Raw genomic sequence first — 72,089 nt, forward strand, 5'->3', positions numbered from 1 at the left:
TTCTGTTGTCCAGATTCTATTGAGACTCATTGCAATCTTCCTCTGTTCTTCAGAAATACAAATCATCAAAATAAGACCATTCCTGGTCACTATTTCAGACTCCACTTTTCCCAGCGCATACTTCACAATTTCTTTCAGTTTTTGATACTACTGTTGTCCATTCAGATCATTCGTCTTCACCAACTTTGCTTGATGCGCTACTTGATTCAAACTCAGCATCTACTTCCGCAATCTTTCCCAATCTGTCCCTCACTCTTCTCCTCCATCAACAACCTCTCTTCCCTAATAATACTAATGATGGAATGTCTCAGTATGATGACAATTAGAGTTATGGGTTTTGTCATCGTTCAGTGGAATGCCAGAAGCCTTATTGCTAACGGTCAGGAGTTTAAGAAATATGACATGAGTAATGCAAAATAAAATTATTAAAGTGGCTAGTATTCCATTATTAAATTGGCCAGTGATTTGATGTCTATGTATATAGGGCAGCAGCCTCTAATGTGCTAGTGATGGCTATTTAACAGTCTGATGGCCTTGAGATAGAAGCTGTTTTTCAGTCTCTCGGTCCCAGCTTTGACGCACCTGTACTGACCTCGCCTTCTGGATGATAGGGGGGTTTCTAAGTACACATATTTGGTTATATGGTTCAATGAGCAATATACATACTTTTCACCTGTACCTGCTTAAAAAGACAGGTAATAACTTGAAGAGGACAGGTTAGAATTACAAAGTGTGCTTGCCAAGGCTCATCATTTCTCCTTGTAATTTTATGGTATACAAATGTGCCTAAAATTCATCAACATTTTGTCTGAACAATTCGTTAACATTGGTAAAGTAATTATATTGCAAGAGGGAAATAAGTCCTCTCTCAGTATTATGAAACCCCAATAAAAAAAATCTGTGCCACGCGACGACGTCAGGGTGTACACTTGCACGCACCCAGGACGATGCAAAGAAACGTCGGGGAATATTTAGTTAGCTAGCTAGCATCTCTGGTGGAACGGACTCGATACCTGGCTAACTTTGTAGACTGTTCAATTGAGTTAGAAAGTTCTCTATCTAGATTTATGCTAGTTAATTTAATTTGAGAAAATGTTGAAGTTAGATCACTTACATTAATTGTTATCTAACCGGCTAACTAGCTTCCCAGCAAGCTTGCTGAATTGATGGATATTCTAATTTTGCTATCTTTCTAGCTAAACTGGTTTCGTTGGCTCATCATAGCAAGGATTCATCGCTGTGTTGCCTAAAATGTTCCCTGAAAACATTGCATCGGACACTGCAGACGCAGGCCTCTGACTGGAAACAATGAGTTCAATGATAGGCTGTGAAGGAGACACAGCCACACTGCCTGTACACCAACTAACTAGCTGCTAGCTAACAAGTTGGCTAGCTAACTAGCAGTTTGTACCGCTTGTATCGGACGCGACCTTAAAGCGCTGATGTGAGGTATGAGTAATGGCCTTGTAAATTGACCTAGCTATATTTGTCGAATCTAGACTACCAGTCCCATCAGATAATTTATCAAAGAAAAGTTATACTAGGTAATAGCTATATGGCAAATTTTTAACTTCACTTTGTCAACTAATGTTTATTAGTTTGTGGTGGATTAGCTAAATAAGCCCAACCTAATACTTTTATCAACAAATAACAATGTTCGCTGTCAAACGAACGTTCATAACGTATCTCACAATGCTGTCTAGTTAACTAAATCATAAGTAGCTAGCTAGGACTAGCTACTGTTTGGCTAGCTAGGTAGTTGGCTAGCTAGGACCAACTACTGTTTAGTTGGCTAGCTAGGACTAACTACTGTTTGGCTAGCTAGCTAGGACTAACTACTGTTTGGGTAGCTGGCTAGCTAGGACTAAGTACTGTTTGGGTAGCTGGCTAGCTAGGACTAAGTACTGTTTGGGTAGCTGGCTAGCCAGGACTAAGTACTGTTTGGCTGGCTAGGTAGCTGGCTAGCTAGGACTAACTACTGTTTGGATGGCTAGGTAGAACTGTAACGTCAACTCATTCTTGCACGTGCCGGTGAATGTTTTGAAGAGTCAAACGAGGAAGGACTCTGACCGTAATTGACAGGATATAATATATCCACTGCCAATTGTGCATTTTTCAACAAAAAAAAACAAAAAACATTTTTTTAAAGATGGCAACCAAGCTTACCAATGTTAGGTTGCGGTCAGAAGGTTAGCTAAGAAGGTTAGCCAATAAAAGGGTCCGTTTTTTTAGTAGTTAATTAGCTACCTCCTATTGAAATATAGGGCAGCCAGCAACATGAAAGTGCAAACTGAAACCTTTAACCCACCCAAGGTGCCACAAAACGACACAGGGGAGCAGCAAGACTTGTCTGACAAGGACAGCCACAATAGTCATTTATTTTTTGTCAACCGAGACTGTCAGAATGAACTGGGTTCAGGATCTCAGATCCATAATGTTCACATTGTATCATCATTAGACTCCAAATGGCACAGCACTGAACGCAGCAGCCTAGTCACCAAAGGAGGACTCAGCAATGGAACCTCCCTGGAGAATGTTTATGTTCTTTCCCACAGTAGTTCTACTAGTAATCCTGCGCTAAGACATGATGGGGTGCCTGAAATCTCAAACGAACTGTCATTGTCAGAGGTCTGCATACCTACCACAGTTACAGTTGAAGAAGACCTTAGCTATGAGTTACAGCAGGCCTATAGGATATTTAATGGCTTTCTTCTGGAAAAGCACAAAGGCATTATGACTCCCTTCTTGCACCCCATTGGCCTTGAAAAACACACTGACTGGGTCAGGGGTCACCTCAAGAAGTCCATGTGTTTCAGAAGGATGGAGGAGAAGTTTGTTAGCCGGGAGTATGAAACAATCACAGAGTTTGTAGCAGACTTCAGGCTAATGCTAGAGAACTGCTATAGGCACCATGGGGTCGACCACTGGATTTCTAAACAGGCACAGAAATTGGAAATAATGCTTGAGCAGAAGTTGACACTGCTGTCAAGGTAAGTCTTACATACCTACAGTGCATTCAGAAACTATTCAGACACCTTAACTTTTTACACATTTTGTTATGTTAGTCTTATTCTAAAATTGATTAAATTGTACCGGTTTTTAGATTTTTTTGCAAATATACAGTCCAAAAAATAAAACAAATTGAAATATCACGTTTACATAAATATTCAGACCCTTTACTCTTCTTGGGTATGACGCTACTAGCTTGGCACACCTGTGTTTGTAGAGTTTCTCCCATTCTTCTCTGCAGATCCTCTCAAACTCTGTCTGGTTGTATGGGGAGCGTTGCTGCACAGCTATTTTCAGGTCTCTCCAGAGATGTTTGATCGGGTTCAAGTCCGGGCTCTGGCTGGGCCACTCAAGGACATTCAGAGACTTTTACATTTACATTTAAGTCATTTAGCAGACGCTCTTATCCAGAGCGACTTACAAATTGGTGAATTCACCTTCTGACATCAGTGGAACAGCCACTTTACAATGGTGCATCTAAATCATTTAAGGGGGGTGAGAAGGATTACTTTATCCTAACCTAGGTATTCCTTGAAGAGGTGGGGTTTCAGGTGTCTCCGGAAGGTGGTGATTGACTCCGCTGTCCTGGCGTCGTGAGGGAGTTTGTTCCACCATTGGGGGGCCAGAGCAGCGAACAGTTTTGACTGGGCTGAGCGGGAACTGTACTTCCTCAGTGGTAGGGAGGCGAGCAGGCCAGAGGTGGATGAACGCAGTGCCCTTGTTTGGGTGTAGGGCCTGATCAGAGCCTGGAGGTACTGCGGTGCCGTTCCCCTCACAGCTCCGTAGGCAAGCACCATGGTCTTGTAGCGGATGCGAGCTTCAACTGGAAGCCAGTGGAGAGAGCGGAGGAGCGGGGTGACGTGAGAGAACTTGGGAAGGTTGAACACCAGACGGGCTGCGGCGTTCTGGATGAGTTGTAGGGGTTTAATGGCACAGGCTGGGAGCCCAGCCAACAGCGAGTTGCAGTAATCCAGACGGGAGATGACAAGTGCCTGGATTAGGACCTGCGCCGCTTCCTGTGTGAGACTTGTCCCGTAACCACTCCTGTGTTGTCTTGGCTGTGTGCTTAGGGTCGTTGTCCTTTTGGAAGTTGAACCTTTTCCCTTGCCTGAAATCCTGAGCGTTCTGGAGCAGGTTTTCATCAAGGATCCTGACTAGTCTCCATGCTGCTGAAAAACATCCCCATAGTTTGATGCTGCCACCACCATGCTTCACCTTAGGGATGGTGCCAAGTTTCCTCCAGGTGTGACGCTTGGCATTCAGGCCAATTAATTCAATCTTGGTTTCATCAGACCAAATAATATTTGGTCAGAGAGTCCTTTAGGTGCCTTATGGAGGATAGGTTTCTGTCTGGCCACTACTGTAAAGGCCCGATTGGCTTAGTGCTGCAAAGATGGTTGTCCCATCTCCACAGAGGAACTCAGGAGCTCTGTCAGAGTGACTATGGGGTTCTTGGTCACCTGATTAACGAGGCCCTTCTCCCCCGATTGCTCAGTTTGGCCGGGCGGCCAGCTCTAGGAAGAATCTTGACGATTCCAAGCTTCTTCCATTTAAGAATGATGGAGGCCACTGTGTTCATCGGGACCTTTAATGCTGCTGAAATGTTTTGGTACCCTTCCCCAGATCTGTGCCTTGACAAAATCCTGGCTCGGCGCTCTATGGACAATTCCTTTGACCTCATGGCTTGGTTTTTGGTCTGACGTGCACTGTCAACTGTGGGACCTTATATAGACAGGTGTGTGCCTTTCCAAATCATGTCCAATCGATTGAATTTACCACAGGTGGACTCCAATCAAGTTGTAGAAACATCTTAATGATGATCAATGGAAACAGGATGCACCTAAGCTCGATTTCGAGTCTCATAGCAAAGAGTCTGAATACAAAATACACCATTCCGAATGCATGGTGTATATATATTCAAGTATTCATGACACAGCCTACATATCGTACATACATTCATCCACATTTAAAATGCACACATTCAATGGTATGGATTCTTTCTTCAAAGTAAAACATTTTCAAACATCAGTAGTGTCTGTTTCATCCAGGACCCTTGATGAAATGACTGGGACCCTAACTAGCCCTATGATGCTGTGTCTGTATCCACCTACCCAACCAGGACCCTGCGAGAGAAGACCACTCTGGCAGTGACCTCCAAGGGTCGTTTGGGGACCGAGGATGAGAGGGGGCCCGTAGGCACCTCTACCAGACGGAGGACAGTGCCTCGCAGCCTGGCTACGATCACAGTGGGGGGAAATGAGTCCATCATGGTCCAGGCACTCAGGCTGGAGGAGCAGCAGAGAGTCAAGGAAGAGAAGAGGTAAGATATGAATGGAATGTTCCAGTGCCTGAGGGTTTTCTATGTTCCCACTCCCTCCATGGTCAGAATAAAACTTGAAAATTCCATAGACTGCTTAATCCTGACAACTGTGACAATATAATTACATTAAACATTTAAAATAATTGTTCATTCTGTGTATGACTATGGCTGTGATTGTTTGTGTTTAGTAGGACATCTGGTTCATAAACTCATCCTTCATTTCTGATTGTAGGCAGCGGGAGCTAGATAAGAAGGAGGCGGAGGAGACCTCAGCCAAGGAGGTGGAGGAGTGGGAGCGCAGTCTTCTCTCCCAGGCCACCCAGACCCCCTTGAAGACCATGTGGGAACTCCCTGCCATCGGCCACTTCCTCTGCCTGGCCCAGGCAGCTCTCAACCTCCCAGAGATAGTGTTCTTTGAGCTGGAGCGGTGCCTCCTCATGCCTCGCTGCAGCATCTTCCTCTCCAAGATCATGAGTTCACTTCTTTGCCCGCCCCAGAGGAGCGGGACGCTCCACCGTTGCCCAGCCCTCACCTACTGCCGCTGGGAGTCCGAGCTCCGCCAGAGGGTGCAAGGCTGGTACTATGCCATGGGTACGGCGGAGGACCAGGGGTGGATGGCTGAGCAGCTGGGCCTATCCCATCAGTTCTTCAGGACAGTCGGGGTGGTTAGCCCCCTGGAGGAGAACCCCTTCCATCTCTTACCCTTCATCCAGCGTGTGTGGCTGCTCAAAGGCCTGTGTGACAACGTATACGAGACCCAGAAGGACGTACAGGACGCTGTGCTGGGCCAACCCATCCACGAGTGCCGAGAGTCCATCCTGGGCTACGACGGGAACGAGAACACCTACATACACTTTCCGCATTTCTGCGGGGCGGACCTACGCATCTACTGCCAGAGTGTCAGCATGCCCTCTGACTTCCCCTTACCAGCTGTCTGGGTGAAGAGGGTGGAGCCTGACGAGGGGCTATCAGAGGACTCTGAGCACCTGGTTTCAATGGAGGAGGAGTCAGAGGAGAAAGTTAGTTCTGACAGACAGAGTGGTGGGAGGGTTAAAGGGGACATGTGCAGGGGTGGAACTGGGCAATTTCACACACGGGGAGTGGAGGATGAGGAGGACTGTAAGCCTACTAATCAGAACAGACTCACTGGCTCAACTGGGCCCTCTTCAACTATCAAGGACTTTGTGGGCAGAGGGAGTGTGAAGGAAGAGCCACAGGAATTGGACTATAGGCCTAATAGACGAATGGTGAAGCAGGAAGAGGGATCGGACGTATCATCAGGGTCATGTGAGCCGCGTCTCAGTGTGGGGGAACACTGCTATACAGGGAAGTCCCCTGCTCGCCCTGCTAGGGCAACATATACCAGCAGGCCTGGTGTTACTATACCCATGAGACTGACTGATGTCTGTGTTAAAGTGGACGGGAACAAACTCTCTGAGGGACAAAGATGTTGTCCAAAATGTTTCTCAGAAATGGGGACAAAGTCACAAGACAATCATCGCTGCCATTGTGCCACAGACAAGAAATCAACAACGTCGCCCTCTGGTGCTGGCCACCCACGCAAGGTGAACGTGACAGAGAATAGGGTGGACAGGATTCGGGCTAAGAAAATGAAAAGGAAGAAAGCGAGGGAATTGGGGGAACTACGTGCAGCAGATGGGCAGCGCAGATCAGACAGGAGCCCACTCTGTAAGGCCAAGGCAGCTAAATCCACTGTCAGGAGAGCTGCAACCACCGTCAAGAAAAAGGACAAGAGGAAAAAACGAAAAATGGGTAAGGAAAGGGAATACCTGTCTTGTAAATTAATATTTGACGTTTTGTTAGGCTATGTAAAATCACAGCTGAGAGACTTGGCACTTGTTCAATGATGATGTATGGCTGTCCCCAACCCAAAAAATAAATCTTGGTCGACCAAGAGTCATCTGTTCTTTCGAGCAATCGATTTTTAAATGTGTATTTTTTTCCCCCATTTCGACACATCCTATGTGTGTTAATCAAATCAACTATATTCACTGAGCTTGTCTGATGCTTTATGCACACAGTCTGATTAAATAATTAAGACGCATAAATGACTAGAGGGAGTCCGACCAGCAATTGATTTGATTGTGCCTGGCCAGGCTCAGACTTGCTGCACTGTGGTAAAAAACATGGCAGCGAGTGACTGTGTGACGAGCAACCGATTCTCTCTCCTCCCTGCTGCAGCGACCACCACAGAACATTGACAGTGTTTATCATGCTGTCTGTGTTGCTGAAGCTGTAACATAATTACAGACATTTCTGACTGAGAAGTTTTGTTCCAGAAATCCCTCATTTGTTTGGGAAAAACATTCCCTATTCCCTCATCCCCTTCGCTCTCTCTACGTGACACGTATGCATCTCATGCACGTGAGGGCCTGACCTATAGCACATCATAATCACATCAATAAATTGGTTATAACAAACTCTGAACAACGTAACAGCAAAATGGATGCAGAGGACGTGACAAACTGGAAATGGGGGAATGTGTACTGGTTTCTCAGGAAGTAAAGGGGAAGTCAGATGTGTGGAATAAATGTGACTCGTTAAATACTGGAGATGAAGAAAAAGAAGGTAAGGAACAAGCTTTGTCTGCGTATTATGTTTCCAAACAGATGCTGTTAGATTACAATAAACCTTTTCTGACTGTTTGGAACAGTTTAAACAACACTAAATAAATTATAAGCATACCAGAGTCTGTAATGTTTTTTTGTCAAGCCTTTATTACAGAAAAGACTAAAAACAGTCTCATTCACTCGTGAATGTAATTTCCCGAAATGGAATGGTTTATTTATTATTTAAGCTAATTATTCCAGGTTCGCTTTATTTTAAAACTAAAAATGCTTGATTACATTTCAAATCATGAATGACTCGTATGCTGTGTGATGACCTGAACGAATGAATGATCGATTGATACAGTAGCCTACAGTATATAAGCACGTTTTAGTGATGGACTGTTCTATCCCCAAGGCCTCCACAATGGATTAGTCCACTCAGACAGGCGCGAATCAGACAGCTGTCTTGTACACCATTTTTTATAAATCAAATCCAATTTTATTTGTCACATACGCTGAATACAGTGAAATGCGTACTTACAAGCCTTTAACCAACAATGCAGTGAAGGTAATACCTAAAATAGTCTGGGTAGCCATTTGATTAGATGTACAGGGGTCTTATGGCTTGGGGGTAGAAGCTGTTTAGAAACCTCTTGGACCAAGACTTGGCGCCCCTGTACTGCTTGCCATGCGGTAGCAAGGAGAACAGTCTATTTGGGTGGCTGGAGTCTGACAATTTTTAGGGCCTTCCTCTGACACCGCCTGGTATAGAGATCCGGGATGGCAGGAGGCTTGGCACCAGTGATGTACTGGGCCGTACTGCTCGGTCCTCCTTTTCCTGTTGTCCACAATCATCTCCTTTGTCTTGATCACGTTGAGGGAAAGGTGTCCAAATTTCAGATTTTTGCTATGTCTTTGTGAGATTGTGTGGGTGAACAGATGATATCTACATGTGTATTTCCCACCGTAAAGCATGGAGGAGGAGGTGTTAGGGTGTGGGGGTTCTTTGCTGTTAACACTGTCTGTAATTTATTTAGAATTCAAGGCACACTTAACCAGCATGGCTTCCACAACATTCTGCAGCAATACGCCATCCCATCTGGTTTGGGCTTAGTGGGACTGTCATTTGTTTTTCAAAGTGACAATGACCCAACACACCTCCAGGATGTGTAAGGACTATTTTACCAAGAAGGAGAGTGATGGAATGCTGCATCAGATGACCTGGCCGCCACAATCACCCGACCTCAACCCAATTGAGATGGTTTGGGATGACTTGGACCGCAGAGTGAAGGAAAAGCAGCCAACAATTGCTTAGCATATGTGGGAACTCCTTCAAGACTGTTGGGAAAGCATTCCAGGTCAAGCTGGTTGAGAGAATGCCAAGAGTGTGCAAAGGGTGGCTATTTGAGGAATCTCAAATATAAAATATATTTGGATTTGTTTAACAGTTTTTTTTTGTTTTTTTTTTTTGGTTACTACATGTGTTATTTCATAGTTTTGATGTCTTCGCTATTATTCTACAATGTAGAAAATAGTACAAATAAAGGCTCTTGAATGAGTAGGTGTAAACGTTTGACTGGTGCTATATGTAATGTATGTTGCAACTGCTCGACTAAAGAAATCTCGGTCGACCAAACAATCAACCAGTCGACTAAACTGGGTCAGCCCTAACGAGATGTAATCTTGTTTATAATGCTTTGCCCCGCTTGTCTGAATTACTCAATAGAATAATCTTCTTCCCCTTCGCAGGAAGAAAGCTTAAGTCCAGGAAGCTGGCTTCAAAAAAGAAACCTCAACTCCCAGTTCAACCTGCATTCAGGGTAAACCCCACAGTTTGTTTTATTTTTTGATGCAAAATATGGAATATGAATTGACATGCAATTTGAATCCATGAGTGCTGATTTGTCCCTCGCTCTTCAGTTGGTGTGCACCAGTCTAGAGGAGCTGAGGGAACTCATCAGTAGGACGGAGGATGAACTGGATGAGCTGGAGAGCACCAAAAAGAAATCTGTTAGTAAAGTAATAAAATACATTTTATTTAGGAATTTTGATTGTGCTGTATCAAAAATACATTATAAACAGATAACTATTACATAAAGTATTGAAGGATTACATCGATACAGTTTTTTTTTTAAATGAATGCAGAAACACGTGTGTGTCTATATATATATATATACAATTATTATACAATAATATATATATATATATTATATATATATATATATTATATATATATATATATATATATATATTGTATATACAGTTGAAGTCAGAAGTTCAATACACCAAATACATTTGAACTCGGTTTTTCACAATACCTGACATTTTAGTTCTAGTAGAAATTCCCTGTCGTAGGTCAGTTAGGATCACCACTTTATTGTAAGAATGTGAAATGTAAGAATAATAGTAGAGTGATTTATTTCAGCTTTTATTTATTTCATCACATTCCCAGTGGGTCAGAAGTTTACATACACTCAATTAGTATTTGGTAGCATTGCCTTTAAATTGTTTAACTTGGGTCAAACATTTCGGGTAGCCTTCCACAAGCTTCCCACTATAAGTTGGGTGAATTTTGGTCAATTTCGCCTGACAGAGCTGGTGTAACTGAGTCAGGTTTGTAGGCCTCCTTGCTCGTGCACACTTTTTTAGTTCTGCCCAAAAAATTTCTATAGGATTGAGGTCAGGGCTTTGTGATGGCCACTCCAATACCTTGACTTTGTTGTCCTTAAGCCATTTTGCCACAACTTTGGAAGTATGCTTTGTGTCATTGTCCATTTGGAAGACTCATTTGCGACCAAGCTGTAACTTCCTGACTGATGTCTTAAGATGTTGCTTCAATATATCCACATAATTTTCCTACCTCATGATGCCATCTATTTTGTGAAGTGTACCAGTTCCTCCTGCAGCAAAGCACCCCCACAATATGATGCTGCCACCCCCATGCTTTGCGATTGGGATGGTGTTCTTCGGCTTGCAAGCATCCCCCTTTTTCCTCCAAACATAACGATGGTCATTATGGCCAAACAGTTCTATTTTGGTTTCATGAGACCAGAGGACATTTCTCCAGAAAGTACAATCTTTGTCCCCATGTGCAGTTGCAAACCATAGTCTGGCTATTTTATGGTGGTTTTGGAGCAGTGGCTTCTTCCTTGCTTAGTGGCCTTTCAGGTTATGTTGATATAGGACTTGTTTTACTGTGGATATAGATACTTTTGTACCCGTTTCCTCCAGAATCTTCACAAGGTCCTTTGCTGTTGTTCTGGGATTGATTTGCACTTTTTGCACCAAAGTACATTCATTGATAGGAGACAAAATATGTCTCCTTCCTGAGCGGTAATGATGGCTGTGTGGTCCCATGGGGTTTATACTTGCATACTATTGTTTGTACAGATGAACGTTGTACCTTTAGGCGTTTGGAAATTGCTCCCAAGGATGAACCAGACTTGTGAAGATCTACAATTATTTTCTGAGGTCTTGGCTGATTTATTTTGATTTTCCCAAGGGGGTCAAGCAAAGAGGCACTGATTTTGAAGGTAGGCCTTGAAATACATCCACAGGTACACCTCCAATTGACTCAAATGATGTCAATTAGCCTACCAGAAGCTTCTAAAGCCATGACATCCTTTTCTGGAATTTTCCAAGCTGTTTAAAGGCACAGTAAACATAGTGTATGTAAACTTCTGACCCACTGGAATTGTGATACAGTGAATTATAAGTGAAATAACCTGTCTGTAAACAATTGTTGGAACAATGACTTGTCATGCACAAAGTAGATGTCCTAACCGACTTGCCAAAACTATAGTTTGTTGAGAAGAAATTTGTGGAGTGGTTGAAAAACTAGTTATAATGACTCCAACCTAAGTGTATGTAAACTTCAAAAGTTTGGGGTCACTTCGAAATGTCCTTGTTTTTAAATAAAAGCACACTTTTTTTGTCCATTTAAAATAACTTCAGAAATAATGTGAAACAGATGCCTCACAAGTTCTCAACTGGCAACTTCATTAGATAGTACCCGTAAAACACCAGTCTCAACGTCAACAGTTTAAAGGTGACTCTGGGATGCAAAGAAAAAGCCATACCTCAGACTGGCCAATAAAAGATTAAGATGGGCAAAAGAACACAGACACTGGACAGAGGAACTCTGCCTAGAAGGCCAGCATCCCGGAGTCTCCTCTTCACAGTTGACGTTGAGACTGGTGTTTTGCGGGTACTATTTAATGAATTTGCCAGTTGAGGACTTGTGAGGCGTCTTTCTCAAACTAGACACTTGTACTTGTTCTCTTGCTCACTTGTGCACCGGGGCCTCCCACTCCTTTTCTATTCTGGTTAGAGTCCGTTTGCTCTGTTCTGTGAAGGGAGCAGTAAACAGAGTTGTACAAGACCTTCAGTTTCTTGGCAATTTCTCACATGGACTAGCCTTCATATCCCAGAACAGGAATAGACTGACGAGTTTCAGAATCAAGTTCTTTGTTTGTTGCCATTTTGAGCCTGTATTCGAACCCACAAATGCTGATGCTCCGGATACTCAAGTAGTCTAAAGTAAGGACAGTTTTATTGCTTCTTTAAGCAGGACAACAGTTTTCTGCTGTGCTAACATAATTGCAAAAGGGTTTTTAAGGATCAATTAGCCTTTTAAAATGATAAACTTGTATTAGCTAACACAATGTGCCATTGGAACACAGGAGTGATGTTTGCTGATAAGGGCCTCTTTATTCCATAAGAAATATGCAGTTTACTGCTACAATAGTCATTTATAACATAATCAAGGTCTACACTATATTTCTGATCTCTGTTATTTTAATGGACAAAAAACAAAGACATTTCTAAGTGATTCCAAACTTTTGAACAATGCTGTGTATATATATATATGGATTGTCTACTATGAGAGGGAGAATACAAAATACAGTGGTGTGTGTGTATGTATAAACTCAGCAAAAAAAAAGAAACATCCCTGTCTTTCAAAGATAATATGTAAAAATCAAAATAACTTCACAGATCTTCGTTGTAAACAGTGTAAACACTGTTTCCCATGCTTGTTCAATGAACCATAAACAATTCATGAACTTGCACCTGTGGAACAGTCGTTAATTGCCTACCGTCTGTAAGCTGTTAGTGTCTTAAGGTCGCAGTTATGAAAACTTAGGACACTAAAGATGCCTTTCTACTGACTCTGGAAAAACACCAAAAGAAAGTCACCCAGGGTCCCTGCTAATCTGCGTGAAGGCTTGCTGCAAGGAGGCATGAGGACTGCAGATGTGGCCAGGGCAATAATTTGCAATGTCCGTACTGTGAGTCGCCTTAGACAGCACTACAGGGAGACGGGATGGACAGCTGATCGTCCTCGCAGTGGCAGACCACGTGTAACAGCACCTGCACAGAATCCGAACATCACACCTGCGGGACAGGTGGAGTGTCCGTCATGGTCTGGGGCGGTGTGTCACAGCATCATCGGATTGAGCTTGTTATCATTGCAGGCAATCTCAATGCTGTGCGTTACAGGGAAGAAATCCTCCTCCCTCATGTGGTACCCTTCCTGCAGGCTCATGACATGACCCTCCAGCATGACAATGCCACCAGCCATACTGCTCGTTCTGTGCGTGATTTCCTGCAAGACAGGAATGTCAGTGTTCTGCCATGGCCAGCGAAGAGTTTGGATCTCAATCCCATTGAGCACGTCTGGGACCTGTTGGATCGTAGGGTGAGGGCTAGGGCCATTCCCCCCAGAAATGCCTGGGAACTTGCAGGTGCCTTGGTGAAAGAGTGGGGTAATGTCTCACAGCAATTACTGGCAAATCTGTTGCAGTCCATGAGGAGATGTACTGCTGTACTTAATGCAGCTGGTGGCCACACCAGATACTGACTGTTACTTTTGATTTTGACCCCCCCCCCCCTTGTTCAGAGACACATTATTCCATTTCTGTTCATCACATGTCTGTGGAACTTATTCAGTTTATGTCTCAGTTGTTGAATCTTATGTTCATACAAATATTTACACATGTTAAGTTTGATGAAAATAAACGCAGTTGACCGTGAGAGGAATTTATTTTTTTTGCTGAGTTTATATATATATATATGGATTGTCTACTATGAGAGGGAGAATAGAGAATACAGCGGTATGTGCTCTCAACCATTGGTCTTTTTTAAATTCTTGATGTTGTGTGATTTTGTTTGTTTTTACAGGGAAGGTGGTGCGTCAGGAAAGAAGCTGTGAAAGATCTGCACATCACTCTCATAAGGCTGCTCAACGAGCTCTCCCCATGGGAACACAAACTGGTCAAGGCTTTCCATAGGAACAGGTATCACCACTCGCCTGAAGGCGGTTATAATATCAGAAAACGATGTTTACAAAACATGTCTAGCATAACACATCATTGACTCCTCGATGGCTTTTATTTTTAATTTTGACGTAATCTTTCCCCACAGGCTACGTTTGAAAAAGGATTTTGACGACTTCAAAAAGCACCCTGACTATGACAACTTTGTCAGAGAGGATGTGGATAGAAGCACCTCGTTCACTGAAAACACCAGACTGACTGAAGAGGAGGAACTGCAGGATCAGACTGTTCAGAGGATCCTGTGGGCGGAAGGTAACTTGTGTTTTATTTGTGGGTGAAGTGCAGTAAGACATTATGGAAAAGCATATAACGTGTAGGCTATTTATTATAAATTGCATTGAAATCACAAAACGATTTGTATCAGGGTAGCCTAGTGGTTAGAGCGTTGGACTACTAACCGGAAGGTTGCAAGTTCAAACCCCTGAGCTGACAAGGTACAAATCTAGGCCTTCATTGAAAATAAGAATTTGTTTCTTAACTGACTTGCCTAGTTAAATAAAGGTTAAATAAAATCAGTAAAATCATTGTCAGTGCAAGTTGAAATACATTGAATGTGTCTCTCTTTTTCAGAGGACTCAGGGCAGTTTGGAACAGAGGCATTGAGAGGCAGCTTCACTGTGGTAACCAGACAAGAGATGTTGACCTTGAACGAGCACAGGCCTTACACTCGTGGCTTGAAACGTCTACAGAGTGATTTAGATGAGAACTCAAGCCTCGTTAAGAGAGGCAGGATCAACAGTGACGAACTGACGACTTCCCCTGAAGCTGAAGTGGAAAACAGATCCAGGGAAGCGAATCCAGCAGGACAGCAGGTTGGAGAAACAAGCCCAGTGGTTATAACTACTCCGGTGGCTGGTGTCCAAAGGACTCACAAACCCATTCAGCTAAATACCCTGCTGGCCAAGAGTGTTGGTGATAAAGTTACTTTAATTCATCATCAGCCAGGTGTTATCAGCCATGTAGGTCAGGATCATATCTTAGCCTGTGCTTCTTCCCTGCAAGCTACCAAACTTAAATATTCTTTACCACAAAGCTCTCAACAGCTACCGCAACCAACAACACCCACACCTCAACACACACAGATGTCCCATATCACGCCCATACCAAAGTCCCCCGTACAGGTTGTCTACAAGATGCCCGAGGGCATGGGTCTGGTCAGGAAAGCTGGAAGCCCTATGAAAATCGCAGTGCAGCCAATTCTGGACCAGAAAACGGGGGATAAGCTAATGCAGCAAGTGGTCATCCTTCCTTCGAACTTGCTCATTCAAAAGTCAGAGGGTCAGAGTCACCCCCAGAAACCAAGGACAATCCAGGTCCCAGCCTCCAAAGCACCCACTCCGCTGTCACAAAGCTCTGGATTCACCATGCCGCAAAGTCATGACAACCGGATCCCCATACAACAAGTGGCACCGCTAAAGGGAGGTACATCCTCTCCTACCAACTCCCCTAGGTTGCAGACAACCTCTCTTACAACATGCTACAAGGTTGTCCAACTCCCTGGTCCGAAAGTGAGTAGCACTACCCAAAATGTTATACCAAATAGATCACCATCCAACCCCACTAGTACAGCTTTTACTGATCCCAGTAAACCTCTGGACCCTAAACAAGAGCTGAAGACCGTGTGTATAAGGGACTCGCAGTCCATCCTAGTCACCACTAGGGGGGGCAACACTGGAGTAGTCAAGGTGCAGACGTCCGATCAGAGTACATCTGGTTTGTTACCTGCCAGTCCCGTCATCATCTCTCCACAGTTCAAAGCCTTCCTGGTGTCCAAGACCTCTCCACCTGCTGCCCCCACGGTCCCAGTGGTCAAAAGCGCGACTGTAGCCCGGGCACAGTTAGGACCGTCACCATTACGGCCTTCAACTGTCACGAGTTCAACAACTGCACGCCAGTCTTCGATCACTGCTGGCATTCAGGCCACAGGTCAGACAGCGGGCTCTGCTGTTACCGTTGCTGTAAACCAGGGCTGCAACGTCTCATCTACAGTTGCTGTGAACTCACAGCTACCTAAAAGCATCATCACTGTACCTGGTAACCCATCAGGCGCCACCCAGACGTCTCTTGTCCAGGTTGTCACTAAACCTGTTTTGAAAAGGGTATGTCCAGATGAGAGGTCCCCATTCACTAAGTTCATCCTGGTCTCTCCCTCGTCCAACATCACATCTATGGCTGCAACCAGAGTCCCTTCCACTACAGCTCCCTCCGCTCTTCCAGGGCAAAGGTTGATGTTCATCAGCCAATCACCAGCCCAGGCATCCCACGCAACATGTAGCATTTCAAAACAGGTTTCAGTGTCTGGGGCACAATCCCTGACCACGTCAATACCCAATGAAGCAATGAAGATCGGACTTAACTTTCGTCAAGCTATCAGCAGTGCAAACTTCGGAGCCTTGAATAAGGTCCAGCGCATCAATCTGCTTCCAGGATCTCCGATAAGGCTACCACAACAGGCAAGTGCACTTGCACAATCTACTTTAAAAAGTACATCAGTGTCTGGCACACAGGCAGCACTTCTTACAACCACGTCGTCTCACGTTATCACTAGTACTGCACATTTGCCCTCTTCCACACGCCTGACTGGATCTCAACTACAAGGCATCCCTTCGTCCTCTGTGATCCCCAATCTAAGCAAGGTAACTGGGCAACCACGGTCTTCGATAATCAGAGGTTTAATCACCAGCAAACCACAACTACCAGTGCCGGTCACTACACCACTAGGCCTTGTCAAAACATCCCCTCTCATACCACCGGCCCAGGTTTCTCAGTCTCACCACTCTCACTGTGTAAGCGGGGTCACCAAAACTCCTCAAATAAGTACTCCACAGTCTCCAATTGCCACTAGATCCACTCATCAGTCCACTCCAGTGCGGCCGGCTGGTAATACCAATCCTGTCACCAGCACCACCACCACAACTGTGCAACAGAAGATTGTCATTAATACCCCTGCACCGCTTGCAGGCGGCACACAGATTCTGCTCAACAACACCCGTTTTGTTGTTCCCCCTCAAGGCCTTGGGCCTGGCCAGCATGTCCTCATAATATCCAGCCCTGCAGTGCCTGTGGCAGCTCCTAGTCCCAGGGGAGCGAGCCCAACGACCGGTGTCCCACGAGGGCCAACGTTACCTGGGTTAGCCACACCTGCACAAGGCCCCAGAATGGCCACACAACTAAGGACGCACCAGCCTCAACAAGCAGCACTTAGATCCCTAACCCTGGCAGCGCCGTCCTCTGAGAAAGTTGGACCCTCTCCCCCAGTTTCTTTCACTGTCCCTCGCCAGACGATGGAGATTCGAGCTCCACTATCGGTCACCAGCACCACTACCAACTGTTCTCCACCAGTTTTACACCGGCCCCCTGCTCTGGCCACCATACTCACTGGCCTAGCTAATGTGGTGGCAGCTCCATCTTTAACTCAACCGGAAGGGATGGGCAGCTTGTCACTCTCCTCCGTGCCAGCAAGTTCCAGCCCAGCTCCAACAGCAGAAGTTCTACAGAGCCCAACAAAACAGCTCCCTTTGAACACAGGACTTGGCATCAATTACGCACCACTCACAACACAGCAGATAACGTCATTCGTGCAACCTATGGGAGCAGTCTCCACACGGACCCAGGTCCTACCGACGGTAGCTGTTCCGCCGATAGGGAGCACCTTCTCCAGGATGCAGTCTCTACCTGTGGTGACTGTACCGCCCCTTGGGGGTGCCTTCGGTAGCAAAACATCTCCTGTGGCAACTGTGCCCCCATCCAACAGCACTGTAATCATGACACCTGCTCAACCTGTCAGGACGGTGATGTCGGCAGAGACTATCCGCATGCCCATTGTTTTATCCAATCCTTGGCAGCAGCAGATACTGGGCCTAGGCAAGCGCCCTTTGCAAGCTTCACAGGTGCCTGCATCAGCAGTGCAAACAACCAGCCCCACCACCAAGCTACTAGTGAGTCTTGATGGGGCTGTTTTAAACACGGTTAGAGGCCCTACTGCCAACACAGGCCTGCCAGAGATGGCTAACAAGCCTTTGGCTACGTTGATTGTAACTCCAAAATCCACTGGGAGAGTGCTGCCCCTGCCTCCTGTAAATAGTGACAATCCCTGGATGCCTACCCAGGCTGACAGAAGTGGCCCTATCAACTGAAGGACTGAAAACCAGTAGCATTGTCTGTGATGAAGGAGACACAGCAAACTTTGTGTTCTGGACCGCATCTAGAATATCTAGAACATTCTAGAATATTTTTGGTAGAAGATGGGAGTCGGTTGAGAAACTGCCTGGTTGAGCTGTATTTTTACTTTGCACATCTAAGTGTGTTTAAAGATGCACTATGCAGAAATGGCTCCGTCATTTGCTGGTTGCTAAAATTCTAATAGTTCCCCTAGTTTGAGTTTGTGGCAAAACAAGCGAGTATAGTGTAGAGAATCATTGTACCATCTAAATTGCTGTGAAATATCTTTTCCATAACTAAAAATATTGTATTTTCAGCTGTTTGACGCAAAAACAAAACTTAGGAACGGGAAGCATAGAAAGAGCGCACATGGAACAGATCTACCGCTTCTTAGACTTGCTTTCAATAAGAATGGCAGATCTATGACGCATTTCTATGTGAATTTGGTCAGGTTACCCAAAACGTGACATATTGCAGCTTTAAGCGACGCTAGATAAACCTCTATAGCTGACTCAAATAGTTTGCTCAAGAAATGTAGGTGGCAATATATTTGTGATGGGTTTTCTATTTCTTAAAGCAAACAGCATTTTAGGGTTTCCTTCTCACAAAGTTTGAAGATCAATTTGGACATTTTTTTTATATAAAAAAAACAACCTCGTTCTTGGCCAGTAATAAATATGTTGTAAATTGCTTGGTTTGAAGGGTAGACAAATGGATTTGAGTGGGATTGTAATACGTTTCATTGACATGAATTATTATTTTGAAATTATATTTGAATTCCTTAGATTGGAACAACACTTGTTTTTATTCTGTCTACCACACTCTTAGGTCTTTCCCTCTGACCTGTTGTATACGTTCTTCTGATGTGTTGCCTACTCAAGAGGCATGTCGGTGTCTACATTTTACATTGGTGTCTACATTGGTTCAGTCTTATTTCCATCAACTATTTGGAAAATAAACTGGTATTTCACATGATTGAAATGCAACTTCTAAATTATTTATTGAAATGTTGAAGCCCATATATATATATATATATATATATATATATATATATATTTTATTCCTACCATATAGATTTTTCTAAGTATTTAGTTGGTGCATTTTCATTGCATAATTGTGGACATTTCTGCTTGGAAATAACTGGTGTAACTGTCCTACAGAGAGGGTTTTGTGGTGTTAATTTGAATTAGACCCTTGGTAAATTTTATATTTTTATTGAAATGTGTCTGCAGGATTTTATAACCATTCCATCCTTTTCAAATACCTTCATAAGTACATGTTGAAATAACAACGATCAAGCCCAAGTTATTGTCTTTAAATTACTATGGATTCTCAATTGCAGATATACATCTTTTTTTTTACGTTGGTTATCTTAAATGAACAAGCAATTTCCTAAGTACGACTTTGTTGTAATCGATTAATATACTGTTATTCAAGTATTGATAGAAGGGTCTTTTTTGCTAACCTTGAGGAACACATAACACACTGTTGAAGGAATTCTAAATTCCTCTGTTTTATTTCCCAATCAAAATTAGACACTCTGTCAATGCATTAAGAGGTTTGTAAGACCCTTAATTTATAAGAATAGACAGAGCCCCGGTCTTAAAAGTCAGGTAACAGCGTTTAATTCAAGAGAGTACTGGGTACATACACATTTTACCACAGGTTATAAACTGAAAATGACGTCAGCGTTTTCTAAATGTTCCATCTCTTCATGACACCGGTAGAGAGGCCCTATAGTTCTCGAGCCTTCCCTCCTCGCCTAAAGCCAAGGTCAGTCAGTGTAGATAAGCATTCTAGACAGTCTAGAGATAGTCCGTCCCTGCCATCTGGAGATAGTTAATTCATTTGTACCAAGGCATTGTTCTAAACTCATGACTATATTATATACAATTGGGAATGGGAGCAAGAGAGAAAATGCATACATGTACAGTACACAATAGCATTTGGACTAGTCAGTCCTGATTGAAATGTATACATAATTAGTCATCATTGATAAAAAATTCCCTTAACATATCCACCCTTTTGATTAAATATTATACATTCAATCACACATTGTAGTTATATTGTAATATTAAAAAGCCCATTTCTATCTTTATTAGAGATATTTCTTGTCATCAAAACATCACCTAAACATAACCCAACACTTGCATTCGCCATAATTGTTTCTCAGGCCTACATCAGAATCATAACTCTTCTTATCAGGATTTTCGTTACAATCTTCATAAAAAAACAGTCTAATATTGAGATGGGATACAACCTAGCCTCCCTTAACATCAAAAATGGTCTCATCAAATATAAATTCCCCACAAATTAAAGATCCAGATTCGTCCACTTGTTCTGTAGACATGCATTCAGTCCTCCACGGGTCAGAACCTGGAATCGGCCCAAACCGCACCATCTGTTGTGTCATCGATTTCTCCAGAGTCCTGGAAATAAGGCCTCATACACAGGGATTTAGACATCAGCCCCCTAAAACTAAACAGTCACACAGGTGAATGGAGCCCATAATACAGTGATCATAATATTTTTTTCTCCATTTTCCGAACATACTATAAAACCCAATTAGTCAGAGAAGTATCCACCCCAGAGTTTTCTGCCAAACCGTGAGCCAGGGTGGTCAAACCAGCTGAGGCTTCGGGCACTGATTCGTCCGGAGCTGTGTTATTTGGGATGTAAGCACAAACATGGTCCTGATAATCACGCATACTTCTCCCTTTTCAGCCATTAACATATCTAATGCCATTCTATTCTGCCAAGCCATCCAGCTGGTTGCTTCAGTCTGTTCTGCAAAACCTTTAATAGCATCTCTGGTGTAATTGTTAAAGCGCTGTTGATTATAATAAATATAATTAATCCAGTCCACGTCCGTGGAACCCCAATGTTATCAATGTATACTTTGTCAATAAGAGACCCGGATGGAGTAGCTCTTTCCCCCAATTGGCTAAACTTCATGTCTCGGTGTTAAATGAGTGCGAATAGGCATTCCCAAATTAACAATGACACATAATCCTGCCCATAAAATCATTCCCCCACACAACCACCAGATGTCAGCCCTGCCCATTATCTGGCATTCCTGCTTTCATGAACAGCTTTACCATACCGGCTTAAACTCCTCTACTCAGAACCGTACTAGGGTGTCGACCAAGACCTGGTCATATCCATCATACCACAACCCTAGATCCTCCTTCATTTCTGTTTAAAGGGTTAGGCCTAACTTTATGCAATGCATCCCTCTCTCCGGATTACAATCAAAAACTCTCACCTTCACTATACTCCACCTCCTTCCATACTGGGTGAGTGGATTCATATAGCCCCCTCTCTCCAAATGAGCTATGACCTGTGTCCACGATCAATTTGGGGACCTGCACCTATATATGCCTTAATGGCTCAGAGTTCTAGACTGCCATGTAGTTAGAGACTCCATTTTGATCTACATAAATCTCCATTGAGAGATCCTTTCCAACCTCAACTCTAACTTCCTGTCTACCCAGATCTAGGGATCTCTTATGCTTATTTTGGAACAAAATCCTCATCGTCTAAACCATGGGTCAAATTACCACTCTCCGCATACTCAAGTAGGACGTGCTGTATCAGGAATATGTCACCCACGATAAAACAGCTCAGACGAACAGCTTCCATGTGAAGCCCCACCCTCTCCCCGAGAACACATCACTTAGCAAGAGCCAGACACATCTTCACTTCTATGAACAAAAACAGGGATGAAAAGACAGGGAGGGTTACTTCATTCGAGAGATGGCCCCCGGAATTCTGTTAATTCCAGTTCTCCTCTCGAACACTGTTTACCCTCCCGCCGTGCGATATGAATCCGGGTAGCTCTTTCAGCTAGCTGTCACCAGGAGTCCTTGGTATGGTCCCCCCAACAAGCCTCTGGGACTGGATTGAGTGACTTCACCTGTAGTTCACCTGTAATGCATAAAATCCTGGACATACAGGCTTGGTTAACAAACAGTTTCTCATATGTTTTATCTGATTATATCTTTAACTTATATGCCTAATTGTTAGCTAAAAATGTTTTTATTTATTTTTTATTATTAGTTTCTTATCCAATAGGCCACTAACTTACCCCCCCCTCCCCCTTTTGATACCTGGCTCTGCCCAGGTAACAACCTTATATACCCTAAATAATGACTTCGGTAGGATTAGTAAATGATCCTTATTTTCTGACATTATCACGTATGTCCAATTCTCCCTTGGGCATCCATTCATCCCAATCCTGTATCAATTCTCTGTCCAGTGGCTTATCTAGTTTAAGAAGTATCTGTGCTATTTATATATGTTCTTAAATATATATATTTACCGATTTAAACAGTAATTCCTTTCCTATCTCTCAAAATGCCACTAAGCGTCTCACTGTTTGACTATCTAAAATCATTGATTTTAGAAAAAGCATGTCTATAAGTAGCCATCTCTAAAGTCCTTACATTTCCTTACTCAATCTATCTTAATCCTTACAATAATCCTAAATCACCACAGATGTCCTATATTCGTGTCAAATTTAATAATATTTAAAAGACCTCCTAATGGTTAACCAGAGCCTGAACAAATGCTAACCATATCGAAATCCTTCCTACACTTTACAAGCTCTTTACTTCAGGGATCCTCAGTATTCTATCTGACAATAACATGGAATACCTTATCTACAGTAATTTATCACCCCTATTTATTCTCAATGATAAATAGAACTATTTTCTGTTGTAATATCAAATCCATAATAGCCAATTCAAAAACTTCACAGCTAATATTGTAAATCAGCTTCAGTGATTCAAACAATAATTCTAAAACCCCAAACTAACACTCCATTATAACTAATTTACCTTAAAATTAGTAACCCAACTGACCACCATTCATTATACAAATGGCTCTCCCCCGGGGCTGATCAGACCCCAAAAGATAGCCACGATAAGGTCAAAAGGTCATACCACCCTTTTTTTGTCATGTTCCATACAATATTAGACATATTAAAGAACCCTTTATCCTTAAAATAAAAATAATCACCTGTGTAATTAAAACCCATAAAATAAAAACTCATAAGGTTCTATATGTGAGTGTGCCTCTTTAAAATACCTTTGCACTAAAACAAATAGTTCGAACAATTGTTTTATGTGTATATATTTGCAAACCTTAATGGATAATCAAGACTTCCAGACCTTTTTCAATTTGGTCGTTTATGGCCGCTCTCTCCTCCACTCTCCCCAAGATTATAATCCCAGGACGCTTCTAAAAGTGAGACACAACACGCTTAACTAGCATTCACTATGCTACTTCGATTCAGAAACTCAAAAGTGAACTATAACTAAAACCTAATTATAATTCCCCTTTGACTCAAATCATTAATCATAAGTTTTAAACATTGTCTACGTATATGTTTACTTAAATGAACATGCTACCCTTAGATACAATTAAACTTGATAACATTATTATCCAATGTATTACTTTTTTCCCTCTGCCGCAAATGTCGTACATTTCTCAGTGTAAGAAATCCGTAATTTAATCCCAGATATTTAATAAATATGCATTCGCATTCTCCCATGGCTCCTTTAATTTACTTATTTTAGGTAACTCCCATCCGTCCCGGAACAAAGAATCCTACATAAACACGCCAGAACACAATGTTTAACTAAGTTAAATCAAACCCTTAAATTGGCCATAACCAGTAAACAAATAAACAAACCACTGTTATCAGCTAAAAACAAACTATACGAAAACTCACTACTATAATGCTTCAGACGGCAAAATTACTCAGAGACTCACGTTCACATCTGTTAGTTCCTCAAGAAAAAGAAAAAAAAACCTCTTGCCCCTGTTACGGATGTCTACGTATCAGGAAGCTCCTGCAGCCGTATTCTTATAACCACTATTTCGTCGACTGGATTATCTCTGTATTGTTGGTATAATCGAGGAAGATATAGTTTGTTACCCTCACGCCCACCCAATTGGTTAACTTTTTCATCTGCGGGAGCGGAGGGCAGCGCCTCTCGAGTCTTGTCAGATTTAACCTTTTTTCCTGCGCGTCCAAATCTCTTTTTTGCTTCCGAAATCCAAACTCCGGCTGTGTATAACCCCTGTTTATTTTGCTTTTTCACATTATTTCCACATTCCTTATGTATCTGTTTTATAAGTGATTCCAGCTTTTCTACATTTAGACAGCCATCAAAATCGTATTTCTTTCTCCATCTTAGACCGAAATCAATGTTTCTCTTGTCTCTATGTTCCATATAACGCTCGTCTCCCGTTAGTTCCGGGGCTTCTTTTGAGGCATTTCCACCCATTCTTAATCCTTACCGTTACTAGTAGCTATGGTATTTAATCACTTATCTATGCCTTACTATATTTAATTTTAAATTATATGTGCGTGTCTTTATATGAATTTGTAATTTACCGTTACTTAGTTACTTTTAGTCATTTTCTGTCTATGTGTGTGTCTCTTTAAAAATAATCTTTATGTATTTTCCTTCCTGTGAACCGCGTCCATAGAAGACTTTTGATCGGACATCACATTTCACCCATAGGATATTATTTGTGGGACTTTCAACGTTAATGTCTCATATCTCACTACTCTAGACTAAGTTAACCTCATCCTTTGATATGAATTTCTTTCAGCAGGGTACAGATAGACTACTCAGGTTCAAACTTTATTTAGGTATGTTTTTTGAATTAATGGCTATCCTATTTGTACGGAACAAGCGTCCTAATTCTCCAATGCGTACTATATCTCTCCTTAATAACCTTCTGGCTTCCAAAACCAGGATTTATAAAGCTCTAGTTTATTTATGGTTGTGCACCTTACCACAGGTCAATTTCATACCTGTTTCCTTCCTATCGATTTTGGTTAAAACCCAAAGTAGAAACCCATTGTATTTGTTCAGAATATTCAAGCACGTATTATTGATCAAATTCAACTACTTTATAACATTTTAATCAATAAATATCCTAAATAATCCCTCCCAAATTCGAGAATAAAGGCTACTGACCTGCTGCCGACTGGGAAAAGCAGTGTTCGTTTGGATCTGTCACCTCCCTTTCATCTGGGTTCACACACCGGCCCTGTTTTAACCTCAATCCAGAGGTCAGGTCTTTTTTTATTTTTTATTAACGTGCACGTTTTTTCCGGCGTACGACCTCCAGATGGCAGGGACGGATTTTTAGATCCCGGCTTCGAAGGACCAATTGTTGAAGGAATTCTAAATTCCTCTGTTTTATTTCCCAATCAAAATTAGACACTCTGTCAATGCATTAAGAGGTTTGTAAGACCCTTAGTTTATAAGAATGGACAGAGCCCCGGTCTTAAAAGTCAGGTAACAGCTGGGTACATACACATTTTACCACAGGTTATAAACTGAAAATGACATCAGCGTTTTCTAAATGTTCTATCTCTTCTTGACACCGGTAGAGAGGCCCTAGAGTTCTCGAGCCTTCCCTCCTCGCCTAAAGCCAAGGTCAGTCAGTGTAGATAAGCATTCTAGACAGTCTAGAGATAGTCCGTCCCTGCCATCTGGAGATAGTTCATTCATTTGTATCAAGGCATTGTTCTAAACTCATGACTATATAATATACAATTGGGAATGGGAGCAAGACAGAAAATTCATACATGTACAGTACACAATAGCATTTGGGCTAGTCAGTCCTGATTGAAATGAATACATAATTAGTCATCATTGATAAATATTCCCTTAACACACACAAAACAAGTTTTGGAGAAATACACATGTAAACAAAAAACACGAGTAAAATATGGTAAATTGTGTAATTGTAAATATAGACTGCTAATAGTATTTTCATCAAAAGCTTTTTCTTCATTGATATAGAGTTTAAATAAGACAACACATTAAGTTCATAGTTTTCATCTTTTTGGTTATCCACAGAGGACTGTTGTTATTAGGGGGAGTAGGGAGGAGGTAGGGGTCCTGGTGATATCGTCTCATATGCAGGAGGGGCATTGGGAACCTGAAACACATCAAGTCAAACACACACCATTTAGAAAACAAGCAGGATAAGCCACTCTCTGATGATTGAAATACTATTTCCATTTTCACACTAATTGCGCCAAACCAAACTGAGCTCGCTTACGTTATGACATTTAGTTTTACAGGTACAGTGCACAGTAGTCAACATTACTGCAAAAATGACAGTTTTAGCCAGTTGGCTAGTTTTCAACTGCAGTCTCTGAATATGTTCTTATTTTCTTTACACATCGTCCTTTTCGGGATGATTTCAGCAACTATGATGGATGCATCGGACAGCTCAGTCCAGCTTGGCTCGTCTCAGTCGTGGAAAAAGCCCTCAAGTCAAAATGTTTTCCTCTGAACAAAGAAAGGTTAACCTTTTCCAGTAGAATATCACACACACCACCCACCCTCCCCCACCACTCTGATCCAAACCTCCTCTTCATAACACCCCAATGAATTCCGGATCATAATCCCCTGCTGATTGGTCCGGTGACATAATCTCAGACTGAACCACCACAAGACATATTGCATCGGGCAGCTCACATGACCTTTAGCTTTGTTGCCCTTTCCTTCTCAGAAGAGTAATGGAGAGTTGAACAATAGATCCTTCCTTCATGGTTGTGTTGTTGTCTGTATAGTCAGAGGAATGCAGTATCCTATGACAAGAGAACGATTATGGCCTGGGGTTGGTCACACCCTTGCCTTCCAGCGTATAACTGCCCATGTCTGCATCATGGGATCGGTTCCACCACTACTTTGGCATAAACACATTCTCTCCTCACTTCTCTTAAGTTTGTATAGAGATTTAAACCTCACAAAAACACCTTCATTCAATAAAACGTATCAAATACTCTGAAAAAAGAGAGCTCTGGGCCCATATTCATAAAGCGCCTTAGATGAGTGCTGATCTAGGATCAGGGCCCCTCTGTCCATGTAATCTTATTCAGTATGATCTACTAGGCAAAAACTGATCCTAGTGCCGCAGTCCTACTCTGAGATGCTTTATTAATGCGGGCCCTGACCACCGTTACTGCCCCCCCAGTACATCCAGTGTTTTACCAAAGGTCGGAGGTCACTGAGGCCCATCTTGTTTTCTGCTGTGGCTCCTCCCTCGTTGAACTGTCCTCCACTGAATCCTGGCAGGGACCCTGATCTTGGGCTCTGTGGGGAGAATAACACGAGAGGAAAAGAAAACAACAGAGGAACAGGCCCTGTCGAAAACCTATGAGCAAAACACATGAAAACATTGTCTTTTTGGTTGAAAAGACATTAAAAAAACATTTTTACTTATGTTCACTGGGATCTAAAGGAACCAGTGTGGTGGGAGCTCCCCTAAACCCATTGCCAAGTTGATGTACATCAATGCAGCTATCCCTCTTTGTATCCTCCTTTATCTTAACTGAGAATCATAGACATAGAATCTTCGGAAATAACTATCCAGGTGAAAGCCTAAGCCTATTCTCTTCAGATCACCACAGATTAAGGAATAAATAATAATATAATAATATATCCCATTTAGCAGACGCTTTTGTCCAAAGCGACTTACAAATCGGCTGGGGCCACTACTTTTACATATGGGTGGCCCCAGCGGGAATCGAACCCACGACGCTTGGCGTTGCAAGCGCCATGCTCTACCGACTGAGCCACACAGGACCCAGGAAAGTAGAGAGGAAGCCAATTATTAAGACTATTGAAATATGCACCCTTGGCCATGCAAGTACTGGACTAATCTTACCCGAATCATGTTGTACCCACATCTCCTCCTAAAATACCAGCATCCGAGGATGAGAAGGGCTGCAAGTATGAAGACCAACAGAGCTATGCCTGCTGCCCTGTGGCACACAAAGAGAAGAAAACACTAAATTAATAATACTTTCTTCACCAAATGATCAATTAAGATTGAGATGCAGCATAACAAAAAACAAAAGCTTTAAAAAAAATCTAATAAAGTTCAGAATTTCTATCAGGTCTGCCCTTAAATAGAGTCAATAGTCATATTGTCATCGTACAAAAAAATATATATATCCACTAACTCTTCGGTCCTGACATGGGGTCCTCCTCTGCTTGCAAAATAAACATTGAAGTCACCGCGAGGCATCTCTTTGGACCATCCAGTGACTACACCTGAGGAATACCGTTGGGCTATAAACTACAGGATATGGTTATTACATGTTAATAGCAATATTAATTACATAATGTGAACCATTGGTCAAGTATGAGACTGGTAGATTCAGCATTTGTCCCTGAAATGTGCACATGTATTTCACACTCCATTTCAAAGCAATTTTTAACGAATCAGATGAGATCATTTATGTGATTTTTGTAGGCCTATGCATATACTGTAAAATCTGAAGAAAAAAAATAGTGTCAGGGAGAAACATTGTACTTTCCACTCAGACCACTTCCAACAAGAGGGCAGGAAAATCAAAGGACAGGTTGTTGTAGTGTTATTTTTTTGTTGTAGCAATGCAATTAATACAACTATATTGATTTGAATTGTGATACATATCTTAGTTCATCAAGCATAATATATGTGATAGGCTCTGTAAATCCAGAGACAATTGATCATTTAGAAAGTGTCATAATAAAAATTTAAAAATGATATAGTTGAATAGAATAACTGAAGGACCTGTGCATCAAGGCTGTCAGTGTTTGGTCTGCACAAAACCCTTTTGTTATCAAAAAGAAACATTGTCTTACCTAAAGTAGATAGTTAGATTGTGAAAGGGTCCGATCCTTCTAAATTGCTTCCCAACACTGTTTCCCAAAGTTCTCAGTCTCACTTTTTAAAAACTTAAATCTCTGACTTGAGAAAGGGTTAGAACTATGAGGGGAGGAAAATGATTCTTATGACCGTCACGAGTTCAACCGCTCATGCGTAAAGCCATTGAACTGGACTAATTAGCGTGAAACATCTGCAGGACACAATTTTAACTACTAACCCTCCCAGCCCTCGAGCCAGAACACATCTAACTATTATGGACTCGTGAAGCTTTGTCTGCTAATTAGTTCTGTCTGACTGTGACTCAGGAGACCTCATTATCCATATTAATAATGGAACCTTGATAAACACCTATTCAAGTAGGCTAATATAAGGGATGCTAATATTTCATATAATTAGTTTAGAGTACATTCACTTCAGTTCATAATAATAACTTTATGTAATAGGCTAACGTTCATTACACACAACTGACAGCCTGTCTTGAATATTAGCCTGTACACTCACCATGTCCTGGTCAGCCCAATGATAATATTGTATTTATGGAAACGAATGTTGTATTTTATTGGTCAATATCATAATCCTTTCATAGTACGAAATATTATTTGGATTATTATCAAAATATGCATTATAAATAAAAGAGAGCACAACAAGAGATCCATATTTAACACAAAGTAGGTTCTTCTCCATGTGTTGTTGTCTCCTCATTGCTTTGTCATTCTTTTTATTTATTTTTATTCCACCTTTATTTAACCAGGTAAGCTAGTTGAGAACACCTTTATTTAACCAGGTAGGCTAGTTGAGAACACCTTTATTTAACCAGGTAGGCTAGTTGAGAACACCTTTATTTAACCAGGTAGGCTAGTTGAGAACACCTTTATTTAACCAGGTAGGCTAGTTGAGAACACCTTCATTTAACCAGGTAGGCTAGTGGAGAACACCTTTATTTAACCAGGTAGGCTAGTTGAGAACACCTTTATTTAACCAGGTAGGCTAGTTGAGAACCAGTTCTCATTTGCAACTGCGACCTGGCCAAGATAAAGCGTAGTAATTCGACACATACAACAACACAGAGTTACACATGGAATAAACAAAACATACAGTCAATAATACAGTAGAACAAAAGAAAACAAAAAGTCTATATACAGTGAGTGCAAATGAGGTAAGTTAAACACTTGAATGGTAGATCGGCAGAAGATGAATGTGCAGGTAGAGATACTGGTGTGCAAAGGAGCAAAATAAATAAATACCAGTATGGGGTTGAGGTAGGTAGATAGCCTACCTGTAAACAGCCCATCTAAATACAGATGCAGAGATCTGTAAACTGCTCTGACAGCTTGTGCTTAAAGCTAGTGAGGGAGATGTGAGTGTCCAGCTTCAGTGATTTTTGCAATTCATTCCAGTCATGGGCAGCAGAGAACTGGAAGGAAAGACGACCAAAGGAGGAATTGGCTTTGGGGGTGACCAGTGAGATATACCTGCTGGAGCGCGTGCTATGAGTGGGTGCTGCTATGGTGACCAGTGAGCTGAGATAAGGCAGGGCTTTACCGAGCAGAGACTTGTAGATAATCTGTAGCCAGTGGGTTTGGCGACGAGTATGAAGCGAGGGCCAACCAACAAGAGCGTACAGGTCGCAATGGTGGGTAGTGTCTGGGGCTTTGGTGACAACGGATGGCACTGTGATAGACTGCATCCAGTTTGTTGAGTAGAGTGTTGGAGGCTATTTTATTGATGACATCACCGAAGTCAAAGATCGGTAGGATGGTCAGTTTTACGAGGGTATGTTTGGCAGCATGAGTGAAGGATGCTTTGTTGCGATATAAGAAGCCGATTCTAGATTTAATTTTGGATTGGAGATGCTTAATGTGAGTCTGGAAGGAGAGTTTACAGTCTAACCAGACACCCAGGTATTTGTAGTTGTCCACGTATTCTAAGTCAGAGCCGTCCAGAATAGTGATGCTGGACGGGCGAGCAGGTGCGGGCAGCTATCGATTGAAAATCATGCATTTAGTTTTACTTGCGTTTAAGAGCAGTTGGAGGCCACGGAAGGAGAGTTGTATGGCATTGAAGCTCGTCTGGAGGTTAGTTAACACAGTGTCCAAGGAGGGGTCAGAAGTATACAGAATGGTGTCGTCTGCGTAGAGGTGGATCAGAGAATCACCAGCAGCAAGAGCAACATCATTGATGTAGACAGAAATGAGAGTCGGCACAAGAATTGATCCCTGTGGGACACCCATAGAGACTGTTAGAGGTCCAGACAACAGGCCCTCCGATTTGACACACTGAACTCTATCAGAGAAGTAGTTGGTAAACCAGGTGAGGCAATCATTTGAGAAACCAAGGCTGTCGAGTCTGCCAATAAGAATGTTGTGATTGACAGAGTCGAAAGCCTTGGCCAGGTCGATGAATACGGCTGCACAGTAATGTCTCTTATCGATGGCAGTTATGATGTCGTTTAGAACCTTGAGCGTGGCTGAGGTGCACCCATGACCAGCTCTGAAACCAGATTGCATAGCGGAGAAGGTATGATGGGATTCAAAATGGTCAGTAATCTGTTTGTTAACTTGGCTTTTGAAGACCTTAGAAAGACAGGGTAGGATAGATATAGTTCTGTAGCAGTTTGGGTCTAGAATGTCACCCCCTTTGAAGAGGGGGATGACCGCAGCAGCTTTCCAATCTTTGGGAATCTCAGACGATACGAAAGAGGGGTTGAACAGGCTAGTAATAGGGGTTGCAACAATTTCGGCAGATAATTTTAGAACGAGAGGGTCCAGATTGTCTAGCCCGGCTGATTTGTCGGGGTCCAGATTTTGCAGCTCTTTCAGAACATCGGTTATCTGGATTTGGGTAAAAGAGAAATGGTGGGGGCTTTGGCGGGTTGCTGTGGAGGGTGCCGGGCAGTTGACCGGGGTAGGGGTAGCCATGTGGAAAGCATGGCCAGCCGTAGAGAAACTCTCAATTATAGTGGATTTATCGGTGGTGACATTGTTTCCTAGCCTCAGAGCAGTGGGCAGCTGGGAGGGGGTGCTCTTATTCTCCATGGACTTTACAGTGTCCCAGAACTTTTTTGAGTTTGTACTACAGGATGCAAATTTCTGTTTGAAAAAGCTTGCCTTAGCTTTTCTAACTGCCTGTGTATATTTGTTCCTAACTTCCCTGAAAAGTTGCATATCACGGGGGCTATTCGATGCTAATGCAAGGGCAGACAGGTCTGGCGTGAACCAAGGACTATATCTATTCCTATGAGAGGGGCATGCTTATTTAAGATGGTGAGGAAGACACTTTTAAAGAATAGCCAGGCATCATGTACTGACGGGATGAGGTCAATGTCATTCCAGGATACTCCGGCCAGGTCGATTAGAAAGGCCTGCTCGCAGAAGTGTTTCTGGGAGCGTTTGACAGTGATTAGGGGTGGTCGTTTGGTCGCAGACCCATTACGGATGCAGGCAATGAGGCAGTGATCCCTGAGATCTTAATTGAAAACATCAGAGGTGTATTTGGAGGGCGAATTAGTTAGGATGACATCTATGAGGGTGCCCGTGTTTACTGATTTGGGGTTGTACCTGGTAGGTTCATTGATAATTTGTGTGAGATTGAGGGCATCAAGCTTAGTTTGTAGGATGGCCGGGGTGTTAAGCATGTCCCAGTTCAGATCACCTAGTAGCACGAGCTCAGAAGATAGATGGGGGGCAATCAGTTCACATATAGTATCGAGGGCACTGCTAGGGGCAGAGGGAGGTCTATAGCAAGCGGCAACAGTGAGAGACTTGTTTCTGGAAAGGTGAATTTTTAGAAGTAGAAGCTCAAATTGTTTGGGTACAGATCTGGATAGTAAGACAGAACTCTGCAGGCTATCTTTGCAGTAGATTGCAACACCACCCCCTTTGGCAGTTCTATCTTGGCGGAAAACGTTATAGTTAGCAATGGAGATTTCAGAGTTTTTGATGGTTTTCCTAAGCCAGGATTCAGACACGGCTAAGACATCTGGTTTGGCAGAGTGTGCTAAAGCAGTGAGTATCAATGACAATTCCTGTGAATAAGATAACATGTTTTATTGTATTGTGGTGGAAATGCAGTATGATGCTCTGAATAGTGTAATAATATAATTGCCATTTGTTGCCTGTTTTGATCAGTACTGTAGAGGATCACGCAGTATCAAGAAATGGTCTGTAGGGTGCACAATGGTCTGTAGGGTGCACAATGGTCTGTAGGGTGCACAATGGTCTGTAGGGTGCACAATGGTCTGTAGGGTGCACAATATCACTACCTTCTGCTTCACAGGCAGTTCACAATTCAATTAAGTTTAAGGTCGTGTATAGAAATGCCCAGTTGCCTATTATTTTGGCTACCATGGCTAGAAGAGATCTCAATGACTTTGAAAGAGGGGTCGCAAAGGAGCATAGCGGGTTTAAAGGGTGTGTGTGTGTGTGTGTATGTGTCTCAGTCATCAGATCTCCACCCAATTGAAGGCGTATGGGAGATTCTGGAGCAGCGCCCGAGAAAGTGTTTTCCACCACCATCAACAAAACACTCAATTATGGAATTTTTCATGGAAGAATAGTGTCAGATCCCTCCAATAGTTTTCCAGACACTTGTTGAATCTATGCCAAGGAGCATTGAAGCTGTTCTGGTGGCTTGTGGTGGCCCAACAGCCTATTAAGATGAGTAATATTGGTGTTTCCTTTATTTTGGTAGTTTCCTGTATATTAGTGAAATTAAATAGTAAACCATTGCAATGAGCACAACAAGTTTAATAAAAAAAGAAGAAGAAATTAGGTAGGAAAGTTTAAACATTCCCAAAGGCTGGCAGATGGCGATATTGAGTCGTTTCATTTCACCGTCCGGAGGGAATGTATGCAGCTGGCTTTACACACATATCCTTCATGGACCAATTCGCACATAAAACAATCATTCTCCACTTAGGCAGCAAAGCCGTCGATTTCCTCCTTAATTCAATATTCCTCCTTAACTCGATTTCTTAATTTATTGGTGAGATTTTTTTTTTTTTTTACTCACTATTAAATCAAGTTAAGGAGGAAATCAATGCCTTTGCAGACTGAATGGACAATGTTTTATATGCGAACTGGTCCACGGTGGATACGAGTGTATAGAGTACCACAGTATGAGTCATAATACCCATAAAACCTAGCAGTCAAAGAAGGAAATGGTTCCAATCTTTTTTCTATCATTCATTTTTTCCATAGTGAATTTTAGAATCCTAAAATAAGTACTGTTTTTTTTATGTTGGCTTACCCTGGTGTGATGTTTTGATAATTGTGTAAATCTCTCTAGGACAAGGTGACATATATTCGCCTATATTTAACCCCCAATATGAAATGCTAATTAGCTGCTAATGTGGCTATCATAAAGAATTACAAATGCCATTCATGGTGATCTGGACTAGACTGCCGAATTGGTAAGAATCTCTGGATTAACTATCTAATGTTAACTAAATTTCGTAATGAATAAATTGGCAAAAAATAAATACATTTACAATTCTGTGAACTGTCTTGTGCAAGTTCTAAATTGACACAATACCTGTTAGCAAAGGTTTCAGCTAGAGATGACTTGCAGGGATTTGTAGTTTTGCAGGATGTCTACATTGATACTAATTTACATTTTCAAATCTGAGAGTAAATACATATATTGATAAAATTCACCTTGTCCAAGAATGATTTAGGCGGTTACCAAAACATCACGCCAGGGTAAGCCTACACAAAACACAGCCCTTTTTAAAGTGTTTCTTATTCCCTATGGAAAAAATAAATGGTGGAAAAACGATTGGAACCATTTCCCTGTTTGACCGCTAGGGTTTGTGGGTAGCCTTGTGTGTGTATATATATATATATATATATATATATGACATGGGTTACCTACAATATGAACGACCCAGAGCACATTGGAGGCAATTTACAAACGCACCCAGTGGTTTTTCTCAAAGTAGCCGGGGTGTAACGTGTCCTACTTATATCAGTGCACTCATAACAACCTTATCATTAGGAACTTATATTCGAGCAAATAAGTTATAAAATGTTTTGTTAACCATATTCGACACTCATTGAGCTCCATACAAAACTCGTTAGGCGAGCGAAAAAGCGCGAACTGCTGGAGATGACAGATTTTGGCCCCAGTTATCTCTCTCGCTTCGCCTTTTCCCCTCTGCTTGTAGTGAGAGAAGTTTGTCCCTCTTCGTGATCTGTCCGGTGTTCCAGAAGCGACGGTTGCTGGTGTATTGGACGTTCATATATATGTGTACCAGTGGCAAAGATGGAGAAGGACACCACTATTAGGAGAATAAAATCCTTATACGGGACGCAAAACAATGTATCGGAAAATAAGAATGACTCTCAGGATCAATGTGGAATCAACGGCTGTAGTGAAGTGAAAAAGAAGCCTGAAGTGAGCTTGTACCTGCTACACGAAGGCGTCGGAGTGGCACTGGTGACTGTATTTATTCTGGTGCTGTGGGGAGTCGTTCATTTATCATTACAGCAGCTAGTCATTGGAAAGTCTACTGGCGAGTTCAATGCTATCAGGGCAAGGTAAATCTTGATACTGTTGTCAATTGAATTGTAGATAGCTATATTCTCAACAAATTGCATGTATAGAATCTCTGATATTAGCCTAACGTTACTTCTTCCATTGCGATCGCTTCCAGTTTGCAGTACGGCGTTAACGACACCAATGTGTGAGATAAACAACTAGAGGAAAGGTTATCTCAGAGTTGGTTCCACCTAGCTACGCTACAAGCCACTGGTACTCGTTGTCGTTGTAGGTAACCCATGTCAGGTGTCGCTAGGGTGTAGCTAACGGTCGGTTCATAGGAGGGAGTTGCGGGGGAAATATAAAGTCACCCTTCTCCATTGTTTCTTGACAGTTTGTGGCGCTGACATAGTCTGTCTGTCAATAGTTGTCAATAGTGAATAAATATCAGACACAAATAGACCAGTTATCCTCTACATTTGAATAATTGTAGCATAACCATTTTCTAAATTAACTACTTATTTTATTTCCTATATTCCGTAATTAACATATACAAGGCTGCTTTTCAGTTAATCAGAGAGCAGTCGGATGCTTATTTGATAAAATCCTGCTTTATGACACTACTAGTTACAGAGATGTAGACACATGAACCCGATGAATGTGTTAGATGGGACACATACAGTAGGTGATATAATCTGAGGGCAACCCTAAAGCTAACATACAGGAATGGAAACCACCTGGAGTCATTAAGGACACTGCAGTCTACCTAGACCTAGCCACACCCATACAGTCCATGTAGACTTCCTCCTCTCTTTAGTGGAGGAAGGGAATTGAAGAGGTGGGGACAATGTACATTAGCCTTATGAAAGTGTCAAATAATGTGACACCTACATAATCTGAGGGCAAACCTGTCAGACATAGGCTACAGGTAAGGGAATCATCTAGAGTCATTTTGATTTTACAGTCTAGTTGACCTATCCACAGCCATACAGTCTATGGGGACTTCTTCCTGTTTTTAGTGGCGTAAGGGAAGTGGTAGTCTGGTCCCAGATCTGTTTGTGCTGTATTGCCAACTCCTGTGGTGACAAAACTGTTTGGCTCCTTGACAATGACCATAGACATTGGCATGACAGCTCAAACAGATTTGGTAGCAGAATAGGGAAGGGGTGGGGGTGAGTGTCTACATAGGCTACCTCAATGTAAACTACCACATAGACCCTGTGGAGTGTCAAATGACCTACAGCCTTATTGGTGTGGATCTTATTGTAGCTGCCAGAATTTTTGCAAACCAAAGAAACAGGAAAGGCTTTGTCTCTAAGAAAACGAATGAACAGGCTCTACAGTAGGCTATTTACAGTACTGATATGACGAGGCAAACAGTACGGGATGACAGTCATATCCCACTTTAAAACATTGCCATGATGCCTCGCAATGTTTTAACTTTTCTAATATTATTATACACAACAAAACGTAGTATACGTCAGGTCAAAGGGATGATAATATTAGGCCTAGCCTACATTTGGAAGTTGTTAGCTATGCTTGCTGAAAGCAAAGCACAACTCTAGAAACTGTTCATACTTATTAAAACAACTTTTTCAAAATGATTTAAATGAGACTTGATATAAACTGCAGATGTAGTAGGCCTTTACTTAACATGTCTCACCTGATTTGCTGACTCACTCCCTGCATGCCTTTCCCTTTCTGCCAGGAAGCACCTGGAGCGTATCACCAGCGTCGGTCCCCGTCCCACGGGCAGCCCGGAGAATGAGATCTTAACGGTTAACTTCCTGCTAGAGCAGATTGAGCACATCAAGGCCGATAGCGCCTCAGGACCCCACTCTGTCACTGTGGACGTCCAGCGACCCACAGGCTCCTTCAGCATCGACTTCCTTGGAGGGTTCACCTCCTACTATGACCGGGTCAGCAACATCGCTGTCCGCCTGGAGCCCAAGGCTGGGGCTCAGCACCTCATGCTGGCCAACTGCCACTTTGACTCTGTGGCCAACAGTCCTGGTACAATACAATACAACACAACCAATTATTCTTTATTATATCTTAGGGTTTATTATTCACCACTCCCAGGACCACACACACACACACACACACACACACACAAAACAACCATGATAACACAACCATGGTTTTCACACACAACAGGCCGAATACAATCACTATCTCAAGCTATGACCAGGCCTGGGTCTGCTTCCCTTACATTTCATTTAGTGGATACAATCATGTCTGTGTGAGTAGTGTTGTTAGTTACAGTTACATTACTGAAGAGAATAGCTAAAATACATGTTATGTAAGGCAGAAATGGTCGAGTGTATGACTGATTCTGACAGATGTTTGTTATTTAGGTCAAGACAGTAAGCAACAGTAGTAGTGGTGGTGTACTGTAGTTCAACCACAGTTGGGTGGGGAGGTCCTATTAGTTCATACAGTAACGTGAACGCAAAATCATCATATTTAAAAAACAAAAAAAAAACATGTTCTCTATATATGTATAACCCCTAAGGCGTCCCAGCCTAAACAACTCAGTAGAGTTTGCGTATATATTTTGACAACCTTTTGGACTTCGGTGAGATTTTATTTCTGGCTGTTTGGCCACTCAACGTTTCTTCTTGAGGCAAGATGAATTTCAGAGCTGAAGTCTACGCCCCTTAGTCGGTGATTGGTCAACAGTAGGGATTCTTCAATAAAGTATTTTCTGTCATTCAACGAGGTGATGACTCATTTTCATGCACATTTTTTCATTGCGAAATACTGCACCAAACATCTTATTTTCGATATTAAAATTGCGTGACTAAGATCTCTTCTGGCAAAAACGTCAAAGTTAATGACCGATTGCTTGAGTTATCTTAGATTCATTCTGACTATTTTGAAGAAGTGTATAGAGGCTATGGTGTCTCAAATTGGACAAATAGTACCATTGCCGCTTTTTTTTCTAGTTTTTCAAGTGACAGTCTTTTAAGGGATTACGGCTATGCGCCAGCTGAATGGAAGCATGCTGACGCCTTTACTCTCCATTAAATGTAATTACACCATTATATCCCTGAAAACAGAGAGGACAAAACAGGCTACAACTTACAGTCCAACATGGTGCAAACCAAGAATAGTTTCAGACTGAATCTCAGATTAAGCCTACATACAGTTCTCCAACTATAATTAATTCCCCATAACCCTGAAGAGCAATTAATGTTCTCTAAAGTCTGGACATGAAGTTTTGTACCTTTAAACCAGGAAATTGATACCAGAAGAGGTTGTTAAATACATTGGACGGGGAGCAAGAAAATAAACACAACCCAAGCATTGGCATGTTCCCTTCCTCTCTGGCTTCCACATACTCTCAGACAGAGGAAGCTGGATTCAGGAATTCAAAACATGCACATTGTGAAAAAAAAACAGAAGAAAGAATTAGCACATGCATTGTCCCACGTGATGGTTGTTCTGTTATCAAGCAAGGCCCAATGGGGAAGTGTGTGTGAACAGGGAGGAAGCAACGGTCACCTGTTGGCTCAGTTTAACACACAGACACACACACACACACACAAGCCCGCGCACTCACATTGACATACGCTGTCGATATAACACACTACACATACTACATGCACACACACACACACATTTCTGAGGATAACAAGACTACTGTTTTTTGACAACATTAGTTGTGGTACGGCCTGACCGGCCTGTCAACTACGCAGGGCTGGATTATACGATTCTCTTTCTGTCTCTTACTCTCTGTCTTATTCTGTCCTTTACTCTCTGTCTTATTCTGTCTTTTGCTCTCTGTCTTATTCTCTCTCTTATTCTGTCTTTTACTCTCCCTCTTACTCTCTCTCTTATTCTGTCTTTTACTCTCCCTCTTACTCTCTCTCTTATTCTGTCTTTTGCTCTCTGTCTTATTCTCTCTCTTATTCTGTCTTTTACTCTCCCTCTTACTCTCTCTTATTCTGTCTTTTACTCTCCCTCTTACTCTCTCTCTTATTCTGTCTTTTACTCTCTGTCTTATTCTGTCTTTTACTCTCCCTCTTACTCTCTGTCTTATTCTGTCTTTTACTCTCTGTCTTATTCTGTCTTTTACTGTCTCTTATTCTGCCTTTTACTCTCCCTCTTACTCTCTGTCTTAGTCTGTCTTTTACTCTCTGTCTTATTCTGCCTTTTACTCTCCCTCTTACTCTCTGTCTTATTCTGTCTTTTACTCTCCCTCTTACTCTCTGTCTTAATCTGTCTTTTACTCTCTCTCTTATTCTGTATTTTACTCTCTTTCTTATTCTGTCTTTTACTCTCCCTCTTACTCTCTCTCTTATTCTGCCTTTTACTCTCCCTCTTACTCTCTCTCTTATTCTGCCTTTTACTCTCCCTTTCGCTCCCTCCCTTCTTACACAATGTGTCAATGTGAGTCATTTGAAGAAATACTGTAGTAGCCTATATATCGCATATCATTGAGTATAAATATTCACATACTGAGTATAGCCTAAGCTCCAAGTCGATAGCGTTCCTAGGCCTACCATAAATATCATCCTCCTCAGTCCCTGATTAGCTGCTGTAGTTGTTGGGTGTTTCAGTAAAAAACATTGGCCTGGTTAGTACTCATCGTGTTGTTTCTACCTTCATAAGAAAGAGAACCTGCTCGACAGGAAATCTCTAGGCAGGTCTCGACTTCTTGTTTTGGGTTTTCCTCCTTCAATGTTTTTCTTTCCTATATAAACTCAGCAAAAAAAGAAACGTCTTCTCACTGTCAACTGCGTTTATTTTCAGCCAACTTAACGTGTAAATATTTGTATGAACATAACAAGATTCAACAACTGAGACATAAACTGAACAAGTTCCACAGACATGTGACTAACATAAATGGAATAATGTGTCCCTGAACAAAGGGGGGGCGTCAAAATCCAAAGTAAAGGTCAGTATCTGGTGTGGCCACCAGCTGCATTAAGTACTGCAGTGCATCTCCTCCTCATGGACATGGCAGAACACTGACTTTCCTGTCTTGCAGGAAATCACACACAGAACGAGAGGTATGGCTGGTGGCATTGTCATGCTGGAGGGTCATGTCAGGATGAGCCTGCAGGAAGGGTACCACATGAGGGAGGAGAATGTCTTCCCTGTAGCGCACAGCGTTGAGATTGCCTGCAATGACAACAAGCTCAGTCCGATGATGCTATGACCCTCCACCTCCAAATCAATCCCGCTCCAGAGTACAGGCCTCGGTGTAATACTCTTTCCCTCGATGATAAACGCAAATCCGACCTTCACCCCTGGTGAGACAAAACCGCAACTCGTCAGTGAAGAGCACTTTTTGCCAGTCCTGTCTGGTCCAGCAATTGTGGGTTTGTGCCCATAGGCGATGTTGTTGCCGGTGATGTCTGGTGAGGACCTGCCAGGCCAACAAGCCCTCAGTTCAGCCTCTCTCATTCTATTGCGGACTGAGCACTGATGGAGGGATTGTGCGTTCCTGGTGTAATTCGGGCAGTTGTTGTTGCCATCCTGTACCTGTCCCGCAGATGTGATGTTCGGATGTACCGATTCTGTGCAGGTGCTGTTACACGTGGTCTGCCACTGCGAGGACGATCAGCTGTCCATCCCGTCTCCCTGTAGCGCTGTCTTAGGCGTCTCACAGTACGGACATTGCAATTTATTGCCCTGGCCACCTCTGCAGTTCTCATGCCTCCTTGCAGCATGCCTGAGGCACGTACACACAGATGTGCAGGGACCCTGGGCATCTTTCTTTTGGTGTTTTTCAGAGTCAGTAGAAAGGCCTCTTTAGTGTCCTAAGTTTTCATAACTGACCTTAATTGCCTGCCATCTGTAAGCTGTTAGTGTCTTAACGACCGTTCCTCAGGGGCATGTTCATGAATTCTTTATGGTTCATTGAACAAGCATGGGAAACAGTGTTTAAACCCTTTACAATGAAGATCTGTGAAGTTATTTGGATTTTTATGAATTATCTTTGAAAGACAGGGTCCTGAAAAAGGGATGTTTCTTTTTTTTGCTGAGTTTAGAATACCGGACAGTCAACAACAATAGCATACCGGACAGTCAACAACAATAGAATACCGGACAGTCAACAACAATAGAATACCGGACAGTCAACAACAATAGAATACCGGACAGTCAACAACAATAGAATACCGGACAGTCAACAACAATAGCATACCAGACAGTCAACAACAATAGAATACTGGACAGTCAACAACAATAGCATACCAGACAGTCAACAACAATATTGCACTGCAGGATGAGACAGTGGCTAACACAACAGTCACAGTTAACTGTGGAGAGATTTCCTACTGATAGTGGTGGAATGGGGCTGGACTAGTGGGGCAGAAAGTGGAATTCCATCCTCCTTTTGATGTGTCTAGTGAAATATCACCCTCCTTTTGTGTTTTTTTAAAGTTCTAAGACGGGGATAGATTTAGAGTAGAACAGTAGAAGGAGACAGAGAGAGAGTTAGTGACTAGACCGGCACTGCTGCACCCTGCCGGGTAATATGTGCTCCTGAGTCAACAGCTCCAACCACTGAACCAGCCTGGCATGAGAGGGGCATTTTGCCCTCCATGCAGCAGTATAGGGACACAAGGCTGAAGGAGGCAGTAGATTGTCTGATGGACAGTTCTAAAAGCCTAAGTAGACTTAGTGGTTAGGGAACTGTAGATCACATTGTGTAGCTTGTCTGATGGTTAGAGAACTGTTGCTATCATTGTGTAGCTTGTCTGATGGTTAGAGAACTGTAGATCACTTTGTGTAGCTTGTCTGATGGTTAGGGAACTGTTGCTATCATTGTGTAGCTTGTCTGATGGTTAGAGAACTGTTGCTATCATTGTGTAGCTTGTCTGATGGTTAGAGAACTGTTGCTATCATTGTGTAGCTTGTCTGATGGTTAGGGAACTGTAGATCACATTGTGTAGCTTGTCTGATAGTTAGAGAACTGTTGCTATCATTGTGTAGCTTGTCTGATGGTTAGGGAACTGTTGCTATCATTGTGTAGCTTGTCTGATGGTTAGGGAACTGTTGCTATCATTGTGTAGCTTGTCTGATGGTTAGGGTAGTGTTGCTATCATTGTGTAGCTTGTCTGATGGTTAGGGTAGTGTTGCTATCATTGTGTAGCTTGTCTGATGGTTAGGGAACTGTAGCTATCATTGTGTAGCTTGTCTGATGGTTAGGGAACTGTTGCTATCATTGTGTAGCTTGTCTGATGGTTAGGGAACTGTAGCTATCATTGTGTAGCTTGTCTGATGGTTAGGGTAGTGTTGCTATCATTGTGTAGCTTATCTGATGGTTAGGGTAGTGTTGCTATCATTGTGTAGCTTGTCTGATGGTTAGGGAACTGTAGATCACATTGTGTAGCTTGTCTGATGGTTAGAGAACTGTTGCTATCATTGTGTAGCTTGTCTGATGGTTAGAGAACTGTTGCTATCATTGTGTAGCTTGTCTGATGGTTAGGGTACTGTTGCTATCATTGTGTAGCTTGTCTGATGGTTAGGGAACTGTAGATCACATTGTGTTGCTTGTCTGATGGTTAGGGAACTGTAGATCACATTGTGTTGCTTGTCTGATGGTTATAGAACTGTTGCTATCATTGTGTAGCTTGTCTGATGGTTAGGGAACTGTTGCTATCATTGTGTAGCTTGTCTGATGGTTAGAGAACTGTTGCTATCATTGTGTAGCTTGTCTGATGGTTAGAGAACTGTTGCTATCATTGTGTAGCTTGTCTGATGGTTAGAGAACTGTTGCTATCATTGTGTAGCTTGTCTGATGGTTAGGGAACTGTAGATCACATTGTGTTGCTTGTCTGATGGTTAGAGAACTGTTGCTATCATTGTGTAGCTTGTCTGATGGTTAGGGAACTGTTGCTATCATTGTGTAGCTTGTCTGATGGTTAGGGAACTGTTGCTATCATTGTGTAGCTTGTCTGATGGTTAGGGAACTGTTGCTATCATTGTGTAGCTTGTCTGATGGTTAGGGAACTGTAGCTATCATTGTGTAGCTTGTCTGATGGTTAGGGTAGTGTTGCTATCATTGTGTAGCTTGTCTGATGGTTAGGGTAGTGTTGCTATCATTGTGTAGCTTGTCTGATGGTTAGGGAACTGTAGATCACATTGTGTAGCTTGTCTGATGGTTAGAGAACTGTTGCTATCATTGTGTAGCTTGTCTGATGGTTAGAGAACTGTTGCTATCATTGTGTAGCTTGTCTGATGGTTAGGGTACTGTTGCTATCATTGTGTAGCTTGTCTGATGGTTAGGGAACTGTAGATCACATTGTGTAGCTTGTCTGATGGTTAGGGAACTGTAGATCACATTGTGTTGCTTGTCTGATGGTTAGGGAACTGTAGATCACATTGTGTTGCTTGTCTGATGGTTAGAGAACTGTTGCTATCATTGTGTAGCTTGTCTGATGGTTAGAGAACTGTTGCTATCATTGTGTAGCTTGTCTGATGGTTAGAGAACTGTAGATGACATTGTGTTGCTTGTCTGATGGTTAGAGAATTGTAGATCACATTGTGTTGCTTGTCTGATGGTTAGAGAACTGTAGATCACATTGTGTTGCTTGTCTGATGGTTAGGGAACTGTAGATCACATTGTGTTGCTTGTCTGATGGTTAGGGAACTGTTGCTATCATTGTGTAGCTTGTCTGATGGTTAGAGAACTGTTGCTATCATTGTGTAGCTTGTCTGATGGTTAGAGAACTGTTGCTATCATTGTGTAGCTTGTCTGATGGTTAGGGAACTGTTGCTATCATTGTGTAGCTTGTCTGATGGTTAGGGAACTGTTGCTATCATTGTGTAGCTTGTCTGATGGTTAGGGTAGTGTTGCTATCATTGTGTAGCTTGTCTGATGGTTAGGGTAGTGTTGCTATCATTGTGTAGCTTGTCTGATGGTTAGGGAACTGTAGCTATCATTGTGTAGCTTGTCTGATGGTTAGGGAACTGTTGCTATCATTGTGTAGCTTGTCTGATGGTTAGGGTAGTGTTGCTATCATTGTGTAGCTTGTCTGATGGTTAGGGTAGTGTTGCTATCATTGTGTAGCTTGTCTGATGGTTAGGGAACTGTAGATCACATTGTGTAGCTTGTCTGATGGTTAGAGAACTGTTGCTATCATTGTGTAGCTTGTCTGATGGTTAGGGTACTGTTGCTATCATTGTGTAGCTTGTCTGATGGTTAGGGTACTGTTGCTATCATTGTGTAGCTTGTCTGATGGTTAGGGAACTGTTGCTATCATTGTGTAGCTTGTCTGATGGTTAGAGAACTGTTGCTATCATTGTGTAGCTTGTCTGATGGTTAGAGAACTGTTGCTATCATTGTGTAGCTTGTCTGATGGTTAGGGTACTGTTGCTATCATTGTGTAGCTTGTCTGATGGTTAGGGAACTGTTGCTATCATTGTGTAGCTTGTCTGATGGTTAGAGAACTGTTGCTATCATTGTGTAGCTTGTCTGATGGTTAGGGTACTGTTGCTATCATTGTGTAGCTTGTCTGATGGTTAGGGAACTGTAGATCACATTGTGTTGCTTGTCTGATGGTTAGGGAACTGTAGATCACATTGTGTTGCTTGTCTGATGGTTAGGGAACTGTTGCTATCATTGTGTTGCTTGTCTGATGGTTAGAGAACTGTTGCTATCATTGTGTAGCTTGTCTGATGGTTAGAGAACTGTAGATGACATTGTGTTGCTTGTCTGATGGTTAGAGAATTGTAGATCACATTGTGTTGCTTGTCTGATGGTTAGGGAACTGTAGATCACATTGTGTTGCTTGTCTGATGGTTAGGGAACTGTAGATCACATTGTGTTGCTTGTCTGATGGTTAGGGAACTGTTGCTATCATTGTGTTGCTTGTCTGATGGTTAGAGAACTGTTGCTATCATTGTGTAGCTTGTCTGATGGTTAGGGAACTGTAGATCACATTGTGTTGCTTGTCTGATGGTTAGAGAACTGTTGCTATCATTGTGTTGCTTGTCTGATGGTTAGAGAACTGTTGCTATCATTGTGTAGCTTGTCTGATGGTTAGAGAACTGTAGATGACATTGTGTTGCTTGTCTGATGGTTAGAGAATTTTAGATCACATTGTGTAGCTTGTCTGATGGTTAGAGAACTGTTGCTATCATTGTGTAGCTTGTCTGATGGTTAGGGAACTGTTGCTATCATTGTGTTTGCTTGTCTGATGGTTAGGGAACTGTAGATGACATTGTGTTGCTTGTCTGATGGTTAGAGAATTGTAGATCACATTGTGTAGCTTGTCTGATGGTTAGAGAACTGTTGCTATCATTGTGTAGCTTGTCTGATGGTTAGGGAACTGTTGCTATCATTGTGTTGCTTGTCTGATGGTTAGGGAACTGTAGCTATCATTGTGTAGCTTGTCTGATGGTTAGAGAACTGTTGCTATCATTGTGTAGCTTGTCTGATGGTTAGAGAACTGTTGCTATCATTGTGTTGCTTGTCTGATGGTTAGGGAACTGTTGCTATCATTGTGTTGCTTGTCTGATGGTTAGGGTAGTGTTGCTTGTCTGATGGTTAGGTAGTAAGTGATTACTGTTGCTCCCACTGTGTGATTATGCAATCAGCCTTCCAGGCAGGAATTCGCTCTCTCGCTCTCTCTCATATTTATATATACATTCAGAGACACACCCATATAGTTTTATGAGACCACACACACAGAGTGTTACTGTGCCAGCCTTCCTCAGTCTCTGACTCCATGTAACCTGTGTGTGGGACAGGTGCAAGTGACGATGCAGTGAGCTGTGCGGTGATGTTGGAGGTGCTCCACTCCCTGGCCAACCTCTCCACACCTCTACGACATGGGGTGGTGTTCCTCTTCAATGGAGCTGAGGAGAATGTGCTGCAGGTGAGAGAGACCCTGTGGGACAGTAGTGAACACTGGACAGAGAGAGACACAAGTGAACACGACAGAGAGGGACACTAGTGAACACGACAGAGAGGGACACTGGGGGACACTAATGAACACGACAGAGAGGGACACTAGTGAACACTGGACAGAGAGTGACCCTGTGGGACAGTAGTGAACACTGGACAGAGAGTGACCCTGTGGGACAGTAGTGAACACTGGACCGAGAGTGACCCTGTGGGACAGTAGTGAACACTGGACAGAGAGAGAGACACTGGACAGAGAGGGACACTGGGGGACACCAGTGAACACTGGACAGAGAGAGACACCAGTGAACACTGGACAGAGAGTGACCCTGTGGGACAGTAGTGAACACTGGACAGAGAGTGACCCTGTGGGACAGTAGTGAACACTGGGCAGAGAGAGACACTGTGGGACAGTAGTGAACACTGGACAGAGAGAGACACTGGACAGAGAGGGACACTGGGGGACACCAGTGAACACTGGACAGAGAGAGACACTGGACAGAGAGGGACACTGGGGGACACCAGTGAACACTGGACAGAGAGAGACACTGTGGGACAGTAGTGAACACTGGACAGAGAGAGACACTGGACAGAGAGGGACACTGGGGGACACCAGTGAACACTGGACAGAGAGAGACACTGGACAGAGAGGGACACTGGGGGACACCAGTGAACACTGGACAGAGAGAGACACTGTGGGACAGTAGTGAACACTGGACAGAGAGAGACACTGGACAGAGAGAGACACCAGTGAACACTGGACAGAGAGAGACACCAGTGAACACTGGACAGGATGTTAGGTCAACACAATCACATTTCGAGTGAACATACATTTTCAGCCAGAATCATAAATGCTATTCCTCTTGTGTAAGGGTTGCTTGTTCTTGTAAAATGATATTAAATGACATATGGAATGTGAAATATTGTTTTATAAACCTCTTCTCCCCTGCACCCCAGGCGAGTCATGGCTTCATCACTCAGCATCCCTGGGCCAAGCAGGTCCGAGCCTTCATCAACCTGGAGGCTGCAGGGGTGGGCGGCAAAGAGGTGGTGTTTCAGACAGGTAGGCGGACACGGACACGCACGCACGCGCACACACACAGGTGGTAGGTGGAGGCAGCGGGGGTGGGGGGGACAAAGAATTAGTGTTTTCTAAGTAGAAGGTGCCCCCTACACCACCGATCTAGGATCAGATTAGCCTACTCCCAAACCTAACCTTGACCAGGAGAAGAAATAAAGTAGTATCTGATCCTAGATCTGTAGGGTAGGGGTTAGGGGCAACTTCTACCTACTCTGTGTTTTAGACCAGTGATTGGACCTGGATCCAGGCCAATGAAACATATTTATTTAGGTGTCTGTGTCAGCAGCTGAACAAACCTTCCTGGCCCTCAGGGAACGGAATAGAGCTGTTGTACAGGAACACCTGCAGAATGCAAATGGCCCCCAGCAATGTCAGCTTGAGGAGAGAGAGGTGTGTTAGGAAAATCAATTTACTGGCTGCAGAAAGAAACTGGCTGCTGTTGTAAATGTGAATATCTTATGCTTGGAATTTACCCCAATTAGTCGACTGGTCGGACTAATTGGGGTAAACCATATATATTCGCCCATCTCAGTGAACTAATCCATTGTGGAGGCCTAGACTGTGGGTCCTGTGTGGCTCAGTCGGTAGAGCATGGCACTTGCAACGCCAAGCGTCGTGGGTTCGTTTCCCGCTGGGACCACCCATATGTAAAAGTAGTGGCCCCAGCCGACTTGTAAGTCGCTTTGGACAAAAGCGTCTGCTAAATGGGATATATTATTATTATTATATTATTATTATTATAGACTAAAAGACAATTTATGCTTGATCTGAAAATTTGGTCGGAGGCTCCATATGGAGGGTGGGACGCAATTGCGGAGCCTCCAGAGGGCAAATCCAGCCCTGTACCGCATCGCTATGCTCCTCCCAACTGTTATAACAATGTGGAGGGCTCTGTATAGCTCTGCATTGACCTGATTGTTTGACGGTAGGTGGGGGCGGTACATCCTGTAGAAAACACAGACTCACTTCCTTGACAACAGCTCTGCACTGCTCAGTGAAGCACAAGAAGTGTGAATGCCCTGACTTCTGCAGATTCGGATATAATTTTGATTAACCACATGACAATGATTTTGACATATGAAGATGTTATTATAAATGAAATGAAACTGTTCCATGAAAATCATAACTGGCATGCAGATCGGTAGAAATGGTAAGATAAATGGTCATTCAACATGAAAGGTTGCTGACTCTTCGTGTGGCCTTTTACCGGCATCTTCAGGAGAGTAGTGGCCGAATCTGTGAAAGACACTGAGTGGCAGAGCTCCAGGCCTGGACACTGAGTGGCCGACTCTGTGAAAGACACTGAGTGGCAGAGCAACTTCAGGAGAGTAGTGGCAGAATCTGTGAAAGACAGCAGGAGGAAGATGGTCGGGTTACAGTTATCTTCCCTAGATCTCTGACTCCCTCTTGAGTCATTTGTGTGTTATTTAATCCTACAGTGAGCATAAAGCATCAGACAAGCTTGATGCATATAGTTGATTTTATTAAAACACATAGGGTGTGTCTATATATTGAAAAATACACGTTAAAAAAGAACAGTCTACTTTCGGGCTACCAAGATTTTCTTTAGTCGGGGACTGCCCTACTCCTTTAAAGCAGCCTTTCTTAAAGTATGGGTCGCACCCATAGTGGGTCGCACCCATAGTGGGTCGCGGCCTGTTAATAGTGGGGCGTGAAGTGTCATAGTTCATGTATAATTATTTAATGAATTACTGGAATTGATTTGTTCAAGTGCAACTGCGCTCACTGTTCAATGCGATCTCTGTTTAGCAGCTGTATCTCAGCTCAGTTTGGCAGCTGCGCAAGTGGGAGGAAGATGTGTGTGCTTCGTCATTTACCATGTCTTTTTTCTGCAGTTTTCTTAAAGAACACTCCGCGACCCACACGCTGCAGCTCTGTCTTTCAGCCGCAGATGATGTGCTCTCAGCCACTGACTTGTCATTCCCACTCGCCATCACTTACCGCTGTCATCAAATGGACTCAAGCTGGCCACAATTTCTGACTGAGCTCAATCGTCATGAAACGCAAATAGAGCGATGAGTTTCTCTCTCTTGGTTTTGTACAAACTTTGAGAAATAACGAGTATCACCCGCAATGTGTTTTATGCGGAATTAGCTGAATGTTATCGAATTAGCTGAATGGTATGAAATACATCAAACACATGGTTTCCATGGTTTCCAGGTGTTTGATGCCATTCCATTCTCTCCGTTCCAGCCATTATTATTAACCTTCCTCCCCTCAGCAGCCTCCTGTGGTTCTGTTATACATCTGTGTGATGTGATCAGTCAGTTTTTTTTCCAGTTCAGAATGAAAATGATTTATTGTATTTCAACAGCTACAGTTCCAACCTTTACAGATCAGAGTGTTTTTAATGGGTAAAATAAACATGAATAGATATTTATACGGGTATTTCATTATTTGTTTTTGTCTATATTGCATTTGTTTTAGGCATAACGGCAATGAAATGTACCTATATTTACGTATAGTTCCATATTTTCCTAAGCTTGGGTCCCAGGAAAACACAGAATTTCTAATTTGGGTCCAAGGCTGAAAACGTTTAAGAACCCGCTTTAAAGGATGGACTCTATGTACAAGTTTAAAGTGGTGGTTTCACATCTTTTACGAGTCCCTCCTGTCTTGGCTCTCCTTCATTGACACACACACACACGCATATATACACACACATACACACACACACACACACACACACACACACACACACACACACACACACACACACACACACACACACACACACACACACACACACACAGGTCCTGAGAACCCCTGGTTGGTCCAGGCCTATGTCCATGCTGCCAAACATCCCTTTGCCTCGGTGGTGGGACAGGAAGTCTTCCAGAGCGGTGTGATCCCATCTGACACGGACTTCCGCATCTACAGGGATTTTGGAAACATTCCAGGTAGGGTAAAACTTCTGCCTTCTTAGATCTCCGCTCTGCTGCCATGCCTACTGGCAGACTAGCCGACTGCCTTCACTTTATTTAATGGTTGTCTGAGTTCATCCTTTAGTGTGTTTCTCATTAGCCTCTAGATGAACAGTTAATTCCCATTCCCCCTACCTGCCTACCTGAGCATTGTTAATCTCACTGACCTGACCCTCTTGTCCCTCTCTGTGTGTCTCTGTAGGAATTGATTTGGCCTTCATTGAGAACGGTTTCCTCTACCACACCAAGTACGACACATCCGACAGAATATTGACCGACTCCATCCAGAGGGCAGGTAAGTTCTACGGGCCCCATAACAGTGCTTTCTCCTTTATGAACAGAGACTGTTGTCTGTGTGTGGTAAGAGTGCTGTTTCTCCGTCTCCAATCTGAGGCTGGTGATGAATTTGTCTGGGAGTCCGTGGTGTTTGGCTAGCTCAGCTCAGGTCCTTGTTGGTGGGGGTTAAGCACGAGGAAGTGGGCTATGCCTTCTTCCCAGGGTGGACCAAGCATGTCACTGCAGCACCACACTCTGCTGGCTCACGTGGCGATGTGCCAGACGCTGAGGTGAACAGAGCTGTGTCCTGGACGGTCACTAACGCCCGCCATCAGATCAGGCAAGCTATACCTCCCTCCATCAACTTCACTCTGTCTCTCCACATGCCAATGCTCAGCTCAGGCCAGATGGGCAATCTACACCTCTCATAACCTTCTCTTCTTCTCTCCTCTCCTCTTTGTGCTCCCTTGCTCGGCTCAGCTCAGGCCGCCAGACAGACAGATCTGCTGTAGGCTACGCTCAGCTCAGAATGCCAGATAGACAGATCTGCTGTAGGTTAGTTTACAAATGACTCCAAACAACTGGACAATCAGACTGACTTTAGTATAGACAGACAACCTCTTTCTATTCCTCAGAGCCCACTTCAGATGAGCACTCTGACCCATTACAGTGTGTTTTACCCTCCGTCTGCTCCCTCCTTCCCTCTCTCCCTCCCTCCTGCCCTCTCCATATCTCATTTATCAATGATAGTGCTACTGTACCATAGGCTGTAGCTCACAACCTAGTCCTCAACACAGCTAGGTAGTCCCTCTCTGCTCCCTACTCTCTCTCCACATTCCATCCATTAATGAAAATGACTGCTCAAACAAGCACTTAACTCCCTGGTAGTGTAAACACAATCTGCAGTCGGCTATAGCACACCTCACATTGCTCAACCTCTACCAACGGTCACTCTCCTCTAACCTTCACGCCAAGGTAGCTTAAACACCCCCACTGTCTGTAGCACACATACTGCTCAACCAAGCACTCTACTCTAACCTCTAACTACCAGGTAGCATAAACACCACATACTGCTCAACCAAGCACTCTCCTCTAACCTTCACGCCAAGGTAGCTTAAACACCCTCCACTGTCTGTGGCACACATACTGCTCAACCAAGCACTCTACTCTAACCACCAAGTAGAATAAACACCACATACTGCTCAACCAAGCACTCTACTCTAACCTCTAACTACCAGGTAGAATAAACACCACATACTGCTCAACCAAGCACTCTACTCTAACCTCTAACTACCAGGTAGCATAAACACCACATACTGCTCAACCAAGCACTCTACTCTAACCTCAAACTACCAAGTAGCATAAACTTATCCACACATAAACAGTGGTGGGGGAAATAAAGTATCTAAAATAGAAGCAGCCCATCAAGACAGTCATGAGATATTACTAGCCTGAGGAGCTATTTTGAACAACATAGCAGTCTAACCCTGTATGGTGGAGAAAGAACAGACGAGGAAGGTGAGAGAGTATATCTTAAAGCAGGGTTCCCTAACTGGCACCCCGCAGGATTTATTTGGTTCCCCAAGTTTTCTGAGCAATTTTTTTATTGTTGGACATAAGACTGTAAAACCACAGGCAAATGAACTGCAAGTTATTTTAATTTTGGAAATGTCTCCAAAAGTATTCCCACGCACAAGAGATACTGTATATGTGATTGTTTACAAATGTTAGCATAATTCTCCTAACCTGCTGCGATAATTCTACTAACCTGCTACGTTAATTCTACTAACCTGCTACGTTAATTCTCCTAACCTGCTACGTTAATTCTACTAACCTGCTACGTTAATTCTCCTAACCTGCTACGTTAATTCTCCTAACCTGCTACGTTAATTCTCCTAACCTGCTGCGATAATTCTACTAACCTGCTACGTTAATTCTACTAACCTGCTACGTTAATTCTCCTAACCTGCTGCGTTAATTCTCCTAACCTGCTACGTTAATTCTACTAACCTGCTACGTTAAAATTCTCTTAACTTGCTGCGAGAAAGCAGTTCGGTATTGAAGTGGCGTGAAAAGAGTATTTTCCCATATCTTCGAAGGTCTTGGTCTGTCCACTACCACCATGATAAATGGACCAGGATCTGTTTTACAAGTAATTCAGCTTTATCCTAACATCTGGTCCAAAACTAGATTCATGTTCTCACTTCTGGTTGTAGTCTGGTTCAAAACTACTATAGATGCATGCTGTTAGTTCTGGTTGTAATCTGATCCAAAACTAGATTCATGTTCTCACTTCTGGTTGTAATCCGATCCAAAACTAAATGCATGCTCTCACATCTGGTTGTAATCTGGTCCAAAACTACTATAGATACAGTGGGGCAAAAAAGTTTTTAGTCAGCCACCAATTGTGCAAGTTCTCCCATTTAAAAAGATGAGAGAGGCCTGTACTTTTCATCATAGGTACACTTAAGCTATGACAGACAGAATGAGGGAAAAAAATCCAGAAAATCACATTGTAGGATTTTTAATTAATTAATTTGCAAATTATGGTGGAAAATAAGTATTTGGTCACCTACAAACAAGCAAGGTTTCTGGCTCTCACAGACCTGTAACTTCCTCTTTAAGAGGCTCCTCTGTCCTCTACTCGTTACCTGTATTAATGGCACCTGTTTTGAACTTGTTATCAGTATAAAAAACACCTGTCCACAACCTCAAACAGTCACACTCCAAACTCCACTATGGCCAAGACCAAAGAGCTGTCAAAGGACACCAGAAACAAAATTGTAGACCTGCACCAGGCTGGGAAGACTGAATCTGCAATAGGTAAGCAGCTTGATTTGAAGAAATCAACTGTGGGAGCAATTATTAGGAAATGGAAGACATATAAGACCACTGATAATCTCACCCCGTGGGGTCAAAATGATCACAAGAACAGTGAGCAAAAATCCCAGAACCACACAGGGGGACCTAGTGAATGATCTGCAGAGAGCTGGGACCAAAGTAACAAACCCTACCATTGGTAACACACTACGCCGCCAGGGACTCAAATCCTGCAGTGCCAGACGTGTCCCCCTGCTTAAGCCAGTACACGTCCAGGCCCGTCTGAAGTTTGCTAGAGAGCATTTGGATGATTCAGAAGAAGTTTGGGAGAATGTCATATGGTCAGATGAAACCAAAATATTACTTTTTGGTTAAAACTCAGCTCGTCGTGTTTGGAGGACAAAGAATGCTCAGTAGCATCCAAAGAACACCATACCTACTGTGAAGCATGGGGGTGGAAACATCATGCTTTGGGGCTGTTTTTCTGCAAAGGGACCGGGACAACTGATCCGTGTAAAGGAAAGAATGAATGGGGCCATGTATCGTGAGATTTTGAGTGAAAACCTCCTGCCATCAGCAAGGGCATTGAATATGAAACGTGGCTGGGTCTTTCAGCATGACAATGATCCCAAACACACCGCCCGGGCAACGAAGGAGTGGCTTCGTAAGAAGCATTTCAAGGTCCTGGAGTGGCTTAGCCAGTCTCCAGATCTCAACCCCATAGAAAATCTTTGGAGGGAGTTGAAAGTCCGTGTTGCCCAGCAACAGCCCCAAAACATCACTGCTCTAGAGGAGATCTGCATGGAGGAATTGGCCAAAATACCAGCAACAGTGTGTGAAAACCTTGTGAAAACTTACAGAAAACGTTTGACTTCTGTCATTGCCAACAAAGGGTATATAACAAAATATTGAGATATAAACTTTTGTTATTGACCAAATACTTATTTTCCACCATAATTTGCAAATAAATTCATTAAAAATTCTACAGTGTGATTTTTCTGGATTTTTTTTCTTCTCATTTTGTCTGTCATAGTTGAAGTGTACCTATGATGATAATTACAGGCCTCATCTTTTTAAGTGGGAGAACTTGCACAATTGGTCGCTGACTAAATACTTTTTTGCCCCACTCTACATGCTCTTAGTTCTGGTTGTAATCTGGTCCAAAACTACTATAGCTACATGCTGTTAGTTCTGGTTGTAATCTGATCCAAAACTAGATGCATGCTCTCACATCTGGTTGTAATCTGGTCCAAAACTACTATAGATGCATTCTGTTAGTTCTGGTTGTAATCTGGTCCAAAACTACTATAGATACATGCTGTTAGTTCTGGTTGTAATCTGGTCCAAAACTACTATAGATACATTTGAAGTCAGAAGTTTACGTACACTTAGGTTGGAGTCATTAAAACTCGTTTTTCAACCCCTCCACAAATTTCTTGTTAACAAACTAACATTTTGGCAAGTCGGTTAGGACATCTACTTTGTGCATGACAAGTAATTTTTCCAACAATTGTTTACAGACAGATTATTTCACTTATAATTCACTGTATCACAATTCCAGTGGGTCAAAGTTTACATACACTAATTTGACTGCTTGGAAAATTCCAGAAAATGTCATGGCTTTAGAAGCTTCTGATAGGCTAATTGACATAATTTGAGTCAATTGGAGGTGTACCTGTGGATGTATTTCAATGCCTACCTTCAAACTCAGTGCCTTGACATCTTGGGAAAATCAAAAGAAATCAGCCAAGACCTCAGAAAAAATTTGTTGACCCCCACAAGTCTGGTTCATCTTTGGAAGCAATTTCCAAATGCCTGAAGTTACCACGTTCATCTGCATAAACACAAGTATAAACACCATGGGACCACGCAGCCGTCATACCGCTCAGGAAGTGAACGCGTTCTGTCTCCTAGAGATGAATGTACTGCAAATCAATCCCAGAACAAGAGCAAAGGACCTTGTGAAGATGCTGGAGGAAACAGGTACAAAATGATATATATCCACAGTAAAACAAGTCCTATATCGACATAACCTGAAAGACAGCTCAGCAAGGAAAAAGCCACTTCTCCAAAACCGCCATTAAAAAAGCCAGACTACGGTTTGCAACTGCACATGGGACGAAGATCGTACTTTTTGGAGAAATGTCCTCTGGTCTGATGAAACAAACAGAACTGTTTGGCCATAATGACCATTGTTATGTTTGGAGGAAAAAGGGGGAGGCTTGCAAGCCGCAGAACACCATCCCAACTGTGAAGCACGACGATGGCAGCATCATGTTGTGGGGGTGCTTTGCTGCAGGAGGGACTGGTGCACTTCACAAAATAGATGGCATCATGAGGATGGAAAATTACGTGGATATATTGAAGCAACATCTCAAGACATCAGTCAGGAAGTTAAAGATTGGTCGCAAATGGGTCTTCCAAATGGACAATGACCACAAGCATACTTCCAAAGTTATGGCAAAATGGCTTAAGGACAACAAAGTCAAGGTATTGGAGTGGCCATAACAAAGCCCTGACCTCAATCCTATAGAAAATGTGTGGGCAGAACTGAAAAAGTGTTTGCGAGAAAGGAGGCCTACAAACCTGATTCAGTTACACCAGCTCTGTCGGGAGGAATGGGACAAAATTAAATTTATTGTGGGAAGCTTGTGGAAGGCTACTCAAAACGTTTGACCCAAGTTAAACAATTTAAAGGCAACGCTACCAAATACTAATTGAGTGTATGTAAACTTCTGACCCACTGGGAATGTGATGAAAGAAATAAAAGCTGAAATAAATCATTCTCTATTATTCTGACATTTCACATTCTTAAAATATAGTGGTGATCCTAACTGACCTAAGACAGGGAATTTTTACTATGATTAAATGTCAGGAATTGTGAAACTGAGTTTAAATATATTTGGCTAAGGTGTATGTAAACTTCCGACTTCAAGTGTACATGCTGTTAGTTCTGGTTGTAATCTGGTTCAAAACTACTAAAGATAAATGCTCTTAGTTCTGCTTCAAAACTAGATGCAAATCACTTATTCCTTTGTCAATTTGTAGTGTAATTCTTAATCTCCGACTGGGTGGAGGGAATTAGTGAAACTCTAAACATCAAATAATTTCAGTATGACAAGGCCTAGTTTCCCCCAACCCAGAGGACCAGCCAAGCTAGCCTGCTTAAACCAGACTGAAAGCTGTGGCTCACCACTGTTTCAGTTTAAATACAGCTAAATCAGTTTGGTTTCCAGGCTACCAGGCAGCCAATGTCCAAATGAAAGCAATGCTTTATGTTTGCGTTCTGGGGGCAGAACGGACTCCGTGGAGATATCAAACGGAACACTGGAACAATGGAGCTTTGTGCACGGCTGGCCATTTTACCAGGTCTAGGCTGCTGTTTACTTACTTTTGTGTTTTCAAGCAAACAGAGAGGGGAGATGCACGAGCAGCATACCAGACCTTGGTTCAGTTACTATTGGAAATCTTTCAAATCATTTAAGCATTTTCTCTAGTCTAGCTTACCATGGAGTGCCAGATGTGTGCGATTTGTTGTTTTGGACATTTATATTGGTCCATTTAAGCCAGGCAAGCTCAATCAAGCACAGACAAAGCTTTTAAATAATTTTCTATATTATTTGAACCCAGCTCTGCAGCATACTGAGATCATTCATAACCCACCGACAGCAGGGGACATCACAGACAGGCAGCACAACTGACCCATCCCTAAGCGTAATCACAATGCACTAACGCTATGCTAGACAAACACAATACGTTTATGTATCCCTGCATTTTGTGTTCTATTTGTTTAGGGATTGATGTTGTCTTGGCATAGAATGCAGCACATTCATGTTTTTCATCCTCCCACTGGTCCCTTTGTCTGTCTGTTGTTGGTTTAATGATTGATACATTGCATTGTTTGTTTAGAAAATGCTTCTATTGAAGCACTACTCGGTATACCAGCGAATCACTGCAGCTTTTCAGGCTAAAGGGCACAACACCAATCTAATCCAGCTGGTATTTGATCAGACAAACCCTCTCATCTAATGGGGCGGCAGGTTGCCTGGTGGTTAGAGCGTTGGACTAGTAACCGAAAGGTTGCAAGATCGAATCCCCGAGCTGACAAGTTTAAAAAATGTAAAATAAAATCTGTCGTTCTGCAGCTAACCCACTGTTCCTAGGCCGACATCGAATGAGTTGCCTAGAAAAGATAAAGATAAAATAAACTAAATAATGTCCATGGATATAACTGTTAGGCCAAAGAGCCTTTTAGACTGAATGTCAAATGTAACATCTTTTTAGAAATGCCTTCTCAGTCTCATCATAAACTATGTTTTTAGCAGCTAATGGCAATCTCTAATAAATACAAATTCTACCTTAAATCTCATCTGGAAGAGAGGCCTGTTTTGTACCCAATTTACACTTAACCTCCTTCCCGTATCCCTAGGTGACAACATCCTGGCAGTACTGAAGCACCTGGTGATGTCTGAGGAGCTGGCGGACTCGTCGGAGTATCGTCATGGCAACATGGTGTTCTTTGACCTGCTTGGCATGGTGGTGGTGGCGTACCCGGCCCGCGTTGGTACCATTATCAACTACATGACTGCCATGGCAACCTTCCTCTACCTATTTAAGAAGTGCTCCCATCCCAGTAATGTGGGTAAGTGACATCATGAGCATAGATTGCGACTTGACCCAGATTGCAATTTATAATGGACTGGTTTTGGATGGCGCAAACAACATCACCAATTGTGTGAAGGCGAGGAGTATTGTCGAATTTTGTTATGAACAAATGCATCGAAGAGTACAGTAAATGTAAAAGACACACAAAATCAACAGTTTAATGTTGGGATTCAGTTTTGTCAGGTATCCTCAGCTTTGGTCTAATAATTTTCCCATAATCTCCAAATTGTTCCCTTTTTAATTCCTACCATGGTTATGCTTTTCATATTTCTTCTGTAAGAAACATTTCTATTTAGCCCTATCCATATAGGCCAATCCCCACGAGTGTAAAGGGTTTATGTGTTTCAGCAGAGCAGGATGGGTTTGGTAATGTGGGGGACCTTTATTGGATATTTTCCTCTAAAGTGTATTAAATGATTCATGACTATCTGTGTACAGCAGAGTTGGGGTAAATTCCATTTGAATTCAGGAAGTAAACTGAAATTCTAATTCTAATGTACATTTTCCTCATTGGCTTTCTACAGGGGAAAATATAATTTCAGTTTACTTCCTGAATTGACCCCGTCCCTGACTAGCTGTGTACTGTATGTCCCTGTCTCTTTCTTAGGAGGTCGTTACATCAAGGAGCTGGCCTATGCCACGGCGGTGGTCGTCCTCAGCTGGTTGGTCACTCTGCTGACAGTGCTCATCATAGCCTTGGTTGTGTCGCTGACAGGACGATCCATGTTCTGGTATTAACACTTGAAACACACATTTTCTTCAGGAAATGTACATTTTCTAGTTTAGTTAGACAACATTTATTTCACCATTTAGACATGTATAACATACTGTCCAGAGTATAATAAGAGAAGATGTATGGAAGTAAATGTATCCAGTCAATCTTCTTCCTGTGTGTTTATATTGGATCGCCCCTACCACACACTTTAGAAGACAACTTCATTATTTTAACAATATAGAATATTGTCATTACTTATAGAAGTATAAGTCATATCATTTTGCATGAATATAGTTTTTTTTCTCTCCGTTGTCTTCTAGGTACAATGACTTCTATACATGCATCTTTATGTACGGTTCTGCTGCCACTGGGACGATGGTCCTGATCCACACACTGGCCAAGAACCTCTACTACGGGGTGAGCTGCGTGTGTGTGTTTGTGTTAGTGGTGCATGGGTCAGTTGTTTGTTCACCCGCAACTGCTAATAACCCATCCACAACCACCCGACTATATGTAAAAATGTGACAATCTGAGGCCCACACCTAACCCTCTAGCTGTAGGCTAGTCCGAGACGGCAGAACCATTTTTCTGAATGGGGGGTGCAGGATGTTTGTTTTGTTGTTGACTGATTTTAGATATGTTTCTGCTTATAATTTCCAAAATTTGGTTAGACTATTTGTTTGTAAACTTGTCTATAATTAGATACATGAAGCTTCTCTTCTGTCATTCAGTGCATCCGGGAAAGTATTCAGACCGCTTTCCTTTTCCACATTCTAAGATGCTACAGCCTTATTCCACAGTTGACAGCGCACGTCAGAGCAAAAACCAAGCCACGAGGTAGAAGGAATTGCCCTTAGAGCTCCGAGACAGGATTGTGTCGAGGCACAGATCTGGGGAAGGGTACCAAGAACACAGTGGCCTCCATCCTTCTTAAATGGAAGAAGTTTGGAACCAGCAAGATTCTTCCTAGAGCTGGCCGCCCAGCCAAACTGAGCAATCGGGGGAGAAGGGCCTTGGTCAGGGAGGTGATCAAGAACCCAATGGTCACTCTGATAAAGCTCCAGAGTTCCTCTGTGGAGATGGGAGAATCTTCCAGAAGGACAACCATCTCTGCAGCACTCCACCATCAGGCCTTTATGGTAGAGTGGCCAGATTGAAGCCCCTCCTCAGTAAAAGGAACATGACAGCCCACTTGGAGTTTGCCAACAGGCATCTAAAGAACTCTCAGACCATGAGAAACAAGATTCTCTGGTCTGATGAAACCAAGATTGAAATCTCATCACATCTGGAGGTAACCTGGCACCATCCCTACGGCGAAGCATGGTGGTGACAGTATCATGCTGTGGGGATGTTTTTCAGAGGCAGGGACTGGGAGACTAGTCAGGATCGAGGGAAAGATGAATGGAGCAAGGTATAGAGAGATCCTTGATGAAAACCTGCTCCAGAGTGCTCATGGCCTCAGACTGGGGCGAAGGTTCACCTTCCAACAGGACAACCACCCCAGGCACACAGCCAAGACAATGCAGGAGTGGCTTTGGGACAAGTTTCTGAATGTCCTTGAGTGGCCAAGCCAGAGCTTGGGCTTGAACCTGATCAAACATCTCTGGAGAGACCTGAAAATATCTATGCAGTGACGCTCCCCATCCAACCTGACAGAGCTTGAGATGATCTGCAGAGAAGAATAGGAGAAACTCCCCAAATACTGGTGTAGCTTCATACCCAAGAAGACTTGAGGGTGTAATCGCTGCCAAAGGTGCTTCAACAAAGTGCTGAGTTAAGGGTCCGAATATTTATGTAAATGTAATAATTCTAAATACCTGTTTTTGCTTTGCCATTATGGGATATTGTGTGTAGATTGATGAGGGGGGAAAAACGATTCAATCAATTTTAGAATAAGGCTGTAACGTAACAAAATGTGGAAAAAGTCAAGAGGTCTGAATACTTTCCATTTGGACTGTAATGTCTATGGATTCAGTATGTTGCCCTATGACAGGTATTATCAAACTGGGGCATGTGCAATGCTGTCGGGGGTACGCCAAATAAAAATGTGATAAACATGTTCAAACAGTCCATTTATATTTTCCAACGGGGCTGTACATTTGGGTGATGTTTTTTTTCTCGCCTGAGTAGCCTCGTTTCACTGCCAAAAATAAAATGTAACCATCTAGTGTTCAGCGAAATCACAACACAATATCAAAAGCAACATATACCATTAATAAGAAGGGTCTAGAAGCGTCTTGTATGGTGAGCTACCGAGTGGCTAGGACAGGCAAGCCCCATTGTAGAGGACTTAATTCTTCCTGCTGCCTCGGATATGGCTTGGACAATGCTGAGGGAAAAGGCAAAAAACAACAACAATACAGACAATTCCTTTATCAAACAACACTGTTTCACAACGCATCAGTGACATGGCAGGAGATGTTTTGAAACAATTACTGCTTTGCATACAAGCTAGTGAATTCTATGTGTTACAGCTGGATGAGTCAACAGACGTGGCGGGCCTGGCACAGCTCGTGGTATATGTCTGTTATGTTTATGGGTGGTCAATTAAGAAAGACCTCTTCTGGAAACCAGGACAACAGGAGAGGATATTTTTTAAGTACTGAACAGCTTTGTGACATCAAATGGACTTTGGTGGTCAAGATGTGTTGGTATCTGTACTGATGGCACAAAAGCAATGACAGGGAGACATAGTGGAGTGGTAACGTGCCTGCAAGTATTTGCTCCCGATGCCACTTGGGTACACTGCAGCATCCACCGAAAGGCTCTTTCTGCCAAGGGAATGCCTGACAGCTTACCTTTGTTAAAGCAAGGCCCCTGAACTCTTGTGTATTTTATGCAATGATATGGGCAGCGACCATGTAATGCTTTTACAACATACAGAAGTGCGCTGGTTGTCAAGGGGCAAACTATTGACACAATTGTTTTAGAATTGAGAGACTAGCTTAAAGTTTTCTTTACTGACCATAATTTTCACTTGTCTGACCGCTTGCATGATGACGAGTTTCTCACACGACTGGCCTATCTGGGTGATGTTTTTTCTCATCTGAATGACCTGAATCTAGGATTTACATGGACTCTCCACAACTCTATACAATATACGGGACAAAATTAAGGCTATGCTTAAGAAGTTGGAGCTCCTCTCTGTCTGCATTAACAAGGACAACACACAGGTCTTTCCATCATTGTATAATTTTTGGGTGCAAATGAACTCAAGCTTACGGACAATGTTAAATGTGATACAGCAAAGCACCTGAATGAGTTGGGTGCGCAATTACTCAGGAACTTTCCCGAAACGGAGGACACAAACTGGATTCGTTATCCCTTTTCATGCTCTGCCTCCAGTCCACTTCCCGATATCTGAACAAGAGAGCCTCATCGAAATTGCAATAAGCGGTTCTGTGAAAATTGAATTGAATTAGAAGCCACTGCCAGATTTCTGGATTGGGCTGCGCTCAGAGTATCCTGTCTTGGCAAACTGCACTGTTAAGTGTGTGTGTGTGTGTGTGTGTGTGTGTGTGGCAGGCTTACAATGATGGCAAAAAAACAACATTTGACAGTGCGCTGACCCTGGTGCTATTTGACAGAGGGCTGGTTGTTGAATGTTTGAAGGGGTACGGGACTATAAAACATTTGGGAACCACTGCCCTAAAAGACTAAATAAACCCTTGCTCACCATAAATCGATAGAATACCAATGTCAACTAGATTGAAGCGTTCAAAGTTTTCTCTGTCATTTCTGCTTCTTTCTCAGAGCAAAGACGTTTAGGGATCGGGGAGGAAATGCAATAGCAACAAAAAAAAGGAATGATTTTCTTTGCCAAGTTTCTGAAGGACATGAGTTTGACCGGTTGTACGGAAATAGAAATCTGTGTAAACGCGCCAACATGTTTCTGATTAGATTTCAGTTCAGCTTGTATGCATATTTAATGTGGTTGAAGTGCTATCAGTGTTTATGATGCACCTCTACAGCACCTCTACAGACGGTATCTAACTGACCATTCACATTCTCTCAAGATGCTGAAAGAAATAAATCATATTTCTCCACTCCTGTTCCCCAGTCAAAATGTAGCCTACATTTGGTGTATCATTTTACACCAAGAAATGTTTAATTCTGCAGGAGTTAATGTTAAGGCAATGTGAGAGGTTATAGACCTACAGTCAGAGTCCAGATTTCAGTGTCCATTTTACCCATCTGAACAGCAGGCTACAGTTCCCTTGACCTGTCATTGGCCTATTTGAAGTCCGATCTTGTGACTGTTGAATTTGTATAGCGCCTCACAATCACCACACAACACTGTTATCATCCTCTTGTACCACTTCACCAAACATTACTTTCTGGTCCTCCCTTCTCTTTATTTTCCACTCTACATTTCACAGCTTTTCTCTTATTGAAGTAAACTCCGACATCGTCCTTTTTTCCTTCGTGGATCGACGGTAACCTTTTCTGCCCGTTCCCAGGCGTGTGGCCTATTTGGCGGCAGTACAGTTAGACCCGAAAGCTTCAGCACTAATACCAGATAGTCTGAAAGAAAACCCTCAGTGTAGCCTATAGATGCAGTTAACCGGGAAGTTCATGAGCAGATGAGCTCCTGAATCTTTCTGAATTATTCTATAAAAAGATAAGAGTTTAGATTTATTTTATTTTTTTACATGATACTACCCTCCACAACCTAACCTTAATTCCAAATGCAAACTCACAGCCTCGTTTTGGACAAAATTCTCACTGCTAATGTTTCTTACTGCTATCCAGCAAACTGTCTGAAAACCCAACAACCAGCGATAGAAGCACAACAGACACCCAACCTGGAACTGATTTAAGTAATGTTCAGTCTGAAGCTACTTCTAAAGCCTAGAAGGAAAATAACATTACAATCATCTCTACATATTTTACTTTATACAGGCTGAATGCTAAATTAAAAGGCTACCAAGCTTGCTAGGAAAGAACCGATCCTGCTGCAACTTCAATTAGCACTAAGGTGTGAAGTGAGAGGTGTGAAAGTCCTTCAGCCCAACTATGGCAGCAGAGTTCCTCCCCCAACCAAATGTTGTCCCCCGCTCCATGCATTCCCCCTTTGCAGAGGTCACCACAGTACAGTATCCCTTGGATATAAAAAAAGAGAAGGATTACAAAGAAGCTCCTCATGGACAATCCAGAGACACTTTTTGCTGACTGCTACAAAAATAGGAAAGAAAGCAACTTAATCTTCTACACAGACTATCCCTGGGCATTGCACACTGCTATAAGAGCACAGCACCCTCCTTCAAGAGAGAGGGTATTGGCAGAGGGAGAGGGTATTGGCAGAAGTCCAGACTTCCACAGAAGAGCACGGCAGGAGAAGCTCTCACTTGATGACGACTACCCCACTCCAAGCTAGTCTGATCAGACCTCTTCAAACTGCCCTGCAGACGAGGAGAGTCACCCCATAGTCTAGAGGGATACATTCAGAGATGATGAGCTAGTCCACACACGCCAGACAGCACAGAATCACAAAACAGACCAGCACAACCACACCCCCCTCCCCCAACAGGACCTGAAGGGCTGAAGGTGGAGATAAATGACTGTCTGGGAGAGCTGGCCGCACTCCGGTCTGAGGTGAGAGAACTTTGGGAAATAGAGGAACACACAGCCCAGCAAACAGCACTGCAGGAAGAGGTGAGAACTGAGATGCGACAATGAACAACTCGTAGGAGCTAGCCATTCTCCCCCCCCAGGGAAGTCAACAGAACAGCCCACTTCTGCCCCCGCCCATGTCCCCCGCCCCTCCAGCAAGGACCTCAACATGGCAGCAGCACATGCCCAGACCTTGAGTAGAGCAACGGGTCCAACCTCCACTAATACACCCACCCAAGCCCCATCCTGCAACCCAAGAGGCATGCACCAGACCCTCAGCATGCTCTGCTCACACCTAATGGTCCGGGCTTAAACCACACAAAAACAAAACTAGACACTATGGAACACAAAGCTTTTACTATCTCATCCTGGAATATACAAGGTCTGAGGTCATCTGCCTTTGGCCTAAAGAGCAGGAACCCAGACTTCACCATAGAAATCAGAAATACAGACATTATCATTCTACAAGAAACATGGTATAGAGGAGAGGGACCCACTAGTTGCCCTCTAGGTTACAGAGAGCTGGTAGTCCCATCCACCAAACTACCAGGTGTGAAACAGGGATGACATTCAGTGATTACATCTGGCAGTGGGGATTACACAGTCCAAGAAGGGGAGTGTGGCTGCAAAATGGTCTTTTCCCAGAATGCGTTTTGTCCCGCCAATTTGTGCACGTTCATTGTTTCATAACTTCATTGTGCGAATTGTTTGCATTTGATTGTTAGTGTATATATAAATTCACCATTACATATATCACCAGTAGTACATTTAATGTTAATTCCTATAATTTCTAATCTACAATGTTAATTTATTCAACATATTATTCCAATCTTTTGCCGTTCTCATTGTCAGAGTGGACACATTGTTTGCAAAACGCACAACCTATGCTGCTATACTTGTGAGAAACAAGTTTTGGTTTATTTCATTCCATTTACGAGTTTTGTCAATTTAGTCATAGTCTTTTATTGGAGTGCTCCTGTCAATGTTGAGTAAGGACGCACACCTGATTACACATAGGCCAATAGGCTACCTGGCCTGCGTGCAAATGTTGTCATAGAAGTGTGCCCATTGGGGATCTGATTGGCATAACGCACCACCACTAATGAGCTGTTGAGCTTCTCAAAGTAATGTTTTCTTCACCTAAAACAGCAAGCAAACAAAGTCTGTTTTAACATCCATTGAGAATGACAATAGTTCCTCAATGTTTTTGAAAAATCTTTCCAGCCCTCTCCCTTTCGATAACAATTCAGCGTGAAAGGGAAAAAAGTCATGCTCTGATTCCGTGAAACATAAAATAGGCCTACCTGATTACGCAAATAGTCTACAGCTGTGTCTGTCCTGAGCTCACTGGTGTGGAGAAACTGAGGGCCCAGAGTATTTTATACAATGTCGCAAGTTAGCTAGCTCAAGCTTCAGCTGGACCCAAGTTAATAGTTGATACAATGTTTCCAGTTCATTGCAGACAGGCTATGCATAGACAGTGTGATTTATAGAGTATTTATTTTCAGGATATTTCTACCTGCAGGCAGCAATGTTTTTATTTGTTGGCTTTATAAGCTACATTTTACAAAGCTGGCAATAGAAGGTACTTTGTAGGTTTATCATTTTCATTTAGATTTGGATAGAACATTTATAATACGAAGACGTTATTATAAATTAAATGAAACTGTTCCATGAAAATGTGTATATGAAAATCACCACTGTTATTATAAATTAAATGAAACTGTTCCATGAAAATGTGTATATGAAAATCACAACTGACATGCAGATCGGTAGAAATGGTAAGATAAATGGTCATTCAACATGAAAGGTTGCTGACTCTTCGTGTGGCCTTTTACCGGCAACTTCAGGAGAGTAGTGGCCGACTCTGTGAAAGACACTGAGTGGCAGAGCTCCAGGCCTGGACACTGAGTGGCCGACTCTGTGAAAGACACTGAGTGGCAGAGCTCCAGGCCTGGACACTGAGTGGCAGAGCTCCAGGCCTGGACACTGAGTGGCAGAGCTCCAGGCCTGGACACTGAGTGGCAGAGCTCCAGGCCTGGACACTGAGTGGCAGAGCTCCAGGCCTGGACACTGAGTGGCAGAGCTCCAGGCCTGGACACTGAGTGGCAGAGCTCCAGGCCTGGACACTGAGTGGCAGAGCTCCAGGCCTGGACACTGAGTGGCAGAGCTCCAGGCCTGGACACTGAGTGGCAGAGCTCCAGGCCTAGACACTGAGTGGCGTCAGTCTCCACTGTTGTAGTTGAAGGCAGTAGTTCATACTTCACTACAGTGCCAGGGTAAACGTACAGAGGATATTAAGAGGTAGATTAAACATTCTCCTCCTTGCAACATGACCAGAGTCAGAATTATGTGGGATTCAGGCACATTACTGGCGATAATGAAGTGGTTTTAAACTCTGTGAATGGGACCTTTGTTGGTATTCACACATCACTAAGTGGTGCCGGGAGAGAGAGAGACGAGAGTGTGTAGAGTAGGAGACAGAGAGACTAAGAGAAGTAGAGGGAGAGAAACAGAGAAGTAGAGGGAGAGCGAAAGGCAGAGTCCTGGCCATTCGCCTGCGGGATGTCAGGGTGGGTCTATCTGGGCTGAAGTTCACTCTCTCTCCATGGTTCTCACATGGTCTGTGTAAGGCAGCTCAATAAAACATGCATCAAAACCAATCTGACTGAATTTTATGTTGACTATGCAGCCAAGTAACCAGATGAGAAAAACATTTTGATAGACCTTGGTGTTGATATAACAATTAAATGGATAAGCCTATTTTGGGGGAATGGATGATGGTCTGTGTCTGCCCTTATTGACACCTGTCTGTCTGAGTGTTCCACTTGCATACTGTATCAATACACCAGTGACAGGGATTGTTCGTTGCTGACCTGGTCTGTCTGGTCGTCCTCCTGCAGGGTGTACGTCGTCTGGAGCTGGGGGAGCTCTACTTTGATGTGAGCCTGCTGCTGTGGTGCGGTGCCCTAGTCTACCTCACAGCTAACGACCTCTGCTCTGCCTACGTCCCCATGCTGATGGTGGCCTTCCCTCTGACCACCAAGCTGCTCCTCGCCAGGGAGTTTAAACTCAGAGGTGAGGAGCGAATAGATGGATAGATTTAGATAGTATTCAGACACCTTGAGTTTTTTACACATTTTGTTAACTTACAGCCTTATTCGAAAATGTATTTGATACATTTTTTTCCCTCAATCTACACACAATACCCCATAATGAAAAAACAAAAACATGTTTTTAGACATTTTAGCAAATGTATAAACTTTAAAAAAATAAAAAATTATACCTTATTTACACAAGTATTCAGACCCTTTGCTATGAGACTTGAAATTGAGCTCCGGTGCATCCTGTTTCCATTGATCATCATTGAGATGTTTCTCCAACTTGATTAGATCCCACTTGTGGTAGGTCCAATTCATTGGACATGATATATAGGCAGGTGTGTGCCTTTCCAAATAAGGTCCCACAGTTGACAGTGCATGTCAGAGCAAATACCAAGCCATGATGTTAAAGGAATTGTCCGTAGCGCTCCGAGACAGGATTGTGTCGAGGCACAGATCTGGGAAAGGCTACCAAGAACAGTGGCCTCCATCATTCTTTAAATGTAAGAAGTTTAGAACCACCAAGACTCTTCCAAGAGCTGAGTGCCTGGCCAAACTGAGCAATTGGGGGAGAAGGGCCTTGGTCAGGGAGGTGACCAAGAACCCGATGGTCACTCTGATAAAGCTCCAGAGTTCTTCTGTGGAGATGGGAGAAACTTTCAGAAGGACAACCATCTCTGCAGCACTTCACCAATCAGGCCTTTATGGTAGAGTGGCCAGACGGAAGCCACTCTTCAGTAAAAGGCACATACTTGGAGTTTGCCAAAAGGTACCTAAAGGACTCTTAGACCATGAGAAACAAGATTCTCTGGTCTGATGAAACCAAGATTGAACTCTTTGGCCTGAATGCCAAGCTTCACGTCTGGAGGAAACCTGGCACCACCCCTATGGTGAAGCATGGTGGTGGCACCATCATGCTCTTGGGAGGTTTTTCAGTGGCAGGGACTGGGAGACAAGTCAGGAAAGAGGCAAAGATGAGCAGAGCAAAGTACAAAGAGATCCTTGATGAAAACCTGCTTCGGAGCGCTCAGGAGGTTCACCTTCCAACAGGAGAATGACCCTAAGCACACAGCCAACACAACACAGGGGTGGCTTCGGGACAAGTCTCTGAATGTCCTTGTGGCCCCAGCCAGAGCCCAAATTTCAATCCGATCGAAGATCTCTGGAGAGACCTGAAAATATCTGTGCAGCGACGCTCCCCATCCAACCTGACAGAGCTTGAGAGGATCTGCAGAGAAGAATGGGAGAAACTCTCCAAATACAGGTTTGCCAAGATTCTAACGTCATACCCAAGAAGACTCGAGGCTTTAATTGCTGCCAAAGATGCTTCAACAAAGTACTGAGTAAAGGGTCTGAATAAATATGTAAATGTGATTTTTAAGTTTTTAAATGTTTTATAAATATGCAAACATTTCTAAAAACCTGTTTTTGCTTTGTCATTATGGGGTATTATGTATAGATTTGATGAGGGGGGAAAAAACAATTTCATCCATTTTAGAATAAGGCTGTAAAATGCGGAAAAAGTCAAGAGGTCTGAACACTTTCCGAATGGACTGTAGATCGATAGAGAAGTTGCTTCCCATAAGGAGATTCCTTTTCATGAACAATAAATGGATACAGGTTATTGGATAGACGTGGATACTGTTCAATGCTCCCATTGTTATTATCAAGTGTGATGTTTCAATCAGAAGGTTGTCAGGTCGTTTTCACAGCTCAGCAGCAACAACGATACATTGATGTATCACATGATTAGTTTTGAATTGAAAGGGTTTTATATTGATCTCTTATTTGTTTGGTGCAGGTGAAGTACTCTGTTCTCTACAAGCTGGGTCTGGGTTAGTTAATGTATCTCTCCTGTGTCTCCAGGTGCATCGGTGAAGTACTCTGTTCTCTACCAGCTGGGTCTGGGTTAGTTAATGTATCTCTCCTGTGTCTCCAGGTGCATCGGTGAAGTACTCTGTTCTCTACCAGCTGGGTCTGGGTTAGTTAATGTATCTCTCCTGTGTCTCCAGGTGCATGGTGAAGTACTCTGTTCTCTACCAGCTGGGTCTGGGTTAGTTAATGTATCTCTCCTGTGTCTCCAGGTGCATCGGTGAAGTACTCTGTTCTCTACCAGCTGGGTCTGGGTTAGTTAATGTATCTCTCCTGTGTCTCCAGGTGCATCGGTGAAGTACTCTGTTCTCTACCAGCTGGGTCTGGGTTAGTTAATGTATCTCTCCTGTGTCTCCAGGTGCATCGGTGAAGTACTCTGTTCTCTACCAGCTGGGTCTGGGTTAGTTAATGTATCTCTCCTGTGTCTCCAGGTGCATCGGTGAAGTACTCTGTTCTCTACCAGCTGGGTCTGGCTCTGCCCTATGTCCACTTCATGTTCCTGATCTGGGTAGTGTTTGAGATCTTCACGCCCATCCTGGGGCGCAGCGGCACAGAGATCCCCCCTGACGTGGTCCTGGCCACCCTCGTCACCCTCGCCACACTCTTCCTCTCCTCCTTCTTTGTGAGTAGAGTAGAACCATGGTTAATACTAGCTAGCTTTCCAAAAGAGGGAAGAGGACAGGAACGTGTTCCTGACTGTAGTCGTTGTGGAAATAACATCCCCATAGAAACCTTTGGAAGCGCCAGCATAGCAATATTTATTACAATACAATACCAACCAGGTCAGCAGCAACTCCCTTCTCCATCATGGAATGGAGGATATTAGGCAGAAAGATTAAATATCATATCAGCTGATGACTTTAAACAGCTTTGAGTGATCTGATGTGTGTTTTGATTCTCTCCCTCATCCCTCTCTCCCCCCAGCTCCACTTCATCTACTTGGCTAGGTCTACTAAGTGGCTGTTGGCAGGTCTGGGAACAGTGTTCACTGTGTTTCTGGTGCTGGTGTTGTGTGGAATGTTCTTCCCCTACACAGCAGACCCTTCTGGCCCACGCCCCAAACGGGTCTTTATTCAGGTGAGACCATCTGACACACACCCGACCCCTCTGGCCCACACCTCAAACGGTTCTAGTCCCGAGACCATCTCAGGCACTTTCTGCTTAGACGCGCACACACACACACCTGACAACATTGAATAAACGATCATCTGATGCATTGGGCTTAGTGTGTGTATCTCAATGAATTAAATACAGACCTTATATTACAATGACAACCTGGCAATGTTGACTGTCTTTCTGCCTGCTCCACCAAGCTCATTTTTATTTATCCAGGACTTAAGAACAAACACACTCATATTTCAAATGAACAACTGTGTGTCAATGTTGACTGAGTCTTTGTCTGCTCCTGCTAAACATGTACTTTTGAAACAACTCCCCCCTCGGGTGTTCTACCATGAGTTGCTGAATATCTTTTCACCTTTTCTCTCTTCTCTTCCTGTCAGCACACCACTCGTACCTTCCATGGTCTGGATGGCCAGGTGAAGAGCAGAGACTCAGGTCTGTGGATCAACAGCTTTGACTACACTGGCATGCAGCACATCACGCCTATCATACCAGAGATAAACGACACTATCAGGACCAGCTGTCAGGAGGACAGGCCTTTCTGTGGCTACCCCTGGTTCCTACCTGTCAAGTTCCTTGTCAAGTGAGTCATACCCATAGAACTAGGAATTAGAATACGTAGTATACAGTGTATTCAGACCCCTTTACATTTTCCACATTTTGTTACGTTACAATCTTATTCTAAAATGCCCCATAATGACAAAATAAACAACTGAAATATCACATTTACACATTTAAGTATTCAGACCCTTTACTCAGTACTTTATTGAAGCACCTTTGGCAGCGATTACAGCCTTGAGTCTTCTTGGGTATGACACTACAAGCTTGGCACACCTGTATTTGGGGAGTTTCTCCCATTCTTCTCTGCAGATCCTCTCAAGCTCTGTCAGGTTGGATGGGGAGCGTTGCTGCACAGCTATTTTCAGGTCTGTCCAGAGATGTTCGATCGGGTTCAAGTCCAGGCTCTAGCTGGGCCACTCAAGGACATTCAGAGACTTGTCCCGAAGACACTACTGCGTTGCCTTGGCTGTGTGCTTAGGGTCGTTGTCCTGTTGAAAGGTGAACCTTCACCCCAGTCTGAGGCTCTGGAGCAGGTTTTCATCAAGGATCTCTCTGTACTTTGCTCTGTTCATCTTTCCCTCAATCCTGACTAGTCTCCCAGTCCCTGCCACTGGAAAAACCTCCCCACAGCATGATGCTGCCACCACCATGCTTCACCATAGGGATATACCAGGTTTCTTCCAGACGTGAAGCTTGGTACTCAGGCCAAAGATTTCAATCTTGGTTTCATCAGACCAGAGAATCTTGTTTCTCATGGTCAGAGTCCTTTAGGCGACTTTTGGCAAACTCCAAGCATGTGCCTTTTACTGAAGAGTTGCTTCCGTCTGCCCACTTTACCATAAAGGCCTGATTGGTGGAGTGTTGCAGAGATTGTTGTCCTTCTGGAG

General features: G+C 43.0%; 3 protein-coding genes across 4 annotated transcripts in view; 2 read left to right on the top strand and 1 right to left on the bottom strand.

Annotated features, from left to right (window-relative positions):
* Positions 1 to 931: 931 nt before the first annotated feature.
* On the top strand, positions 932 to 19,370 carry LOC135548121 (uncharacterized bromodomain-containing protein 10-like). Its single transcript, XM_064977411.1, has 9 exons — positions 932 to 1,912; positions 1,958 to 2,990; positions 5,129 to 5,329; positions 5,562 to 7,102; positions 9,649 to 9,719; positions 9,820 to 9,909; positions 14,080 to 14,195; positions 14,323 to 14,486; positions 14,805 to 19,370. Exons 2-9 carry the CDS (start codon positions 2,278 to 2,280, stop codon positions 18,368 to 18,370), a joined length of 6,462 nt encoding a protein of 2,153 aa, XP_064833483.1. The 5' UTR covers positions 932 to 1,912; positions 1,958 to 2,277; the 3' UTR covers positions 18,371 to 19,370.
* Positions 19,371 to 26,149: 6,779 nt separating this feature from the next.
* Positions 26,150 to 29,186, bottom strand: LOC135548122 (melanoma antigen recognized by T-cells 1-like). Of its 2 annotated transcripts, none has more exons than XM_064977413.1 (5): positions 29,066 to 29,186; positions 28,399 to 28,489; positions 28,101 to 28,197; positions 27,425 to 27,526; positions 26,150 to 26,363 (listed from the first exon to the last, which is right to left on the bottom strand). In XM_064977413.1, exons 2-5 carry the CDS (start codon positions 28,461 to 28,463, stop codon positions 26,295 to 26,297), a joined length of 333 nt encoding a protein of 110 aa, XP_064833485.1. In that variant the 5' UTR covers positions 28,464 to 28,489; positions 29,066 to 29,186; the 3' UTR covers positions 26,150 to 26,294. The 2 variants fall into 2 exon arrangements, with proteins under 2 accessions (XP_064833485.1, XP_064833484.1); XM_064977412.1 differs by having other exon boundaries at positions 28,399 to 28,514.
* Positions 29,187 to 35,054: 5,868 nt separating this feature from the next.
* Positions 35,055 to 72,089, top strand: part of LOC135548124 (endoplasmic reticulum metallopeptidase 1) — a 51,975-nt gene continuing 14,940 nt past the window's right edge. The window contains exons 1-13 of the mRNA XM_064977414.1: positions 35,055 to 35,626; positions 37,276 to 37,580; positions 46,278 to 46,405; positions 47,389 to 47,494; positions 50,287 to 50,433; positions 50,660 to 50,752; positions 57,983 to 58,195; positions 58,826 to 58,949; positions 59,254 to 59,350; positions 67,450 to 67,624; positions 69,951 to 70,141; positions 70,444 to 70,596; positions 71,022 to 71,224. Coding sequence (XP_064833486.1) covers positions 35,352 to 35,626; positions 37,276 to 37,580; positions 46,278 to 46,405; positions 47,389 to 47,494; positions 50,287 to 50,433; positions 50,660 to 50,752; positions 57,983 to 58,195; positions 58,826 to 58,949; positions 59,254 to 59,350; positions 67,450 to 67,624; positions 69,951 to 70,141; positions 70,444 to 70,596; positions 71,022 to 71,224 — 2,210 coding nt within the window. The 5' untranslated portion in view covers positions 35,055 to 35,351. The remainder of the gene's footprint in view (positions 35,627 to 37,275; positions 37,581 to 46,277; positions 46,406 to 47,388; positions 47,495 to 50,286; positions 50,434 to 50,659; positions 50,753 to 57,982; positions 58,196 to 58,825; positions 58,950 to 59,253; positions 59,351 to 67,449; positions 67,625 to 69,950; positions 70,142 to 70,443; positions 70,597 to 71,021; positions 71,225 to 72,089) is intronic.

This window comes from Oncorhynchus masou, chromosome 11 (assembly GCF_036934945.1).
Source record: "Oncorhynchus masou masou isolate Uvic2021 chromosome 11, UVic_Omas_1.1, whole genome shotgun sequence".
Lineage (NCBI taxonomy): Eukaryota > Metazoa > Chordata > Actinopteri > Salmoniformes > Salmonidae > Oncorhynchus > Oncorhynchus masou.

Bases quoted from the DNA above. Each gene is read 5' to 3' on its own strand.
- LOC135548122 (XM_064977413.1), bottom strand. From the start codon at position 28,463: ATGCCTCGCGGTGACTTCAATGTTTATTTTGCAAGCAGAGGAGGACCC. The intron at 27,527-28,100 runs GTAAGATTAGTC...TTCTCCCCACAG, and splicing joins GTGGGTACAACATGATTCGG to AGCCCAAGATCAGGGTCCCT. The intron at 26,364-27,424 runs GTAAAACACTGG...GATGTGTTTCAG, and splicing joins TCAGTGACCTCCGACCTTTG to GTTCCCAATGCCCCTCCTGC.
- LOC135548121 (XM_064977411.1), top strand. From the start codon at position 2,278: ATGAAAGTGCAAACTGAAACCTTTAACCCACCCAAGGTGCCACAAAAC. The intron at 9,720-9,819 runs GTAAACCCCACA...CTCGCTCTTCAG, and splicing joins CAGTTCAACCTGCATTCAGG to TTGGTGTGCACCAGTCTAGA. The intron at 9,910-14,079 runs GTTAGTAAAGTA...TTGTTTTTACAG, and splicing joins AGAGCACCAAAAAGAAATCT to GGAAGGTGGTGCGTCAGGAA.